The sequence below is a fragment of the Anastrepha obliqua genome, chromosome 4 (assembly GCF_027943255.1).
Source record: "Anastrepha obliqua isolate idAnaObli1 chromosome 4, idAnaObli1_1.0, whole genome shotgun sequence".
In the NCBI taxonomy this organism is placed as follows: Eukaryota; Metazoa; Arthropoda; class Insecta; order Diptera; family Tephritidae; genus Anastrepha; species Anastrepha obliqua.
In genome coordinates this window covers 51194096-51252367 of record NC_072895.1, presented here as the reverse complement: position 1 = coordinate 51252367, position 58272 = coordinate 51194096, and the positions used below count along the sequence as shown (strand labels likewise).

The 58272-nt window shown below is 36.8% G+C and overlaps 2 protein-coding genes and 1 non-coding gene across 3 annotated transcripts; all 3 read right to left on the bottom strand.

The window, feature by feature from the left end:
• Nucleotides 1-3925: 3925 nt before the first annotated feature.
• On the bottom strand, nucleotides 3926-4120 carry LOC129246524 (U2 spliceosomal RNA). The gene has a single exon (XR_008582472.1). It is a non-coding gene; the product is annotated as a U2 spliceosomal RNA (small nuclear RNA).
• An 8780-nt stretch (nucleotides 4121-12900) lies between these two features.
• On the bottom strand, nucleotides 12901-25064 carry LOC129244140 (putative inorganic phosphate cotransporter). Its single transcript, XM_054881754.1, has 4 exons — nucleotides 25028-25064; nucleotides 14433-14569; nucleotides 13290-14363; nucleotides 12901-13206 (listed from the first exon to the last, which is right to left on the bottom strand). The coding sequence occupies exons 1-4, from the start codon at nucleotides 25062-25064 to the stop codon at nucleotides 12901-12903; spliced, it is 1554 nt and encodes a 517-aa protein (XP_054737729.1).
• Nucleotides 25065-34315: 9251 nt separating this feature from the next.
• Nucleotides 34316-46410, bottom strand: LOC129245031 (putative inorganic phosphate cotransporter). Its single transcript, XM_054882989.1, has 4 exons — nucleotides 46233-46410; nucleotides 36116-36252; nucleotides 34969-36042; nucleotides 34316-34871 (listed from the first exon to the last, which is right to left on the bottom strand). The coding sequence occupies exons 1-4, from the start codon at nucleotides 46267-46269 to the stop codon at nucleotides 34542-34544; spliced, it is 1578 nt and encodes a 525-aa protein (XP_054738964.1). The 5' UTR covers nucleotides 46270-46410; the 3' UTR covers nucleotides 34316-34541.
• Between the last annotated feature and the right edge of the window lie 11862 nt (nucleotides 46411-58272).

Here is a 58272-nt window from a genome sequence, read left to right as displayed (position 1 = left end):
ATGTTTTTAGTTAAGCCTCCCTAATTAAAGTAATGTGGCATTCTTTTACAAATGAAAATTTTACCCATACTTTTTTGATTAGACTAGCATTTTTTGCGGACTCTGAATCGAAAAAAGAGATTGACATTTCAGGATTATTTCGTATATTTTATCTTATAAGTTCGCAAAAAATGTTAGTTCTCTCTATTTTCTAAAATATTATATATATACTATATATATTATATATTTTTTAATAATTTCTATTTGGATATTAGTTTGTGAAACTAACTTTCTTAATGGGAGGTAATTACCTGGAAATTTTTATACAAATTTATTTTTAAAAACTTTTTTATAATTTTCATTTTACCTCTGTGCGTTTTCATGTCAAGTGATCAAATTAATTTTGGCATTGTAATACATTTTTCTGTACATTTTTTTGTTTTTAAGTTTCGTGTACAATGTTAAAAACTGTAAAAATTTGGAAAAAAATTTGTTCAATGTTGAAAATTTTTATGTAGAGTTGCTTACTATTCTTTTACACATCACATTTTTTTGTTAATTTTTAGTATAAAATATACTTTTTGGACAAAGATTTTACTTCTTTCTTAATTTCTTGGAAAAAAAATTTTTTTAGCCAAGATTGAACAAAAACCAACTTCAGATATATTTTTTTCTCCTTTTTCGTTAATAGATGTTACAATGCTCAGTAAGGGTTGTAAGTTTCATAATTGTATCCGCATTACTTCTTCTCCATATTCAAATATGGATATGGGAATAAGTTACCGCCCTCGCAAAAGAGGTATCGCTGGTGATACTATTTTTTCGTTAGGTCTAGTAATACCTGTATACTGGTGTATATGTGAGGTATCGATCGCAGTAGTTGACATTCGTCGATTTCGCAATTTCGACATGAGTGATGAAGATCGCGAAGGGGCACCGAAAAAATTCGAAGATACCCAACTACAACAATGACTGGATGAAGACGCATGTCGGTCGAACTCTAGATGAGATGTCCAAAGAGTTGAATGTTGACAGATCGACCGTCGGTAAACGTTTGCATGTCATGGGAATGGTGCAGAAAGCAGGTAACTGGGTGCCACATCAATTGGAGGATAGTGATTTTGGGAGACGTTTGGTGACGTGTGAGATAATCCTTGAACGGCAGAAAAGAAAAGATTTCCATCTTCACTGGCAATGAAAAATGGATCTACTCGTATTATGATAACCTTGAACGTCGAAAATGTTGGAGCCTGCCAGGTGAACCAGATCCATCGACAGCGAAAAAAATATTCACGCTTCAAAGGTTATATTGTGCGTCTGTTGTCACTGCTGCATGACAATGGTAGGCCACACGTTGCTGTATTCCCCAGGTATTTCCCCTTCGGATTACCATCTGTTCCGATCAATGCAGTCAGCCTATATTGGAGAGCGGTTCACTTCTTACGAGAGCATCGCAAACTGCCTCAATGAATGGATGAAGTCAAAAGAACCCGACTTTTTCGTCAGAGGAATCCGTATGCTGTCTGAAAGATGGAGTAAAGTTGTAGCACCCAATGGCACATACTTCATATAAATCGTAACTTTGGCAAAGAAGGGACGGAAACTTATTCCCATACCCAATACTTCGCTCAAGAAAGCGCCCAAAATTTTCAACATTGCGTAAATTTGAAAAGTTCTAGATTTTTTCAAGACTTTTCAGTTTACTTTTTAGTATACTTCAGCCCTCAAATTAACAAATTCGCAGGAATGTATACGACTATTTCCATAATACTTGGATCACTCATCCATGTCATAATGTTTTATTTCTATTCATTAATTCATGATTTGTAAGAATTCAATAGATGGCAACCGTGACTAAGCTGATATGTTATATGAATTTTGTTGCCTACGCTCGAAAAATAAGTTTAGAAATAATGTTTTTTCTTCACTTTTATTTTATTTTTCTTTGTTATTTTTTATTCCATGCATATAAATACTAGCTACTACTACTGGCGGCCGCCGTAGCCGAATAGGTTGGTGCGTGACTACCATTCGGATTTCACTGGGAGAACGTAGGTTCGACTCTCGGCGAAGCACCAAAGTTAGGGAAAACATTTTTCTAATAGCGGTCGCCCCTCGGCAGGCAATGGCAAACCTTCGAGTGTATTTCTGCGATGAAACAGCTCCTCATAAAAATATCTGCCGTTCGAAGTCGGCTTGGAACTGTAGGTCCCTCCAATATCAAGACGCACGCCACAAATAGGAGGAGAAGCTCGGCCAAGCACCCAAAAAGGGAGCACGCGCCAATTATATATATATACTACAAACAGCAAAGGAATTTCAAGTTATTAAATTGAAAATTATCAACTTACGGTATATTTTCTATTATTTACATGTTTATATATCAATTTTTTCTACTTTGATAATATTTACATAGTTAACTATGCAAAATCAGTAAGTACGTATATTTATTTCATTATTTCAAAATGTGCGAGCATATTTCTCAAGAGCTGTTTAAACAATTAACAACTATTCAAAGCTTGAATTGTCTTTTGGTCACTGCTAATTACATGGTATGTACCTGTAATTTCTTGTTTCACATCAAGTTAAATATTAAATATAGGTTATATTTTATGAAATTCAACTGGAAATTATTATCAATTGTTTCAATATTGTTGGCAGAAATTTCGCGGGCGACAATTGCCTTAAATTTCATTCTCGCCTATGTTGCGCTTGCTAAAGACTCTGTTGCAGTCCATTGATATGTATCTACTATAGTAATACACATATGCATGTATGTACATACAATATATGGTGCATTCAATATACATACGTACTTATATAATACGAATAAAATACATGCGATACACACTAAGTGTCATAATTCAACCTATTTATAAATACTATTTCTCAATGAAATTCACACGGTAGGATCAGTACAAAATCAGATTCGTCATCTTCGTCTTTTACATTCATAGTAGTCTTGCTGGCGACAAAAAATTTATCACCGCAATGCGTCGGCACCGGTTCTAATAGTACTCTTTTGTGGTCATTCGTGGTACGGCGAGTGTCAAAAGTTATTTTGAGACTGCCTTTTTGTGTTTGGGCGATTTGTGGGCGATTTTTGGGTAGCAAAAATTATTATTTTTATAGGAGAGGCTTATATGCTCAGCCTTACAATTAATGAAAGGAAGGTCAAGGCTTAGGCATCAGTTTGGACAACAATTCAAAACTAATAAAATAACGCCGTTACAACTTCAAGGCCAAGAGCAAGGCGTCCTTGTAAATTAACAGAAAGGTGAAGCGTGCAGTATTATAGGCTTTGTGAAGGAAGATTGAGGACTGCGTAGGTGAAATGGTTGGACGCAATAGCGTTCGCTATTCACTGTTACATTGGCGTCAATCTCGTCTTTGAAGAAATATGGGCCGATGGTTGCTCCAGTCCATAGGCTGCACCAAAGGTTGTTTTCAATTGACGTAATGTCTGTTTTTGAATGACTTCGGCCCAAATACGACAAATTCGCTTATTAACGTAGACATTAAGCCAAAAATAGGCCTCATCGCCTTACACCATAAGTTAGCCTGAGCGCAAAACAAAAAAAAATTGTTTGCATTGAAAGAAATAAAAAAAAAAAATACCAGTCTAACGGTTAGACGGGATAGAACTGAAACCTTCCGTAAGACAAACTGAGAGAGAATAAGACGAAAGCAGCATTAGGAGCGGGATAATTATAGGTTCATTATAATATTGCTATAAAGTTCATATTTTATCTTCTTCATTTTATTATTATTCATATTAAATTATGATACAAATGCTTTGGTTTCGATGTTGTCAAAAAAAATACCCAAACGGACCGAAGAAACAGACTTACAAATTTCTTCCATTTTCGTCTACTTGTATTCATATAAAAATTTATGTCTCTTCCCACCAAAGCTAAATGTATTAGTATATTTCTTCTTGTATTTATTATTCAAGGCCGAAATCCCGGCGGTACTGCAATACCGGGCCAACCCGTGGCAGAGGTGGAACAAGCCCCTAAAACACTCCGCCCATTTCCAAAAATCAGTTTAACATCTGATATATCCTCCGTCGGAGGACAACAAATGTTAAACTGATTAGAACAGATACCACACTACCTAGTCAATACATTTTCTAATAAACCTTTTGAGAATTACACGCTCACAAAAATTATTTATATCAACATATAATATAACGCTTCGTAACTAAATAACTTTTAGGCCAGCGACGACAGCATGGCGCGGTAGCCGAGCGACTAGCAATGTGAGCTTCCGATCCAAAATCCTTGGTTCGAATCACAAGAAAAAATAAAAGTTATTTTTATTTAGTTCGTCGCTACTTTTATATCAATATATAATATAACGCTTCGTAGCCAAGAGGGTCGCTTTTTCGTTTCACTTTTCCTCAAATCACTCCCAACGATTCTAAAGAAGTTTTCACTTCAAAAATGTGAGGAGAAAATCCGGTACAGCCCCAAATTACCAACATTGAAACAAAATGGTAGAGGAGTGATGGTGTGGATATGTGTGGCAGCGGGAAACGTAGGAAAATTGCAGTTTATTGATTCAACAATGGATAAGTTTGCTTATTTGAATATTTTGAAACAAAATTTAAAGCAAGGCGCTGAAATGCTGTGGTTATCAAATGAATACTGCTTTTAAGAAACAACAACCCCAATTAAGATATTGCCAATACTTCCATAATTGCCAGACTCTGTTGAGCAGTTATGGGCCCTAAAGAAGAAGAAGCACCAAATTACAGGCAAAGAGGTCTTGAAAGATGTTATATGGGAGGAGTAGGAGAAGATGATTTTCGACGAGAATGACAAATGGGTAAGCTCTATGCCCAATAGACTTTAGATTAGATTAAATTTGCTGGGGGTTGGACAAGTCCAAGCACTCAGTCAGGAAGATCATTGCACTATTAATAGACTACCAATAGACTCAGGGGAGTACTGGAACGTCGTGGGTACTCAGCAAACTTTTAAAAACATGCATATTTTTTGAGAGTTTTTTGAATATTTTAAAATTTGTTTAAACGAGAGTACAATATAGAGTATGTCAATTTTACATTTCAAATAAAATCTATTATTATTTGTAAAATGATGAGATCTAAAACGAATTATGCAATGTCGTTATATGGTGAAAACTGAAAGAAAACTATGAAGGAAACGGAGTACATTTCAAAAAACTTAAACACTTTTTTTCGTGTTACATTTTCAACTACGCACAAAGCAGCGTAGACTTATGACGCTAAGTGTATGTATATGTATATGGAGTAGTTAATCGCCCGCTGATTAATAATAACGTGTGAAAGTTCACCGTGATCTGCATAAATGCTTATCTCGCCTTTTACAAGACCGACAATAGAACGTACATATATTTATGTATGTGTATACGTAGGTGTGTAATATAAATTCAGAGCCTCTTATCGGACAAAAGAGTGGGTTCATATAGAATATTTCCACGGCGAAGAAGGAATATATTCATAAATATTACATCTTCCGATTATTACTGCATCCGCTCAATGACTCAACTTCTGCTTAAACAAAAAATTAAACATGAAAATTCGGCGCGCCGCCGGTCTATGGATAAGTTCGTGCGGTTTTACAACAGATGGCGTAACTTGATTATTATTCCATCGATCCACATTTCCAAACATTCATTGGAGAGCTACTGTCGTAAGGCACAAACGTCAGTATAAGTTTTTTATTTGAAGCGTAAACAACAATATTTTTACCACACTTGAAAATGTCGAATTTCGTGCCAAATAATGTGTTTTTGCGGGGAATTCTTTAATATGAAGAAAAAAGCAGCCGAAAGTCATCGTATCTTGGTGGAAGTTTATGATGAGCATGCTCTAGCTGAGCGCACGTGCCAGAAGTGGTTTGCACGCTTTAAAAGTGGTGATTTTGGCCGCGCCGCCAAAGTTCATGGATACCGAATTGGAGGAATTGCTCGATCAAGATCCGGCTCAAACGCAAGAAGAGGTTGCAAAAACTTTGGGAGTTGATCAATCAACCATTTCCAAACGTTTAAAAGCCATGAGAATGATCCGAAATTCAAATTTCGAAAAAAACCGCACGAACTTATTCATAGACCTATTATGAATGCAATGATACATTCTTGCTTCGGCTGATAGTCTTCCCACCGCTATAAACGCAGCTGACCATCATTATTATATTTTCATATGTGTCCAAAATTATGTAAACAAATTTCAATCGGCATAAAGTAGCTTTACTTTTTAATTTATTTTACAAGTTCGCCTGTTCAGCTGACGTATTTTCCCCCCTCTACGAGGCAGCTGACTATTTTTTTTTATTCTACTAAATGTCAACAATACACAACAAATTTCAGCCGGTATTAAATGAGTTGATAAAAAATTTTTTCGACACATTTCGCAGCATCCCACGCACGTACCCTCCGCTACGGGACCAGCTGACGGTTGGTTTCGTCATCCATTGGATGGCGTCTGCCTTCAGTATTAAAATCAGTCGGCATGAAATGATGAGGTCAAAATGATCCCTGGCTCCCGGACTATAAGCTTTCGATGTTTTTACGTATTGTCAGGTTTTTGAAACTCGTTACCAATGTTGAAAATTCCATAACAAAAACTATTTTTCTATTATTATTATAATTTCGCATACAGCGTTGAAGAGTTGTGCACTTTAAATGCGATACACTGCAATATTTCAATATAAATAAAAAATAGTTCCTAAATTTTATTAATGCAGAGTGAAAGTAAAGATTTCAAAATTGTATAGAAAAAAAAAGAACTCCAGTCAAGCCAGTACTTTTTTATTTTTTCTAGTTCGAAAATTAATTACACTTGCCAGAAAAAGTATTCGTACACAAAGAAATGAAGGTAACATATTAAGACATTTTTTTTTGTTAAATATAAATACTTTAACCGTATATTGCAATGTACGAGTACTTTTTCTGCTTCGTTCCTTCACTTGTTTCTGTTTTTGTTTTGCAAAATTTAATTCTTAAAGATGTGCTTAGGAAAAAATGTATAGAAATTGTAGAAAAATTACGGACTAAACATTTCTCATAAAAGTTTAAAATGTTATTTTTTTTACAATGAATCTCTTAATATGTTGCTTTCATTTCTTTGTGTACGGATACTTTTTCTTGCTAGTGTATATGCTTTTCTCGCACATTTTGGCTTATTGATGCGCCCCTTTTGCAAGTTTTTACATTCTAAGTCAGGAAAAGCCTTCCTGGAGAGATTAAAATAAATAAATAATTGGCGCGTACACTTCTGTTAGGTGTTTGGCCGAGCTCCTCCTCCTATTTGTGGTGTGCGTCTTGGTGTTGTTCCACAAATGGAGGGACCTACAGTTTCAAGCCGACTCCGAACGGCAGATATTTTTATGAGGAGCTTTTTCATGGCAGAAATACACTCGGAGGTTTGCCATTGCCTGCCGAGGGGCGACCGCTATTAGAAAAATGTTTTTATTAATTTTGCTTTCACCGAGATTCGAACCAAAATCTCTCAGTGAATTCCGAATGGTGATCACGCACCAACCCATTCGGCTACGGCGGCTGGAGAGATTAGCTTCAAAATATAAGAATCCTATGCAAATCGGAGTACTCTGCGCATAGTTATTAGCTTATATAATATTTATACATATTTTGGAAATTTATTTTAGAGATTATGTTAGGGATTTGGAGATTATTGTAGTGAAATTCTTGAAAAGTAGAAATTCTGGCTAGAATATATTGTTCGAAATAGTTTTAAAAAATATAGTCGCCTTCTTAATATACAACATGGAAAAGTTAGCAATCCTATACCACAGTAATAACTAGTTTACTTAAAAAAAAAAACGATTTTATATGTTTGATTTTTGTAATTTATTAGAAATTTAAATTTTTCATATTTGTATAATATTTATAAAACAAGTGATGAATTGGTCATTTTTTTTGTTCAGATAAATCAAATATAAGTTAAATGTAATTTATGTCTATATTATAAGATTCCAAAGATATATCTTTTGTGAAATAATATTTACAAAGAAAAAAGTTTTTGATATTTACATATATGTGTCCTTAATTAAGAGAGTGGTCTAAGTCATATATTTCTTTTTCGATATATTTAATGAATTGTATTTAAACGAGTTAAAAAATATTTTTATATTATGCGACATGGTAATTTTCTTAGTCTTGATTAATGGACATTATTATCAATATAAAATTTTGTATGAATTTCACAAGAAAATGTTGTTTTTACAACTCTAATTGACTTATGCCAATTTCGAAATTAATTGAATGTCTTATAAATGACTTAATGCAATAAAGAACTATGAATTTTATTTGAAATAATAACTTAAATGAAATAATTCATGAACATTTATTAATTATTTTTAAAAAAGTAATCCATTTTTATCAATTTTTCTATTTTTAAGATTCTTAAAATCTTCATGATAAACTGGAAGGATGTCTTTAGGTTTTTCTACCGTTACTGGTCTAGCGGTGGAGTATAGTGGAATTAATTTAATATTTTCGTATATTTCTGGTATTCCTCTTTTAGGTGAAATATCCAGAACGTGGAATTTAGAATCATCTAAAGAAGTTTTTTAGAACATTTTACAAGGTTCATTTTCATATTCGCCCGGCGCTATTTTTTACTCTTTTTGTGATTGATACTTCTAGTGACTTCATCAATCGTAAATCCTTCTACACTTTTCTATCAATTCATAATAATGGTCAGGGTTGTATAAGTAAGTTGCTTTTTTTTATTTTCATTTCTATCAAACCAAAATCACGGTCATAAGGTATTATAGAAAGGAAGTCCCGATACCATTATTTTCAAGTTATGTTTATATGTAATTTCTTAAAATTTTGACTTATACAACTTTCATTATTAACACTAAATGAATTCCGTATAACGTTGAAATTACATCCACTATCCAAAGGTTCATCTTTGACGATATCGTGAAAACTACATTAAATGCTTATAAATAGTTTAAGATAACATGGATGTGAAATAAGTGATAAATTCATTTTTTTGAAATTTTGATTTAGACTACTTTCATAATTATGGGCATATATATATGTATCTATGTATATATATATATATATATATAAATATATAAAATATATAATATAATTTATTTTTATATTACAAATTTCAAAAGAGATAGTTTCTTATAATTTTTTTATTAAATTTCTGCATTTGCTTTTAATTAATTAATTTTTTTTTTAGTTAAAAATTTTGTTTTTGACAATTTTACCTTTGCTTTGCGCGCTTTTCATAGCATTTTTCTCACGCCACTATCCAACTAAAGCTTTGAGCTTCACATTTGTCCCCTTTATCATCACTTAGTGCTGAGGGTAATTACCTTAACATATTATTACTTCAAGGAAGCGTTAACATTTTTTGAAATGATCAAATACGCAAACCTTATTAACAATTTCTTCTTTAGTACGCACTTAATAATTTTATTGCGCCTTGAAGTATGCTAAAGATAAGCTATCAAATATTATATATATATAATTTTATCAGTTGGCTGCATAGCGAATGAATTGCCAAGCAAAATATCCTCCCTGCCCAGCAGTCAGTAGCTCTCGGACTGTGGGCAAATCCTAATCGAAGAGACAAACAAAATATTGCTTAGAAGCATAACAAATTTGACCTGGAATTAATAAGTAAAGAGAGGATAAAGCAAGTCTCAGCTGCGGTTTGAAAATGGAACTCTTGGGCATGAATGGGACTCCTTCTTGAACAAAGAGGATGGGACCACAATTTCTACTTACTTCTAAATGCTTTTCACCGGAAGACACCATGGAAGGCTTTTCCAGCTCAAAGCATATCAGATTATACGTGCGTCATAATTCATCCTCGCATTTGACGACGAAGTATCATTACCAGAAGAAGTTGGCGTCACATGCCGGAACTCATTGCTGCTTAATCTTACATTGCAGCCTGGCATTCACTACAGACTCTGACAGTCTACGCAGTGCGTAAAACATTTTGATGTTTTGCTGCAAGTGACGTTCAGCACCAGCTCTAGTTGCATTTTCACTCTTGAAGCCTTCCGTGAAGAGTTTTTTTTTTAAATATCCTGAAAGTTGTCCTATATTTCCCCATTTTCTCTAAAAGCCAGACAAACACTGCATTCCTCGAAGGCTATTTATGGTATGGCACAAGTAGATCATCTGAAGCAAGTGTTATTGGATGTTGCTTTAAAAACTGCCAAATAATTCCCTCTATTCGGAAGACCACTCGTTGACTCATATTCCATAAGAATGCAGCCAGCACATTGTCTTATTATTTCTATAGGAAACAAGTTCAATAATGTGTAAGAGTAGCTGCTGAGTGTTTGGCTGTTATGCTTACACACAATATGCTTCCCTGCAGCCTAATCAGCCATGAAACTGTGGGTGTAACTATACCATCATACTGTAGCTTTGTACATGATAATTAGTCTGATAATAGCCGGAAAAAGCACTAAAGTGGATTCAGACCTCACATTTTCATAAATGTATTTTGACAATACTCAAAATCTTTGCTCTCAGAGCTCTACATGAGTCTTCTCTACCACTTCCTGTTCAGAATTACATACAGATAGCAGTTCGAGCTTCTAAGCACTGCTAAGTTGAGATCTACTATTTTCCGCTTCCGCATAAACAGTGCCAAGGTTATCGTGCTTGGGCAAGGCATTCTCCTAGCAAATTTGATAGTTTCATCCATCCCATCTCGTCTGGCAGCTGAGCCCTTAGAGTCATAGGTAGAAGTAAAAAAAGCACCTTCAATATCAGCAAAAAACCCAATTATGTAAGCCGATGTTTGTATATTTACTTAATGGCCTGTTCATCAACATTCTCGACCTCATTTACTTCTCATCTTCTCTGCTGAATTTCAATACTTTCATCGAAAAGTTTGGTATTAAACATAAACTTACATATACTTATACTATAACGTCCTCACATACGAGCTTTATTTATTCTTTTTTCAATGAGCTGAAAAATTCATGTCGCCCCAAAAGATGTAAATAACTGGTGAAAACTATCGTGCGATGATTTATTACGGTTTTCGATGTAGACTATCGACACAGTCGTCCAAAAATGGACAGCATTGTTGTATCAGAAGCAATCAATGTTGTGCGTCAACTGACACCGCAAGATCATCATGTGGCATACCACGAAATAGAGGCATCCTTGTGTATTAATGGAACCAGCTTACATTTTATGTTGCATGAACATTTGATCGTCAAGAAGATTTGCTTTCGTGTCTATTGGTGTAAGGAAATGTTGAAAAAATTCAGCCGCGTTGGTTCAAAGCACGTCCATGACATTGTGACAGGTGACGAATCTTGGCAGCAATCGTCAGAATCAGTGTTCCAAGACGATTTTAATCCAACAAAGTTTATTGGCCGAGAAAGCACCCCAAAACAATTCGACGCCTGGTTTTTTCGGAAAATCTGGCTATGTTACAACTGTACCATTAGAGAAACCCAAAAACAGTCAATTCTGAGTGGTGCACAATTACTTATTAGCGGAAGTTTTTGGAGAATTAAGGCAAACCAATCACCGAAGATGAGTCATTCTTTACCAAGACAATATGAGCTTTCACATATCGGTTCATGCAAGAAATTTAAATTTTTGAGTATTCAAAAGATCGAATTAATGGGTCATCTGCCGTACAGCCCGGATTTGGCATCTAATGTGCTTTGTTCCCGCACCTCAAAAGTACATAAAATGCGAAGTCAACCTTTTTCAACGCCCCTTTTTTTTGGGGTTTCACTTCTGAGTTACAAAAGTTCTTTAAGTTCAAATAAATGCAAAAGTATATTGAATTTCAAGGATAATATTTAAAGAACCAGTAAAGTCATTTTCATTACTATTTTAATGAGTTTTCATCATTAGGCGCAAAATATAAAGGACAAACCTCGTTCCAGACCTTTCAGGTTTTCAGCCTGAAGCTCTTTGTCAGGACATCATCACTAAATAAAAATTCTGCAAAGAGTATATTTCTTCCAGCTATCGTCGAAAAGGAAAAAAATATCCGCATGTGATATATATTTGGAGTTCATATACTAAAAAATAAGTATCCTCTCATTTTCCACATACAATATTTTAGTATCATATAAAGGGTGATCAGATTGGAAATACTTTGTCCAATAGGATTTTTTTTAACAGATCACGCGTGACTACTGTCAAACTAAGTACACCATTTTTTTCAGTATTCATTGCCATTTCATCATGAAAATACTAACGCTTCAACAACATTTAGAAATCGTACAATTGTATTACGAAAATCGATGCTCTGTGAAAAATCGCTGTGCTCAGCAATGTGGCTCATTTTTGGCCTAATGGCGGCGTTAATAAGCAAAATTTTCATATTTGGACTGAAGATCAACCTAAAGCCATTCAAGAACAGCCATTATAAATATTAAAAACAACCGGAGCTGGAGGAATCACCGGCCCATATTTCTTCAAAGACGAGGTTGGCGTCAATGTAGCAGTGAATGGCGAAAATTATTACGCCATGATAAGCGACTTTTTGATGCCGGAAATTGAAGCCCTGTTCTCTTCCAACATTTGATTTCAACAACACGGCGATACTTCTGTATAACAAGTACTTTATTTCTCGTCTCGCAAGTTGGAAGGGAACTTCAAAAACTTTGTATGCCAGTTATTATTTCTTTGACCCAAATGCATGTGGTTCCTTGTGAAGAAGAGATGAATTTTGTCACATATTTTTAATATTTTTCTATGTTCTATTTAATACTTTATTGAGTTAGAAAAGTTTATAAATTAAAAAAAAACTATACTATATATACTTACTATACATAATTACTTATCGTTTTTTAAATACTACCGAGATACTTGTTATGCATGACTTAAAAAAAACCAGTTAAATATAATATAAAAAAATAAATAAATAGAATTTAAACATAAATAATTTAAAGTACATGACTACTCATTATTTTCTCTCGTTCTCGCATCGTTTTTGCCTCCATGGCCACTTATTTTTGGCCTCGCACTTCTAAAACTCTCTATCGCCCATTCCTGGGACTTCTCAGCGCCTTCAGTGTCAAAATTTTCCTTGCACGTACGCCTCGATGCAATTCTTGTTGGTTCTTCAATATTGTCCTTTAACAGATAGTCAGGTGCATCCCATGGTTGCGCTTCGGCTGAACCGAAAATTATGAATATCAAATTGCCGAAGAAGAAAATGCACGCAGCAATTATAAACACAATTTGCCACTTATAGCGATTGTGCTGGAAAGGGAAATGAAAAATGATTAATTCATTATTATTAAATAAATAATTGAAAACAATTGAAAAATGTCTCCTCCACTCACCACATCTGTCACTATAACGCCCACAACAAGTGGTGTAATCAGAGATACGACATTCGCTAATGTATTTACAATACCCATAACAACACCAGCATGATTTGGTGACATATCAATCGTACTGAGCACACATCCCATGGTAATACCACCGTTGAAACCCACATTCAAAGTCATTAACGCAATAGCCAATGACTCGTTTGCTTCGCCCAGAAATCCTATGCCGATCATAAGAAAAGCTGGCAGCCACAATGCCATTGTATTCGCTATCTTACGCACTACCGTCAGCGTCAGCCAACCCTTCGCCACAGCCATATTTCCGCAAAACAGATATACGTACGACATAACCCAGCGAGCGATGTAGGGTAGCGCAGAATACAAAGCATTACTTTTGATGTTCATATTGAACACACCATTCATATAAGAAGGAATTTGGGTTTGAATCGTGCTGAATCCCCATGTTTCGGCACAACGTACCATGAGCAAAGCAAGGAATGGCACCGATGTGAACATTGCAAGCCACGGTATAGGTATTTTCTTCTCATGGAAATCTTCTTCACGCTTCAGCGACATCTCAATGTATTGGCATTCCATCTTTGTTATGAAACGAGACGATGGTGGATTATCTGCCGCCAGTATCAGCCACAGTAAACACCAAACAACACAAACACCTGCTGAAATATATGAAATGCCTGGCCAACCAATTGAGCTACCCGCTATCAAACCACTCACAAGCATAGCCAACACAGTGCCGCAATCTACGCCCGTATATGTGAGTGCACCGAGCATATTGCGTTCTTGTGGCGGTGACCACTTGGCTATATGCTCATGAATAGCGGGAAAGAGCGCGGCTTGGCAAAGACCCTGCATGATGCGTATAGCGCAGAATACAAGCCAGCCTCCGCGAATCACAAGAAAAGGTGTGAGTAAGCTGAGCAGCGCCGAACCAAGAACGCCCACGAACATCACAATTTTTACGCCAAAGCGACGACTCAGATAGCCACCTGGAAACTGCGTTACCACATAACCCCAATAGAAGCTGGAAATGATGTATGATTTTTGTTGTTCTGACCAATCGAATTCCTGTAAAAAAGTTTAGATGTGAAATGTGTTGTGATTAAAACTACAGCTCCAATATTCTATCATACATACCGGAAAATTGGGATTTGTACTGGCGGCATTTGTCATCGCCACCACAGCGACGGAGATGTTCAGACGACTTACAGAAACAGCCACTATGTTGAGGAAGAGCAATAAAGTTTGGACATGACGAATGCCAAACCGGGGACCTGTAGAGTATAAAAGGAATAATACGGTAGTAAAAAAAATTATTTGTTTATAGTTTTTTAGAAATTTAAGGTAAGTTTTTGGTAGCAATACGAGGATTAAATGGCATTCTCTAGTGCTCTTAAGAATTGCATACAACATACATAAATATTATATCAGATTTTCTATTGTTGATGGAGTATCGTTGTTAGTTGCTATTTTTCCATCTCGTAAAATTTTATGCAAACTGATTTCGGCTGCTTTCAAGATCTTCTGCATTAACTTTAGGGTGGCGCGTTTTCTTGATTTTTACATTTTATTGAATTTGAGAGGCGCTTTAGTACGCTTTAATGTTTCGACAGACAGCGCGTTTAAAATATTTTTTGGTTCTTGCATTGCATATGCTTTTAATATGAAGGGGATAACGTAGTTTTTAAAATTTCGTGCCAGATCGGATCAACTGATCTCAATTAGCGATAGATAGATACCAAGTATGATAGATTACCAGGTTTGCTATTTAGCTATGGTGAAAAGAGTATATGGTGTGGCTAATATCAGACCCTTAGCCGACTCTCAGCGAATTTTGCAGAGCCCGCTGATGGGTTGACGTAGTAGGAGTTAAGTTGAATCCGTTTGTTTACGAAAAACTAAGAAGGTGTTAGTGACATAAGAAAAAAATTAACATAACGTCACTTCGTTGCCGTCTGAACAATGGCTGATTGGACGAGTGTATGTACGCATATGAAATGATAGTGCAGAATTCGACTGGCGAATCACTACCGTGACATGGCAGCCGGAGTTCCTCTCACAATTTAGTTTTTCACCATATTTATTAGCCAATCCTAGTAATCTACCACCCTTGGCTATTTAGCTATTGTTAAAAAGAAAATTGTGAGGGGAACTTTGGCTACCACGTCACTTGGGGATATGCCAGCCGAGCTCTGCGCGATCATTTTACATGCATGTACGCACCTCGTCCAATCAGTCGTTGTTTAGACGACAACGAAGTGTCATTGGTTTATTGTTTCCGCATATGACCAACACAGTCTCAGCTTTCGTAAACACACCCCAAGATAGAGAAAGAGATTGCGTCTTCGACGTAAATGGTAAAAACATACAATTTTTCGAAATTTTGGTATTCAAAATTGCGTATTGAGATATAGGTTCTTCTCAAAATAAGTTTATTTGTACATGTACGAAATTTCTGCATCAAGCTATGACAAAATAAATCGATTAAATCAAACAAAGGTCGATTTATAAGTCAAATTTAGCGTGCAGGTAAAACTACAAAATCTCATGAAAATAGAAAACTTCAAAACGCTATAAAAAAAAATCGAGCTAACTTTTAAAAACACAGCGAGGGTTTTGCTATTGAATAGGTATATTTTCAGAAAAAAAAGGTCCGGTGTGGTTTGATTTTGATGACCCCAAAATTGTCGCACAGTGTTATCGCTCGAATGATCATAGTTGACAATATTTTGATGCAAATGGTATGTATATATAACTATTAATAGTTTTGTGTTTATGATGACAGTTAACGTATATGATGGGTCGCGGGTCTGAAATATCAGTCGATTTGCGTAAATTGATTATAAAATTATATTTAGAAAAGAAATCCTTGCGTGAAATCGGCAAAATTATCGGTAAATCACATTCCAGCGCGCAAGGAGTAATTAATTCTTATATAAACTCTGGAAATATTCGGCCAAAGCCGCGATCCGGCCGGCCAAAAAAACTCTCACAGAGAGACGAGCGCCGAATCTTAGATTCAATAAGGTCTAATCCCAGAAAATCTGCTGTGGAAATACAGGAAGAGGTGCAGCAAAGTGTTGGAATAAGCGTCCACCCACAAGCGTAAAAAGCCTTTTATATCTAAAGTAAATAAAAAAAGAGGATTACCTTCGCTAAAGACTATTTGAACAAGCCCGAATCATTTTGGAGCAACGTAATTTTTAGTGATGATTCTAAATATAATTTGTTTGGTCCAGATGGAGCCGTAAAAGTTTGGAGAAAACCAAATGAGCAGATGAAAGTGAAAAATTTGGTACCCACAGTGAAACACGGTGGCGGTAACATTATGGTTTGGGGCTGTATGGCAGAAGCTGGTGTTGGAAAGCTTGTGTTTGTTGACAATGTAATGGATAAGCACCTCCACCTAAAAATCCGGAGAGAAAATCTTGAGACGAGTGCGACACAATTGGGGTTTAAAAAAAATGGGTTCTTGTTTCAACAAGACAATGACCCGAAACACACGTCATATTTGGTCAGAGAGTGGTTTCTATATAACTGCAAGCAACTACATACAGCACCGCAGTTCCCGGATCTAAATCCTATCGAGCACATCTGGGATCTGCTCGAAAAACGAATACGCAAACACACAATTACTTCGAAGGAATCCCTAAAGAAGGCTTTATCGACTGAGTGGATGAAAATAACCCAAAATGATACCGGAAACTTAGTGAAGAGCATGCGGCGGCGCTTACAAGCAGTTATCGATGCCGTGGGAGGGCCAACGAAATACTAATAACACTTAACCTATAAGAATTTTCAAATGTTTTTAATATTTTCGGTTAAGTGTACGGAAACTTATTTGACGTGCGCTCAAGACTTTTTTCATTTTTGTATAGCTTTTTCTATGTTTTAAGTTCGTAACCCATGAAAAGGCTTATTTTGTGTTCTTCAACCTTTAAATATATCTATTTCGAAAAATAAATTTTATTTTTAGATTGTATGATGGAGCTTTTATTGATAATTTTTTAAAATTTCAGGTGTACTTAAACTTTTTTGGCTCACTGTACATATATATTTATTATTCATTACGAGTTGAGCTTAATAACTAATAAAGCATTAAGCGTTATTGGGTTCATGCCAAGTGATTCATAAATTGGATCCATTATTTCCCTAAATCCTTCACTGTCCAGGAACAGAAATGGTTTTCCATCAGTGGTGACAATTTTTAATATTGAGGAAACAATTGAATTTTCACTTTTTATTTTTTCTGTTCTTAAATTTAATCACAAATAGTAGAAATAAAATTTTATATTCATTTTTGTCCTTTGCAGGTAGGTTTTTATTGAGTAGAAATCGGCTTTTATAAGACAGACTGATATGAAAACAGCACCGATTTGAACCCTATGGATAATCATGGACTCACCATAAAGCTGTAGAGAAAGTAGAAACGTAAAGCTCTTGCTGGGTTGAACAAGATGTTCGAAGATTTGTTGTATAATGAAATTATACCGTATCTTTTGCATAATTTGGCCGACTAGATGTCTGATAGGATCCATGCTGTCGTAACAAAAAAAGCAGGCATCAAAAATAACTAAAAAACCTGATTAAGAATCACTTGTTATTCTTCTTCTTCTTAGTTGGCGCTATAACCGCTTACGCGATTTTGGCCGAGTTTAACAAAGCGCGCCAGTCGTTTCTTTCTCGTGCTAACCGGCGCCAGTTGGACACACCAAGTGAAGCCAAGTCCTTCTCCACCTGATCTTTCCAACGCAGAGGAGGCCGCCCTCTTCCTCTGCTACCACCAGCTGGTACCGCATCGAATACTTTCAAAGCCGGAGCGTTTGTATCCATTCGGACGACATGACCCAGCCAACATAGCCGCTGGATCTTTATTCGCTGCGCTATGTCTATGTCGTCGTAAAGCTCATACAGCTCATCGTTCCATCGTCTGCGATATTCGCCGTTGCCAACGGTTAAAGGTCCAAAAATCTTACGCAGAATCTTTCTCTCCAACACTCCAAGCGTCGCTTCATCGGATGTTGTCATCGTCCAAGCTTCTGCGCCATACGTTAGGACGGGCATGATGAGAGTCTTGTAGAGTGTTAGTTTTGTTCGTCGAGAGAGGACTTTACTGCTCAGTTGCCTACTTAGTCCAAAGTAGCACTTGTTGGCAAGAGAGATTCTACGTTGGATTTCAAGGCTGACATTGTTATCGGTGTTAATGCTGGTTCCTAAATACACGAAGTCTTTTACAACCTCAAAATTATAACTGTCAACAGTGACGTGGGTGCCGATACGCGAGTGCGCCGACTGTTTGTTTGAAGACAGGAGGTACTTCGTTTTGTCCTCGTTCACCACCAGACCCATTCGCTTTGCCTCTTTATCCAGTTTGGAGAAGGCAGAACTAACAGCGCGGTTGTTAAGGCCAATGATGTCAATATCATCGGCATACGCCAACAATTGTACGCTCTTATAAAATATTGTGCCTGAGCGATTAAGTTCTGCGGCTCGTACAATGCTCTCCAACATCAGGTTAAAGAAGTCACACGACAGCGAGTCACCCTGTCTGAAACCTCGTTTGGTATCAAACGGCTCGGAGAGGTCCTTCCCAATTCTGACGGCGCTGCTGGTGTTGAGCAACGTCATCTTACATAGCCGTATTAGTTTTGCGGGGATACCAAATTCAGACATCGCGGCATACAGGTAACTCCTTTCCGTACTGTCGAATGCAGCTTTGAAATCGACGAAAAGGTGGTGTGTGTCGATTCTCCTTTCATGGGTCTTTTCCAAGATTTGGCGTATTGAGAATATTTGGTCGATGGTGGACTTTCCAGGTCTGAAGCCACACTGATAAGGTCCAATCAGTTGGTTGACGGTGGGCTTCAGCCTTTCACACAATACGCTCGCTAGAACCTTATAGGCGATATTTAGAAGACTAATCCCGCGGTAATTGGCACAAATTGCAGGATCACCCTTCTTATGGATTGGGCAGAGCACACTTAAATTCCAATCGGCAGGCATGCTTTCATCCGACCATATTATGCATAGGAGCTGATGCATGCACCTTACCAGCTCCTCGCCGCCATGTTTGAATAGCTCAGCCGGCAGTCCGTCGGCGCCCCCGGCTTTGTTGTTCTTTAGCCGCGTTATCGCTATTCTCACCTCGTCATGATCGGGTAGCGGAACTACAATTCCGTCGTCAACGATTGGGGTATCGGGATCTTCACTTTCTCTGTGACATGCGCAGCTGTCACTGTTTAATAGGTTCGAGAAGTGTTCCCTCCATAATTTAAGATTGCTCTGTACGTCAGTCACCAGTTCGCCGTCTTTGTTCTTACAGGAAAACGCCCTGGTCTTGAAACCTTCTGTAAGCCGCCGAACTTTCTGGTAGAATTTTCGGGCGTTGTTCCTGTTGGCCAGCATCTCAAGCTCTTCGCACTCACGTATTTCGGCCTCTCGTTTCTTCTTTCGGATAATACGTCTCTCTTCCTTTTTCAGCTCTCTGTAGCGATCCCACATGGCTCGCGTTGCGCCCGATCGCAGCGTGGCTCTATAGGCGGCATCTTTTCTTTCTGCGGCAGCATGACATTCCTCGTCGTACCAATTGTTTTTTCGGGCTCGCCGGAATCCGATTTCTTCTTCGGCGGCGGTACGTAGGGAACGAGAAATGTGGCTCCATTGCTCGCGCATGCCGATTTGTTGGGCAGTGCTTTCGGAGAGCAGGAGTGAGAGTCGAGTGGCGAATCTTCTGGCTGTCTGTTGTGATTGCAGCTTTTCGATGTCGAACATTCTTTGCGTAGGTAGATGTACGTTTTTTGCTGCACAGAGGCGGGTGCGCAGCTTGGCTGCAACAAGGTAATGATCCGAGTCGATGTTGGGTCCTCGGATCGTGCGTACATCTAATACACTAGAAGCGTGTCTTCCATCTATCACAACATGATCGATCTGGTTTCGCGTTTTTCGATCAGGAGACAGCCAGGTAGCTTGGTGTATCTTTTTATGCTGGAATCTGGTGCTGCAGACTACCATGTTTCGGGCCCCGGCGAAGTCGATCAGCCTCTGTCCGTTACCGGATGTTTCGTTGTGCAGGCTGAATTTTCCGACTGTGGGACCAAAAATTCCCTCCTTGCCCACCCTGGCGTTGAAGTCGCCAAGCACGACTTTTATGTCGTGGCGGGGGCAGCGCTCATAGGAACGTTCCAGGCGCTCATAGAAGGAATCTTTGGTCGCATCGTCCTTCTCTTCCGTCGGGGCGTGGGCGCAAATTAGCGATATGTTGAAAAAACGGGCTTTGATGCGGATTGTTGCGAGACGCTCGTCCACCGGAGTGAACGACAGTACTTGGCGACGAAGTCTCTCTCCCACAACAAATCCGACACCGAATTTGCGCTCCTTTACATGACAGCTGTAGTAGACGTCGCAAGGTCCTATGGTTTTCTTACCTTGCCCCGTCCATCGCATCTCTTGGATGGCAGTGATGTCAGCCTTTACTCTCACGAGGACATCAACCAGCCGGGCAGAGGCACCTTCCCCATTAAGGGACCGGACATTCCAGGTGCATGCCCTCAAATCATAATCCTTAGTTCGTTTGCAGGGGTCGTCATCAGTATAGGGAGGTCTCATCCGAGGCTTTTTTACACTTTTCATTGGGGGCGATTTTTAAGTGGCGGGTCCCAAACCCAACGCACAACCAGCTATCCTGGAATATTTCGCCTTCTCACGTTAGCTCACTCCCGAACGGATGTTCGGAAGCTACCCAGAGGATACGTGGGCTAATCCCGGCCGTTGTGAGCTGCTTGAACCATATGCAGAAGAATCGTCCTGGCCATTCCCAAGTGAATGGCGATCAGTAACTTTCCCCACTTGCGTGGACTTCTACACATGGAACCATCCTCCTACTTGTTATTAAGAAATAAGAAATAATTAAATGAAAAAGCTGCTTTAATAATACATATAGTACATCGATATAATTAAATACATAATGACTACGCGATAAAAATAGAAAAATACATATACAGAAATTATATCACATATTGATTTCCATACAAAAATAGTTTCCGCTTGAGTAATAACAGAAGGTTTTATTTAGGTATTAAAGTATTTATATATTATACATATACCTATACGCCACTGTATATAAATACTTATGTTTTTTATGCATTTACTGCTACTTAATCATTGGCACTTTTGCCTTAAACTCTTTCATCGTCGTCATAACCTAACCCAACCACATATGTATTTGGTAAACCTAATTCATTAATTTAAATCAACTTGAAGGGAAACAACTTAATCACACCCAGCATAAATCACTAAAAATCTTGGCGTTGCGATCATAAAGATTAACCACAATTTGAGTGCCTTATATTTTATAATTAAACTGAAATGTCAGACTGTGGCCGCTACTTTTTTTTTTCTTTCGCCAACATACCCAAAATTAGCAAATTACTTTCATCCTGCTGACCCCTTACACCCGCAATTATTGCTACGTTTCACCACGGTTCTAATAATTGGGATAGGTAGAAAATTTTAACGCTTGATGCTACTACCAAATGTAACCAATGCCGATGGTACAACGAATCTTTACCTGGTGGTTATTTACTTATTTTGCGAACTTTCTACTCTAAACTGACTGAATTTTTATCTGATTTTTTGGCAAATACATTGTTATAAATTATATTATCAATATTGTTATTATTTTTTGTTTTTTTGTATTTATATATAGATATGTATGTTGTTTTTATATATGCAGCATTATGAGAAATTCATACCTTATTTATTTGGAGTATGAGTCGTAAGCATTGGCAGCTGATACGCAATTGTAGAGTAATAATTTTATTGTTATTTTTCATTTAACAAATCAATAAACTATTTAAACTTTGGCAAGTGGCAGCCACAAACGTCACACCGTCACAAATATATCTACAAAAACATGAGACCCATGTTTGGCATGAAGGGACTTTACACAAAAGCGATTTCTATCAAGCCAACATTGCAATTTTAAGAAATAAATACCTTTCTGACAGATGATTCACAGCGAAATTAGGCAAACATACTTTCCTTAGCCATTATTGGTTTGTACCTCTGTTTCTCATATACTAGTGCACACCGTTGGAAAAGTATATAGACATCACTATTTTGTAATAAAAATATAGGTTTGGTTAGGTTGACCTGGCTGACTGAAAGCCATCACATAGACCTATTGGCCCTTAGTGTTACCAGATGGAGCCAGAGATTTGCGTTTTTTTGTAGTAGACATCTTGTAATACGCCTGCGTATTTTGCGAATCTAAATCTGAATCTGAACTCCGAGAGGAATTCTAACTTCTGATAGTGTTGTATGGTTCTAGCTAACTTAGGGCACGAACATAGAAGGAGTTCTAGCGTTTCCCTCTCTTCCAGTTCATAGCAAAATCTGCAGCTATCGTTGTTTGTAATTCCCATCTTGTACTCGTATGCGTGTGCTGCCAGCAACTTGTGGCCAGTCAGTATACCTATGATAGTTCTGCACTCTTTTCTGGACGTGGCTGGTACAAATTTGGCGAATTTATCTGCATTCTGTTTTGCAAGTGGTTAGATTGTTCTAGTCCGTACTTTCATGTCCACAACGAGGCATTGTTTTCTTGTTCAAATGGTATGTAAACAGCTCTTTTGCCAATCTCATCTACAATTTCGTTTCATACAGCCCTTATATCCTGGTACCCAATAGCTAGGAATTGCTTGATGTCTTTGTGAATGCTATTGCCGCAGCCTTACCTACAGGAAAGGCCTCTGCTTGAAAGATACTGTAGTAGTCGGAGAGTTCAAATGACTGCCTGATACGTAGCTCTGCGCGATAGATCCCTGCCCTTACTCCGTCTAACATTTTCAAGCCATCGGTAAATACATTAAGAGTATTTGGGTTAGGTTTAATTCCTTTTTTCCATGCCTCTTCTTGCATTGCTGCCTGGAATTTCTTCATCCAATTGCCTTTCGGGGTCATATAATTGATCTTGACCCAGTAACTCATGCCTATTGAGCTGTGCCCGAATCTTTTACGAGTAAATTCGCCTGTCGCGCTGAGTCTTACGGCAGATTTAGCTGCTAGACATTCCGCCGCAAAATAAATTGGTGGCCAGTTCAGTATTATTTCGGTTTTCTTAGTGCAGTCCACCACACTAGAGTAGTACAAGGTCCTGCACTCGAAGTTTAACCACTTTCAGACCGCTAGCGCACCTGATGCACGGGCACTAGCGAAAGAACTGAAAATATGTGACCGTTGCATCTGCCGCATACTGAAAAATGATCTTAAAGTCGAGACTTACAAGATCCAAAAGGGGCATGACCTCACACCAAAGCAGCAACAAGTCACACTTGAGAGAGCGAAGGAGTTGCTTCGCTTGGCCGAAAGACGTAAATTTCCGAACATTGTGTTTTCTGACGAGAACATTTTTTAAATTGATCAATTCGTAAACGCTCAAAATGATAGGGTTTATTTGACCGACATGCGAGCCGTTCATACGGGAATTTGAGCCATCAATTCGTTATGGCAAATGTTTGGGCCGCTGTAACCGCAGATGGGCGCTCTCCAATCGTTTTCATCGAGCCTGGCGTCAAGGTAAATGCGAAATATTATTGGGAAAGTATTCTGAAGGTTGCTTTGAAGCCTCGGGCAGACAAACATTTCGGTGGCAGACCATGGACGTTTCAACAGGACTCGGCACCGTCTCACAAAGCTCGAGTGAACCAAGAATGACTAAAAAACAGCGTTCAAAACTTCATAACGTCCACACAATGGCTCTCAAATTCACAAGACGCGAATTCGATTGATTATTCTCTTTGAGACATTTTGGAGAGCAAGTGCGGAACTAAAAGATTCACCAGTTACGAGGCGCTCAAAAAAACCCTTGTCCGCGAGTGGGCCAAAATACCTGCAAGTCACATTCGGGCAGAGTGCGATTCGTTTCTGGAGCGTCTCAAAGCCGTTAAGGCAAAAGGTGGTCATATCAAGCAAAAGTAAATTGATTGATCGACTTTCTATTATTTTCACACAGTTTTTATCTTTAATTAAATAAAAAGAATTTTCCAAACTAAATTTAGGGCCTTTTTAATTGGTTACACTTCGAGAGCCGGACCCTGTAATATTGGCTTTACTATAGCTGAGTAGCACCAAGTTTCAACACAATGAAGAAGTTTTTTTAGTATCTTAATCTGATCTCACATACGGTGTCACTTTTACAAAATTTAAATGGTGTACGAAATATGATTAATATATTTTCGCAATGCTTTTTCATTCATTCATTTAAAGTTTTTCTGGTAACTTTGAAAATATTCTGAAATTTCAGAATTTAGATTCACAATCAGGACCCTTGAAACCGCAAAGTGTACATTTTCACTAAGAGGTAATGAAATTTGAAAGATCCACTTTGGAATTCGTCAACTTGGATTCAATCAGTCAATAATTTTTTATAAATATTTAATATTCTATCTCAGTACATCAGCCACAATATGAATTTTATATTCTGGGTAATTTGTTTTTGAGCTCGAGGATATGTTAAAAGCTTAGTGAAATAATACAAAAGGAAAAACTAAATAAAAAACAAATTTATATGTGTTCTTAATAAGCACTTTTGTATTACTATGGTATATAAAAAAAAATATTTTATTCACATAAATCACTTTCCGCATTTCTAAAAAAGCATATAATTATTTATTATTTATTATTTATTAATTATTTTCTTTTACCGTCAAAATTTTCTTATCATTTTCACTAACCTTTCTCCATTTCTTCTATAATTCTTTCTTCGCTCATTTTGCCGTACTTTTCACGACTCTTGAATTTAATTCGCTATTCACTCAGAGTAGCTCACCAAGTCCAATTCCCTTGTCACAGGATCATAACACTTTTCTAAACACTTCTCTCGGCAAAAGCTGTTGGGTCACTTTCAAAAATTTCAACGCGCCTATAATATTTATTTGTTTGCATCCACAAAAGAATTCGGCATCGATTTGATTAAATTTACCGATAAACATTGCATACTGTGGAATAGATCTGTTATCACAAAAAAATGTAGAGATTTATTTATTTCCGTTTCTCTTTTTGGTGGCGAATTTGTATAAATTATGGATGTCGATAACTGGAGCTCTAAAGAAAGAAAAATATTACTAGCATAAAAAAGTTATTATAATTACACTATGCAACACTACATTTTAGCTAAGTATTAGAATCGAATAACAGAAATTTCAATAATATTTTGCAATTGATATTGCAATAGAATTTTCAAGTGACAACAGAAGCTTACATACATACTTTATACACAATATATTGCGATTGAACAAAATGAGCCTCCAATGCTCAAGTCAGACTTAAAATATTAATAACGGCTCACAAAATAGTAACAGCTTAACTACATTTGTATTAATTTCTATCAAATATCCATTATTTCCATAGCTTGCACTAAATTTTCCCAAAGCTCTGACGTAAAGGAGAATTGTCGGGACTGAATTTGGATTTAGCGCCCCACAGCTATTAAATGTGGCTAATCTCTTCCCAGTGATATCTAAAAAATAAAATTTTGTTGCATAGTGTAGTTCTTGCATAAGCACGTTTGCTTGAATTCAAATTCAATTACCCACAAGCTATCAAAAACGGATTATCTCTTCCCAGTGATTTTCAAAAAATTAAATTTTGTTCCATATTGTATTTCGTGCAAACGCACGTTTGTCTTAATTCAAATTAAATTAAGCACAAGCTATCAAAAACGAATTATCATCGAATTCCAAAAAAATTTTGCTGCATAGTGTAGTTTTTATCAACAACACGCATACTGGAATTCAAATTAATTACTCACAAGCTATGAAACGTGGCTGATTAATTCCCAATGATGTCCAAAAAGTAAAATATTGTTGCATAGTATAGTTCATTCAACTTGAATTCGAATTCAATTACCCGCAAGCCACCAAAACCTTCTAATAATTTCCAAGTGATATTAAAAAATAATAATTTTATTGCATAGTGTTATATGACATTCGCTGTTCGTTGCTTAGCAAATTTTTTCTTTCGTTCTGTCGCAGTGCGTTGTTTTACTTTTGTATCAGTAAACTAAAAATAAATTATTCCCCTGCAAAAGGAGGGGGAAATCAGAAAACCCCCACAGTTGGCTTTACAAATGCCATTATCGCCCCTACTTCTACAAAACATTTGCATATATGTATGTGTGTATACACATATTTCTACTATAGCATTTTAAAACTATACTCTACAAAAAATTTACTCAGCAAGGGCCAAATGCAGAACCCAGTATCTATGATGATACATCACAATTCAAATTTCTAAGGTACTCGGATTTCAAAAAGCGGTTGCCATGATTTTGTTAACTGGCCGACCTACCAGAGCAATACTCAACTCTTACTCATAAAAAGAAGTCCATTGTTCGAGTATCTTTCGGCCTGCGATGTGTTGGGATAAATATAAGGTATTTCCGCAAGCTTGTCTTTGCAAGCGCGTAGTTCTAGTTGTATTCGTCGCATCGGTTCACGCTAGAGCTTTTTGGAAAGCTCTTTTCATGTGCTAACACGTGTTTGATTAATTGTTGTTTGCTTTTAGTTTTAAAGAGAAAATACGGCATATTTTACAGTACTACTACGATAAAGGCAAAAATGCATCTCATGCTGCCAATAAAATTTGTGCAGTTTATGGACCCGATACAGTTTCCATTTCCAGCGCACAACGATGGTTTCAACGTTTTCGTTCTGGTGCAGAGGTGATCGAAGATGCGTCACGGTCCGGAAGGCCTGTCGTCGAAAATTGCGATAAAATCGCTGAATTGATCGAAAGAGACCGGCATAGTAGCAACAGTAGCATCGGCCAAGAGCTGGGCATGAGTCATCAAACTGTTATAAACCATTTGAAGAAGCTTGGATTCAAAAAGAAGCTCGATGTATGGGTGCCACACGACTTGACGCATAAAAACATTTTTGCCCGTATGGATGCATGCGAATCGCTCCTGAATCGCAACAAAATCGACCCGTTTTTGAAGCGGATGGTGACTGGCGATGAAAAGTGGGTCACTTACGACAACGTGAAGCGCAAGCGGTCGTGGTCGAAAAGCGGTGTAGCTGCCCAGACGGTGGCCAAGCCTGGATTGACGGCCAGGAAGGTTCTTCTGTGTGTTTGGTGGGATTGGCAGGGAATCATCCACTATGAGCTGCTCCACTATGGCCAAACGCTCAATTCGGACCTGTACTGCCAACAACTGGACCGCTTGAATGCAGCACTCATGCAGAAGAGGCCATCATCAGGACAACGCCAAGCCACACACACATTTGGTGACGCGCCAGAAGCTCCGGGAGCTCGGATGGGAGGTTCTTTTGCATCCACCGTATAGTCCGGATCTCGCACCAAGTGATTACCACCTATTTCTGTCCATGGCGAACGAGCTTGGTAGTCGGAAGTTGTCCACAAGAGAGTCCTGTGAAAATTGGCTCTCCGAGTTTTTTGACAATAGGGAAGCGAGCTTCTATAAGAGGGGCATTATGAAGTTGGCATCTCGTTGGGAACTCGTCATCGAACAAAACGGCGCATATTTGACTTAAATCGCATTATTATAACCAATTTTATGAACAATTGAAAATTCAATAAAAATACCGCAAGACTTTTTTGACAACCTTATACATGCTTTGTCCAAGTAGCAGAAAACAAGTAGCAAGACGCGTCGGAAATACTAGCTCGAGCAAGCAGCGCTATCGGGAACGCAAGAGTTGGGCCAATAAATTTAGAGCTTCGCAATGTACTTACAGGTTGTTTATAGGAGGTGGCAGCATAGAAAATCATGCGAGAATACTTTATCGAAAACTTTAAAATGCTGGTCTTGTTGTTGTTGTAGCAGCATAAACATCCCCCTAACACGTACGGAGAATGCTGCTGAAGTGGCAGTACTTGGCTGGATATTAATCCAGGGCATTCCGGTTACGTAGAACCGACTATCGTGAAAACATAAAAATGCTGGTCAAACCACTCGCTAAATTTCCACAGGTCTTTGATCTTTGGAACTTTGAATTATAAAGCAACCAAGAAATTTGGGGCATTTTGAAAATCGTCGGCTAATGTAGAAAACAGATTCCATAGAGAGTTAAAGAGTTTGAAGCCATGGGCCTGATAAAAGTATTACAGGTATGTCTCAAAGTGGTTATAAATGGTTCCGAGGCTGCGAATAAAAATATGTGAAAGGCGTAGAGAGGATACTGTTAGTGAACGGCCAAGCACAATTACGATTGAAGGACAATTGCTATTTCAGCTTCTCTGTAGTAAAACTGCAAGAACATCTTCATTAACTGATATTTGAAATCGATAAATAATATTATAAATAAATTAAATGAGTTCTTGAGTAATATGAAAAAGTAAATACCCCATTATTTAATAAAAGTACAGTTATGAGATGGAGCAAAGTTATCTTGGGCATTGCGTACCAAACATAGGCACTAACGTTTGGAACTCTTCCTTAAAATGTCTGCTCTACTTTGCTATTAAAAATAAATATTGATTTTACTTGAGGTATAAGTTGAGAATCTGTTAAGTACTACTCCAAAATAATTTACTAAAATTTACGGATAACCTTCAATTAAGCCTGCCGACAAGCCATGGCGAAAAGCGTCTCAATGACAGCCGTATTATTTTGCCAAATATAATATAAATGAATAAGAGAGGAAAATTATTTTGCTACGTAATGTCAATCGACTAGTGAATTAGCTGCATGAATCATAATATACCAACGGATTTACAAGATTTAACCCTTTCGCTACTGCTGGGACACTGATATCCCACAGCATGTTCACTTCACCCTGGAACTTGCAATTTTCATAGGAAACTCAACCAAAATGTCCCAATCAGTAGCTTACAATTTACCATTATCCGCATTTCACACTGTTTCAATCGTGTTTAGTTTTGATCAGTTGTTTGTGAGCAGTCGCTAATATTGCATCAAATTTACGCGTAATTTTGGTGAAATAATACGTATTTTTATAAGAAGTGTTGATTTTTCTAAAGAAATATAAAATATTGCCCTTTTACTGGTAAGTACAAATATATATTATATTTTAATAAGAGTTTTGTGAAAAATATTCAGCGAAAATTAATTTTGGGATGCATGTGTCCCAGCAGGGCTTTATATAGGGACATATATGTCCCAGCAGTACGTTGTACATAATGTATCACACAGTTATGTTTTTTATTTTTGCATCCTCGTAGACAGCAAAAATGTCGAAATTAAATCACGATCAAATTAGTGCATTACTTCAAGAAGATGATGATGAATCCATGCAATCAGGAACTGATTTTAGTGACGAAAGTGATGATATTTATAGTCCTGAGTTAGATAAAACCACTGGCAATGGCGATTCTTCCAGCGATTCAGAGGAGACCGGATTGAGTGACGATAATGGTGGCACAGACGATCAACCTTCACGAGGTGAGGAAGCCTCAGACACGGTTATTTGAAGCACACCGAATGAGTCGTTTGTTTCAAGAAAATCGGTTAGTAACCACCACGAATGCAAAATTGCAGTAAATATTGGGCGCCGCTCAACCCCCTACGAAATTTTTCGCAAATTGTTTCCAAGAAGCATGTCTTTGTACATTGCCCAATGTACTAATGAGAGGTTCAGGAAAATACCCATAACGGAGCGAAAGAAAAGAAACTTCTTCAGACGGACTACGGTCAAATTGATATATTACTTGGATGCATGTTTATCATGTCGTATAACCATGTACCGTCGATTAAAAACTACTGGTCGAATCATAACTCATTGAGCAATGAATCTATAAAATCAGCCATATCACGTGATCGTTTTGAGCAGATAATGTCTAAGCTATATTTTGCTACAGTTGACAAACCTGGGGCAGTAAAATGTAGCTTCGGTGCGATTCTTTGACTGGATACACCTATGACATGAGTATCTATTGTGGAAAAGAAGGATCTGTCCTTGAAGGGACACTCGGCGAACGAGTTGTGAATGATCTTGCAGCAACGTTTTCTAACCCTGACGTGACACTCTGCTTTAATCGTTTTTTCACCACTTTTAATCTTATTAACAACATACAATATCCAGCTTTGGGAACATGCGTGTCCAACTGGAAGAATGTTTCAAAGTTAATTCGGCGGGTATGAAGTCAATCTAAAACCCTTTAATTAATTTTTTAAGTAACTTTCTCGATTGCAGGTACCATAGCGGTAAAGTGGCAGGACGTCAAAGAGGTAATGCTGCCTAATAACTGCCACATATCTGAAATGAGCACTGTTAGACGCAAAATTAAAGATGGAACTGAGGCAAAGTTTCCATGCCATGACATCGTAAAGACGTACCGCGCAATAATGGGCGGTGTGGATTTGGCAGATCAAATGTCGGGATTGTATGATATAAACAGAAAATCAAATAAATGGTGGAAAAAAGTATTTTATCGTGGCATGATGATGGCTGCTCTAAGCACTTGGGTTATATATTCGGAGCTGAATAAGAAGAAACCTGCCTTCTTACCAGTGCTGGTCGAGATTGCTGAGTCGCTAATTGAAAAAGGAAAGGAATCTACCGCATATAAACGATTCCGTCGGACAGGAAGATCATCGAATAGGTAAAAATCAATGACAAATGTGGGAGATCATTTACCCATAGAGCAGTCTAAAAGACGTCGGTGCGTAGCATGCGCCAATCGAAAAATCGAGAAAAGAACAAAAATTATTTGCCGGGCTTGTAATTTGCCATTCTGTATACAATGTTCGCTTCATCACATTCATAAAATAAATAAAAGTACATATCATATGTTATTACCAAAAAAATGTTTCTACTTTCTAGGTGTAGTTTGTACCCTGTTGGGACAAATATATCCCATTTTTAAATACTGTTGGGACACATATGTCCCTCCTCAAAATACCGTTATCTACATAAGTTACAAGCTTCATCTAGTTTCTACGCACATAAAGTACCAATGGGTATCCAAATACTCAAAAATAAAGTTTGAGCAAATCCCCTGCAAAAGTCGGAGCGAAAGGGTTAAAGAGTGTTGTGTTACCTGCTGTACCCTTTCAAATTTATACGATCCGAATGATAAGCTGTAAAAATAACAGCAGCATACCGAACAAAAGCAATGTGCTCGTATGGCATCTTACAAATTCACGCATATCTAACGAGTGACAAATACTATAAATTAAATGCGTAAGAAGAGAGAACTTGACAACAAAATATACTCCCTATCAGTTGTGAATAATAGCCTCTAGCTTTTAAATGTTTCTTTTTAGCTCACTTCTAAGCGCAATAGAATTAAAAGAAATGTTTGATAAGGTTCGTGTTTCTGATAATTCAGAAAACGACTATAGCTTTCTGGAAACAAATAATATCATGTTAATATAACATATTCAACTGCCACTGTTCATTACATTACCGTAGATGGAGCAAAGGTAAAGAGCAAAAAGCTTACGCTTGTCAAAGCGTAATTCGATATAATCTGGACAGAGCGAAAAATAAAACAAAATGTGCATACATACCTCTTTACATAAACTATAATTATAGTTTTGTTCAATAACAAAATTAGCTTTCACCAGCCGTCAATCCAAATTAAGAGCGTAAGCGGGAATTCCGAACGTGAAATTTGCTATCACTTGCAAAAACCGGTAGAAGAGAATATATCAGCTGGAGTTTGTTTACAAATTTTTGTGTTGTCCAAACAAATTACTAAAATATAATTTATAAATTTCTCGTGGTTGTTTGTGTTAAATTTCCCTTTTTTATCGCATCTTATAATCTACACTTTCAAACAAGGGCAATAACAGAGGTGCACAAACAATGCCAAATTCTACCAAAAATACATTTGTACGTTACAAAATGTGCAGTTATATGTTCTCCAATCAAGAATGATAGAAACAAGATTGCGCCTATCAGAGAGTGCGTGACGTCACGTTTGCCGAGTTATGCATTGTTGCCAATCATTTGCTCTTCGCAATAAATTTAGTGCTTTTTTATACCCAAAATGTGAAAATTTTTAAGTTTGGTGTTTGTTTCTTTTTTTTTTAAATCAAAGCTACCGAAACTGTACGTAAAAAAACTGTATTATTAAACAAAAGAATGTTAAAAAGGTCACTCATATTTTAGTGCTAATGAAAATTTGCTGATTCTTATAAAATTTGATATTTTGGAAGTGCAAATTTAATGTTTTGTTCCTTTTAAGGTTATGCAAGAATATTAAATCTTCTTCTCTCAACTGTTCTCAAGATTGAAAACGTTTTTACACATTTTAAAAAGCTTTGAAGTTACTGAATGCGTATTAAAACCATAGAGGTGAAATCGTTTCTTCCGGGCATCAATCCTTAGTGGGACATAGGGCATCAAGAGGTGTATTCATAGTAAAAATAAGCAACAAAATACTACTGAAAAAACTATAACGCCATTTTTACAAAAAGAGCACCTTATCTTGTTACATAACCTCAAATATAGCAAAAAAGTTCCCTTAACAAAAGAGTTTCGCTTAACGAAGAAACTCATTAATTAAATTGTACATAACCATAACACATTTACTTAAAAAAGTGCACATTTTAAAAACAATTTGTCACGCATACAAAGTTCTTTAAGTAATTCAATAAAAATTTGGTGTTTTACTTTCTTAAAATGGTCATTTTAGTACGGTTTTATATCTTAGCTAGGCAACACTGCAGTGGCGAGAGAGAGATTTGCAATCGCGGGCAATGCTACCAGATGTTAAAAAGTAAAGCTAAATAAAACTGATTGAGTTATTGAACTAATTTTTAAAAAATGTATATTTTACAAAATTATAGACATTACTTTTAATTAGAACAGGCTAGAAAAATGTCATGAAGAAAGAACTAAAACTCCAAGACTAAATAACAAAAAAAATGCTAAATCAAGTTACGAAAATGGTAATCTGGCCATACTGGTGCTAAAACGATGTAACTCATTGTCAAATTCGCTGAGCGCAAAGTAACGGTACCGCGATGGGCGCCATCTCATTATCCTTTCCATAATGCTCTCAGATCATATGGTGTTTGCTAGTTAAAATTCCTCCAGCATAAAATGAGCGTCTCTCCAGCAGCCAAGTGTTACTTTACTCTCTTCATTTTTATGTTATTCATAATTTGTTGGCATAATCGAGCGCCAAAAAATAGGAATAACTGTTATACATTTTTGTGTTATATTTTTAAATATCCTTTTACATGGTATTAACAGCTTCATGAATTTATGATTAGCTGATATGAGAACCGAGAGAATAGGTTTTTAGTTGACTTTTTTTTTATTAATAAATTATTTATTTATTGAATCTTATTATAATTAAAACCTAACAATAAGTTTTAAAAACGCAAGTCTGAGCCCGATTCTCCAGAAGTCACTTGCGGTGATCATCACAAGTCCCTGGAGATTCATCTAAAATCAATCGAACAAGAGAAATTAGTTTTTTTAATAGAAAATCTTGTGACTGATGGAAGCTTTTTTTATTAAATTAATAATATGGCGGAATACTAAGCGGTTTTTAAGTTACAGTGATAATCAGTTCAAAAACCATAGTTTTGAGAAAAACTCACTTAAAGCTTTCTATCGACTTATGTAGAGTTATACGAATTATTTAATTACTTACACTGTGTCATCTATTCCTAAGCCATATACTAGTTCTTTAGTCGTCATAGCAGCTTCCAAAATATCGATTTGCTGTTGCCTTCTCATTCAATCTCTGCTGTTATTCAGAAATGAATGAAAACATTTTTTTTTTGTAATATAAGGCACTTATATTGAACATTTTTTCCCGCCATTTTGGATTTTTAAAATCTCAAATAAGATTCATAATCGAGCACCCCAAAAATACCAAAGTAAGCATTTCCCGCAAGAAAAATATCGTCATATTATATTCGCCAATCAGAATTTGAATTTAGCAAACCATTTAACCTTAATGTATATTTAAGGTTTGGTCTAATCTTTTTAGATTTTACGGAGTTGTTAAGTGGATTATCCACTCTTAAGCTAAAGTACTCACATATTTACTCCTTTAAAACTTGAATAGGATTTCTTAAAATAAAGCCTTTATTATCCTTACGAATATTAACGATTTTTTTTATATGAAATTTCTTAATCGTTTCGCTATATAAGCATATAAGCTATTTATACCTAAGTCTATATCGATTTTATTTTTACAACGTGAAAATGAAAGTTGTCTAATATTCAGCACAGCTGAACTATGCACTTTCTTTCACATCACACAAACACATACAAATATAAATTAAAAATTAGACTTAATTTAAATCTTTTCATTTTGTACACTATTCATTTCTACTTCATTCGTGGTTTCGCTTTTGTTTTCCTTCTCATTAATATTTGGTTCCACAGCTGCAAAATTCTCCACCGCCCAACCTGCGACTTTCTGCTCACTATCATCGGAGCCAAAAATTTCCTTAAATGTACTCTTCGGCGCCACCTTTACTGGTTCTTCAATATTGTCCTTTAACAGATAATCAGGTGCATCCCATGGCTGCGTTTCGGATGTACCGAAGATTATATATATTAAATTGCCGAAGAAGAAAACGGCCGCTGAAATTATGAATACAATTTGCCATTCGGAACGATTGTGCTAAAAATAGTTATAGAAAGTGGGTTAATAGTAAATTTTTAATTATAAAATTTTAAAAATTCCATAGTACACATAAAAGCCCTCACTAGTTACTCACCGTATCTGTCACTATCACACCCACAACCAGTGGCGTAATCAAGGGTATCACATTCGCCAGCGGATTTATAATACCCGTTACAACGCCCGCATGATTTGGTGACATATCTATCATAGTGAGCAAGCAACCAGTGGTGGCGCCGCCGTTGAAGCCCACATTAATGGTCATTAACGCAATAGCCAATGCTTCACGTGAATCGTCTAGGAAACCGATGCCGATCAAAAGAAAAGCTGGCACCCAGAACGCCCCTGTATTGGAAACTTTGCGCATCGCCGTCAGCGTCAGCCAACCCTTCGCCACAGCCATATTTCCGCAAAACAGATATACGTACGACATAATCCAGCGAGCGATGTAGGGTAGTGCAGAATACAAAGCATTACTTTTGATGTTCATATTCAACACACCATTCATATAAGAAGGAATTTGGGTTTGAATGGTGCTAAAGCCCCATGTTTCGGCGCAACGTGCCATGATCAAAGCAAGAAATGACACCGATGTGAACATTGCAAGCCACGGTATAGGTATTTTTTTCTTATGGAAATCGTCGTCACGTTTCAGCGACATCTCAATGTACTGGCATTCCATTTTTGTTATGAAACGAGACGATGGTGGATTATCTGCAGCCAATATCAGCCACAGTAAACACCAAACAAAAGAAATACCTGCTGAAATATATGAAATGCCTGGCCAACCAATTGAACTACCCGCTATCAAACCACTCAGAAGCATAGCCATTACAGTGCCGCAATCCACGCCCGAGTATGTGAGTGCGCCGAGCATATTGCGCTCATGTGGCGGTGACCATTTGGCTACATGTTGATGAAGTGCCGGGAAGAGAGCTGCTTGGCAAAGACCCTGTACGGTACGTATAGCGCAAAAAATCTGCCAGCCGCCCCATGTCACGAGAAAAGGCGTAAGTACGCTACACATAGCCGAGCCGAGTATGCACATGAACATCACGATTTTGCTGCCAAAGCGACGACTCAGATAGCCGCCTGGAAATTGCGTTACCACATAACCCCAATAGAAGCTGGAAATGATGTACGATTTCTGTTTCTCTGTCCAGTCGAATTCCTGAGAAGGTTTAAATATTTATAAGTAAAATGAGGAAGTGTAATTTTTTTATAATATCTGTTTGATTGGATACCTGGAAATTGGGATTCGTGCTTGCGGCATTTGTCATCGCCACCAGTGCCACAGAGACATTCAAGCGACTCATATAAGCTGTTACAATGCCGAAGAAGAGCAGGAAGGTTTGGACATGGCGCATTCCAATGCGGGGGCCTAAATGATGGAAAGATAAAAAATAAAATAAAGCTACAGTTAATAACTTTTTCAAATATATTTTAAATAGATTATTGTTCATAAGTAAATCGAAAACAGTCGTGTGAATAAGGAAGGGCAAATAAAATATTACAATAAATTTAATTTTACAGGAACCTCTAAAATTACTGCACTTGAATGTCGGAGAAGGTAATTAAGAATACCTAAAGACCTTAATAAGTGGATGGGTTTTTTTTTGTCGGGACAGACTAGTAAGTACAACATTCAAACAACATTAAGTCCATTGCACTACACTCGGGTTAGTTTTTTAATTTTCTTTAAATCTACGCGATCTCTGAAGTAATCTGAGCCAAGGTGGTCGTTTCTTAACGTATCAATGCGAAAGATCTCAAGTCTGATTTGAGTGAAGGCCGGGCAGAAACACAGAAAATGATACGCCATCTCATTCTCTCCACAAGTTGGGCAGAGTGCACTGTCTGAGATGCCCACCTTTTCCTTACGCTTGCTCCTTGAAAGTGGCTCGTCATCGGTCTAATCAATTAAGTAATAGATGATTTAAAATGTATATGCCATTTTAATACTTGATCTTTCATTTGTGCACACAAAAAATTTATTTTACCCTTTCAATAGATTTCTCGTTGTAGTATATTTGTTTTACTATCTTTCGGCAATAAAATACTTTTTTTGGAAGGTTTAATGGCAGCAAAATTTTATACAAAATCTGCTAATGTTTTAAAGCAAAACACTTCATTACTTCCAATTGTGAATGGGTTTTGTATTTAAATATGACCGTAAAGCATTGGAGTTGTACCAAGTACTTAGTCCTGCCATAAATTCCGTAATACTTGAATTGTAAAATTGTAGTACCTTTTTTATTGGAGATAGATAGTTTTATTTAATCATGTAAAGATTAAGGAAAAAGGTTTAATTTTCATTCGAAATGGTCACCATTTGCTTTTAAATAAGCCTTCAAACGATTAGGTCATTCAGCTATTGCAGCACGCACGCTTTCCATGAATATTGACGTCGAACCAACGATTGTTTGAGACTCTCCAAATTTCTGTGAGATCTTCAACATGCCATGTTCTCCAATTCTGATCAACAATTGGAGTTCAATGGATTCAGATCTGGAATTCCATACGGTCGATCTTCTGCGGCTTTAAGCCAAGGAGTATTAAATTTTAGCCACCGTTGAATGATTTTTGCCTTATGGGTTTTCCAAAGCTCTCCATTGGAGAGAATATTGCTCAACTGTTGCACCATATCTTCTAAGATATCCTCCTGGTACACTTTTGCCCCGGTCTTAATCCCCTTTTCGCAGAAATGAAGAGATGTAGTGCCTTTACAAGACACTCCAAACCAAACCATTACGGAGGCTGAATGGTGACTACGCTGAACCTTGTGAATAACATCTTTTGCATCTTTAGAAGTTTTAGCATAGATTTGGTCGGTTACTAAAAACTTCTTCAAAAGTGACAACTTTCATCAGTTATAATATTTGTAATATTTTCATGGGTGTGGGCCGCGTGCCACCGAATAAGCTGCTGCGGCAATGCATACGAAAAAAAGGAAAATTAACGGACCTTTTTTTGTGAATTTGTTCTCGCCGTAGGCATTGTAAAATTTGTCGCAGAATTTATGGCAAGACTAAGTACGATATGATCAGAAAGTACCGGGAATAGATAAAACAAACCAGAGTTAATTTCAGGCAAATTTATTTTATCTCCTTCAAAATATAACCCGTCAGAAGCAACACACATGCGATCTCCTCTATCACTGAAATCTCCTTCCACGAAGTGGTAACTTCAACTTGGGAAACAACAAGAAGTCGCTCGGGGCCATATCAGGTGTATACGGTGCTTGAACGATTGTATTTGCTTGGTGTTTGGTCAAATAATCCAGCACAATTTGAGTCCGGTGCGATGGCGCGTTATCATCATGGAAAATTCAAGAATTTTTGCCCACATTTCCGGCCGTTTGCGACGTACAGCTTCTCTCAAACGCTTCAAAACGTATAAATAATATTTTTTATTGACTGTTTGGCCCGAAGGCATGGTGCCTCATGGTTTCCACGTGCGTGGTTCGTTTCAATTTAACATTCCTGGTACTTTTTGATCATACGGTATATACTTTCATGGATAATAAAATTTGGTGTACGACGTTTTGACTAGTTTTGACTTTTTTACTTTTGTTTATTTAGTTTCTATTAATTTTGTGTAAAAGTCGAACTGATTATACAACTAAAATTACATTAATCGTTTTTGCAAACTTTTTTCAAAAATTATGAAAATTTGGCAAGTTTTCTCCCATGTTTCAAACTTTTTAATCAGATTGTTTAGAATAATTGTTGAATTAATGAAATTACAGGGTGGGCCGTATAGCGTTTGCTTTTTGAACCACCTATTTTTTTGAGAATGGTAACACAAATGACATATCAAATATGTCCATAATTTACTTAAAGGTTTGACATTTACGAAATGGGACGCTATACGCTTGAACAAAATTGGGAAATATGAAAAATTATTTCCAAAGTGGTGAGTCTTCTTCTTCTTTTCTAATTTTCACATCGGTGGCTACGTCAATAAGCAAAATTGTCGGATTTGGGGCTCAGAAAATCCACACGTTACTGTAGAGAAGCAAATGCATGCCAAATCAGCGAGGAGCCGCGGTTGCAGTAAATGGCGAGCGTTACCGTGACATGCTCAACGAGTTGTTTCCAAAAATTGAAGAGGTTGACATGGACGACATTCGGTTTCAACAGGACGGTGCAACTTGCCACACTGCCAAAGTTACACTCCAACTTTTGGCTACCGTTTTTGAATTCCGATATCAATTGGCCACCTCGGAGCTGTGATTTAAGCCCGTTGGACTATTTTTTGTGGGGAGCCGTTAAGGACAAATGCTATGCGATCCATCCAGAGACGATTGATGCTTTAAACACGAAATCGAAGTTGCCATTCATGAAATTGTAGCCCAAACAATCGACAATGTGCTTAAAAATTGGGTTGATCGAATGGTCTACTGTAAAGCCAGTCGTGGCAGTCATTTGAACGATATTATTTTTCATTCAAAAATGACAATGTCCAGTCTTCAAAATATAAAAAAATTTGAAAAAATATTGATTAGTTTTTTTTTTGCCGATTTAGAAAGCAAATTTTATATGGCCCACCCTATATATAGCCCATTGAATTTTAGCATCAAAAAGTACAAGTTGCAAGTAGCTACAAAACTCCGCTAATATTTTAAATTATTCTCGCTGATGTTCAAGGTGGATTTATTAAGGTGACAGCATTCACCCAGCTGAATTTTTCGCCGTAGGTATGGCTTACGTCAAAATGGTATGCTTTGTTTGTATGTATTGGTATGTTTACATTCGTATGTTTACATTTGATTACTGATTTTGACGTGAAGCTTGCACCAAACGCAACAACAAATACATGTAGCGTTTTTCTTATATGTGTTTGCTATCACCTGTAATAAATTCGCCTTGCTGACGTTGTAACGCATTTTTTTCCCAGGACAAAGAAAGAGCTGCATACTTAAAAAATTTTTTAAAATTTGGACTGAGAAGTTGAAATATCTGACAGAATTTAAAAAAAGCAAAACAAATGAGACTGACTGCTGCCTTTCAATTTCTGTTTGCATTACAAAAAGTAACATTTTTTATGACTTGTAAAGATCGCGCAACCTGAAGCAGAGTGACGTCAGATTTGAAACTTCAGTGATAATTTGTTTACGCTTCGCCAGTGCTTTTTAGCGACTTCAATATCAAATATATCAATTAAAATGACGTGCGATATAATTGTTTGCAAAAACAATTGGAAAAGCAAATCAGTAATTTTTTGTTCACGCTTTGCAAAGCTTCTATTCTCTCATTGTGCTTTTTACTTCAACTTCTTTCCTTAGTTTTCGCTTGGTTTGATAGCTAAAACATAGCAGCTACAAATCTGATATCACACCCGCAAAATTAAGCTCTACAAGCCGTTGTTACGCTGTTGTTAGTACAAGGGGGCGCAAAATTAATCCTGGATAAGCCTTCGGATTACAGACGATGATGACCATGCAATTTACGACGACGCCGACGGTGGCTGATTTGCGTTCGTAGTTAGCCGCAACAAGCTACTGATGAACTTCACCATATTTATGATATTTAGACCCGCTATATCCGCAGGCGGATTTATTGATTTTGGGCAGTAAATGAAATGAAATGAAATGAATTCTGGTCTTTTTAGACGAATTGCTTCACGTGAACGACCCGTAATGCTCAAATAATATTCCTTATTAACAGTTTGGCCAGGTGGAAGGAATTCATAGTGCACCACACCACGAAAATCGAAAAAACTGTCATCATGACCTTTATTTTTGAATGACTTTGACGTGCTCTTTTCGGTCTGGCCTCGCCTTTAGCACGATATTCGCTTGATTGGCCGGTTGTTTCAGGGTCGTAAGCATAAATCCAAGTCTCATCTCCCGTAATGATGCAACTGAGCTTCTTCTGATAGTCTGAAAGCATTGTTTCACACACATCAACGCGACGACTTTTTTCCAAAAAAATGAGAGTTTTCGGTACAAACGAGATTTGACTTTTCGTAGCCCCAAATGGTCTTTTAAAATGGTTTTCACAGATCCTTCTGATATTCTGATCATATCAGTAAGGTCTTTAACAGTCAACCCACGATTTTTGAGCACTAACTCCTTCACTTTATTGTCGTGTTGGTCATCTGTTGACGTCGATGGTCGTCCGGAGCGCTCCAAGTCATCAACACGTTCTCGACCCTCTTTGAAGTCTTTGTACCACTTATAAACTTTTTTCTGCGAGATGGTCGAGTCACCAAATGCCTTCTGCAACATGCTAAACGTTTCCGCAGCCGAAACTTCATTCCGAAAACAAAATTTGATGGCACTTCTCTGCTCAATCAAATCAGACATTGTAAAAATCGAAAAATGGACTCTTGGTCGTTTGGTAAACACAAACGTAAATATATTACTGGTAATGACATTCTCATGAAAGTTGGCCCAGATGTTATTAACAGTACTGCCAACTCATGAAAAAAATAACTAGAGCGAAATTTTAATCCCGCGAAGTTTGACAAATAAATTCACCTTACTTTTTGCCCACAGTAGTACACTAAACTATTTTCGGCAGAAGCACTAATAGATATGAAGATAATTAAAAAACCTTCAAGTTTTGTTTACTCATACGTACGCAAGTTCATTCAATGTAATTCTTGTTGATAATGTCATGAAAAGCCTAATAATTTTATTACTAAAGTACTTCAAGATGTCAACAATTTTTTTAGCACAAAATTGGTTTTTCAAATACTCAACAATGCAGGACAATATTTTCGAAGTGCTGACGTTAATGTTTGTTGATATAAATTGTTAGTGGATAAGATAAGAATTAAGTGTTTGATTAAGTGTGGTTCTGATGAGTGATGCTTTGTTGTCATAGAAAAAAGTGAAATGTCGATACAAATCTTGTTGTACAACTGCGACTTTTGTTCTCGTTATTATTGGAGTTCTTCCACTTTCACTTTCTATAAAGAAGTTATTCATGCCATTTACCCTTTCATCATCTCCATTTAGGGGAAATCCAGGACTAGTTAAACCAACCAACGACCGTTTTAGAACTAATACGAGTTCGGTAAAAGTGCGAATCCGCTGCGTTCTTCGAGGAGTAGTGACATCTCTTTTCCAATTGTGACACATGAAATACCAAAAAGTGCAAATGCGAAAAGAATTGCTCTTTTCACATACAACGGATGACATACGATTTCCGATACAGCAAGCTGGCGGTTCTAATCAGCTAGGAAGAAAATGTGTTTTATGCATATAAGAATACGCCAAACTGTTGTCAATAGCGGCAGCTCGTGGTCGATTACACTTTTTTACCCCTCAAGACATAGTTGAATATTAATAATATATACCAGGTTTATACGTATGACATGAGACTTTCAGGTAGTAGTCCATAGATGTCGCTAGGAGTATTCTTAAACCTTCCCAAATGTCTTGTTTTTTTCGTTTGTCATCTGTCAACAATATTCAGTTCATTGTTTGTTACGTTTCGTAAAACAATGCATTTTTGTCGCTCTAAAAAATGTCGAGTTTCGTGCCTTCAAACTACGATTTGCGGACATCGTTGATTTACTGTTATAAATTGAAGCAAAACGCTTCTCAAGCTCATCAAATGCTTATAGAAGCTTATGGTGGACATGCTCTAAGTAGAGCACAGTGCTTCAGGTGACTTGAAAAATTCCGAAGCGGTGATTTTAGCGTGGAGAACGAGAACCGTGGCCGGCCACCGAAAAAGTTTGAGGACGCCGAATTGCAAGCATTGTTGGATGAAGATGATGGTCAAATGCAAGAAATGATGGCAAAGCAGAGACCGCTGGTGCATGCGGCTTACTCACCAGACTTGGCGCCTTCCGATTATCATTTGTTTGCATCGATGGGCCACGCACTTTCCGAACAGCGCTTCAATTCTCACGAAGAAGCCAAAAATGGCTCGATAATTGATTTGCGGCCAAATACGGCCAATTTTTTTCGCGCGGTATCCACAAATTGCCGAGAGATGGAAATAATGTGTCGCTAGCGATGGCTATTATTTTGAAGATTAAATTTGTAACCATTAGCTGTTAATAAACGTTTGAAATTGAAAAAAAGTATCATTTCAAAAAAATAATTAGCTTTAGCCAAGAACTTTAGCGTGAATAGGGGCTAAAATCGTGGAGAATGTAAGAGAATGTAATTGTTACCAAAGCGTTTTAGTGAGATCTCCATTCATGGAAAATTAATGCTGCCAGTGCGCTCTCGACAAAGGTAAGCAGGTTTTTTGTGTATAATGCGTCACCGAATCCTTAACCAACGGACTGTGCAAAGTTTGAGTATTTTTTCAAGTATTGCCATGCGATCAAAGGAAATGTATCACTGTTATCTTTGCCTTCATCGAATGTTGAAAATGCAGCCGTGCTCTTCATACATATAATTTTAACTTGTCAATACTTAGCATTAACAATTTTGATAGTTTATCAGCAAAAGAGGGGTGCTTCCACTTATTGAATGTCAAATCTTGATAAATAATCAAAAAATTAGTAAATAGTACACGTTTATTAAGTGTACAGAATATGGCTACTGATTTAATTTTTTGTTAGGAGCATTAAAATATATATATATAGAAAAAAATAAAATATATCAAACCTGCTATTTTTTAATTATTAACTGATAACCAAATAACCATGGCAAATTACGCGTTCTAGCAGCAGTTGTAAATTATCAAATTTTATTGAAATGAACAATTTTCGGTTAAGGTTACGCAATGCAACAAAATGAATGAAGTCCTTAGTATTTTTTGATAGGCTATGGAGAAAGAGAAGGCAAGTATTTTACCCCAAATATTTGTATTCGTAATTTTTTCATCCTATAGAACTTCAAAATTTGCAGCTCTAACTTTATATATAGTACAATTTTGAGATATTATGGCAAAAACTGTAGAATCATCCGAAATTATTTGAAATATTTATAAATTCGAAATGTTGTTTCTATCCTTACGCTTAATTTGAGTTATACAACTAGAAAATCCGCTAAATAGTTTTGGTTATATTACAATGTATAAGTAAACTTGGAACAATATTACTAATTAATTCTATGGATAAAATAATGGTAAGACATAATTCAATTCCCAAATATTGACCTTTTACGACCCTCGCCTCATTTGGAGAGGTGTTTCTTTAAAAGCGTGCGAGATGGAAACGAAAAAATATTTTCTATTTTTTACTTCTGCTTTCAGTATTTTATTGCTTGATTCATTGTTAAAAAATAATAAAAAAAATTTCGCCATACGAGGGTCGTTCAAAAAGTTGTCAGCCTTTAAAACATGGTCTTCACATGGACAATGGACATAGACACAGCCTGTTCCTCTGAACCGATTTTGATGAAATCAAATTTAAGTGATGTAGAATTCGAAAAAAAAAATTATTTTATTATTTTTTTCAGATCTTTAAAGTCAAAAAGAGCACCAATTTGTTTTTAAAGATTGTAGTTCACTCGACAATGACATTCATACTGAATAAGAACCTTCTTGTCTTTTTGATATCAGACACCTGTGAGTCCCGGAACCCGTGTCTGATAACTTTCTGAAAACAAAAAAAAAAAATCTTCTTTCGTTGCACTTTTAAAGAAACACCCACAAAACACCATTTCAAATGAGGCGAGGGCCGTAAAAGTAAAAAAAGAACTCGAAAAAATATAGCTAACCAACTTCTTGTATATATGTACCTATGTATATATAATTGGCGCGTACACCCTTTTTGGGTATTTGGTCGAGCTCCTCCTCCTATTTGTGCTGGGCGTCTTGATGTTGTTCCACTTCTTATACCGAGGGAAAGAATTGAAAAATAAAAAAATCTAAATTTTTTAAATGCTGTATATAAAGAGAATGGATCATTTGGTTTATTGAAAACTAAGCTAGGAAAAATACCACGAGACCCCAGGGATTACAATTTTTTTTTTAAATTTCGTTGAATTGTATTATCGCTCGCGGAGGTGACCTGGTTGGGCCAACAAAATCGCATGATTGAAATGACGAGAGGTTGGCATTCCCACTACTGGACTAGGACTGGTAGCGGCAGGCTAATCACCTACCTTGTCAGAAATCAAAACGGATTAACGAAACCAACGCAAGACTGAGTCTTCTTGAGGCCCTATGCTCCCGAGAGGACTGATGGAGGAAAAAACATTTCTATATGCACAAATTGAAGCCATAGATTGAATCCATAGTCAATATAACACGGGCTATGGGTGAAATTCAGGGCTATGGGACAAATCTCAACATGCAAATGCCCTACACACAACTACTTTTATTTCATTTCAACGCAGACTTGGGCTTATGAATGGCATGCATTTGCACTTACTCTTTGGAATTCTTTTGAATTAAATGCATTTAAAGTGAAATCTACTAAAATGGTATTTTCCGAATGTACTGAGCATGATGAGTAAACCATTTTCTTATTACAAAAAATTTAATAATTTTATAAAAAAAGTATATATTTAAGGACGACCTGTATTGAGAAATATGCCAGTAGAAAATTTTTAATTTTATTTTTGGTTTATTATTTATACTTTAAGAAACCTTTTGCGAAATAATTTTAATTATTCGCACAACTAGCCTTGGCTTGGTGCCTCAAATAGTTCTATGTTTCCCAGATTACATTGAGAGCAACTCCAAGTAAAACTGTTAGAAAAAAGGCTGTGAGACGATAAATTGGTCTTTAAAGAAACTAATATAAAATATTGAGTTTTTATTATAGGTAACCAAAACATATTATGGACCACACTTCACACATATTTAATCGCAAATATATTATGTACATATATAGTGGCGAGCATAACTGAGTGCAACACGGTTTTTTTTTTTTACTATTTACAATTTTTTGTGAGTTAACATTTTTTATTATTTTTTTTAATTTTTTATTCATTGATCAAAACTATATATATTTCAAAATTATAAATTCCGAAATATTCAATAAATTTTAAGCTTTTTGATCTGAAGTAAGAAACAAAATTTCGAGTATGCAGTTTTATAGGCCTTTGAATTTTGATGAAGTGTATAATGAAGTGTTAGTCTTCACCGGCACAAGAATTTCACTTTTAATGGACTAAAATGCAACCAACCGGCAAACAAGAAAATAAATAAAAATCCTACCGAAATTTTAGCCGCATAAAACTTGCACTTGGTTTCCTAAAATTTCATGATACATAAATTTTCATTTGTATAAATTTTAAAAGTTTGATTTGCATGGTTTTGGTTCAAGAACGGAGAATGTGTTGAAAAAAAAACAACAAAAAAATTTTAGCTCGAAAAACATCGTAAGTATTGAAAACAGCTCATCATGCATTCAGTTACGGGCGCCAATATACGAGTACATTATTAGCACACATACACAAAACAAATTTAATAAAATAAAAACAAAAAATCGTCTAACCCTTTGCCATTTCCGCTGCAATTTTCTCTTCACTCATTTTGCCACACTTCCACAAATTTAAAAATTTAATTCACTATTCACTGAATACTTCTTCGCCAAGTGAAACTCTTCTTCGTTTTTTTTAAATGCCCAGGACCATATCACTGTGCCTATTATATGAGCACTTCTCGGTATGAAAGCTGTTTGGCAACTTTTCCAAATTTTTAAAGCGTCTATTGTATTTATTACTTTACATCTCTTTCCTAGATTACGAGTACTAGCAAACGAATCGATTAAATGTGTCGATTGGCTGTTCGCACTAAAGACTATTTAATTGTGATATCGCTTTGACATTTCAATTTTTTGTAGTACCTTTTCTTCTTTTTGTTAACGTAGTTTTATTTATTTACTCATATGAAAAACAGCAGTTGAATATAAAAAGAGTAGTGAAGTGTTTGTTGTTAATGGCAATTATTCGGTGAATTTTAATTTTGCAGCGCTCACCAAATTATCAGGGAAACAAGGCAGGTAATTCTGGCTGTGACGTAACAAAATATAAGCAATAAAGGAGAACGTCGTTGTAGGGGAAATTTCCTTATGTGTAGCATTAAAAATTAAAAAAGTAATATAACAATAAAACTAATACAAACGTTATACTATTTCGTCAGCGAATCAGCTGATTCTGTCAAATTCAGTGAGAGCAGGATAGCGGTTCGCAGATATCAGCACCTCCTTATTCTTTTCGACTTGCGCTCATATGTTTCCCAGCTCTCTCCCTCTTTATTTCCATCAGAGGCAAGAGCATTTTACAAAATTTAGTTCGTAACTTTCTGTTAAAGCCAGCAATGCTTGCCGCATTCCAAATTTCAAACTGAGACAAAAATTAGAAACACTGGAAAAATTTTCATAAAAATGTTAACATTTTTAATAAAAAAATGGAAAGAGAAATTAATTGGGTACATAGCTTAAGAGCTTAATGAATATTTAGTAGCTTAGGGTAAGTTCGAAGTTGCTGGAAAATCCTATTCCATATAACAAATCCACGAAATATTTCTCTCTCTTCTCTTTCTCTATAATTTTTCTCCTTCTTCCTACAGACTTGACGTATAGTCAACCTCCTAAGCAATTTTTTTTTTTTTTCATTTTATAAAGCCTGCAATCCGTTTTTCTTTCTTGTGTCAATTGACTCCTACTATCAAAAACCAAGTGAAACCAGGATCTTCTCTACTTTGTCTATCAAAGCTAGGAGTAGTCAGAGTGCAAAGATTTATAGAGGAGTGACCAAGATCAGACCAGTAACCGACTCTCAGTGAATTTGAAAGAACGAGCTGATTTGCTGACGTAACCGGAGTCATGATAGCGGCTTTTTTACGAAAATACTGAAATTGTGTTGGTAATATACGAAAAAAATCAACAAAGCCCACTTTTGCTACTTTGAAAAATTACTGATTGTTCGAGTGTGTGAATACAGGTACGTGAGAAATGAGCGTGAAGAATTCTGTTTTCAAGTACCCGGTGGCGAGGCTGTCGAAGTTACCAAACCTGGCAATCTGCTATGCTTGAGATGTAATCTTCTTCTTCCTCTGCAACCACCAAAAAATACCTGCAGCGAACACGATCAAGGCTCGATCATTTGTATTCGTACATTTTTATATTTGTACGACCTGTCCAAACGAGTAATACTATTGGGTTTGTAATGCAACATTTTTCGACATCAACTCCCGAAGTATAATCAGTCCCCCGCTCGAGCACTCCACGGGTCACCTCATCGCGAATTGTCATATTTCTGCGACTAAGATTTGTGTCAGGCTTATAAAGTGTGATGTTTGTTGTCGAAAGCGGTAATTGCTCCTCTCTCTGTTGCACTTGTTGGACAGGGAGTCTGTCATTTGGATTTAAAGGTCCACATTATCACAAGTATTAATGTTGGTCCACGAATAAACGAGTTTTTCTGTGAGCAGTGATATTAGTGGTATGACGCAAGCGCAATCGTTTATTTGATGACAGTAATACTTCGTCTTGATCTGCTTCACCACTAGACCTTTTCATATCGCTTCTTTACCCGGTTAGAGAATGATTATAAAATAAAAATAAATAATTGGCGCGTACACTTCTGTAAGGCGCTTGGCCAAGCTCCTCCTATTTGTGGTGGGCGTCTTGATGTTGTTCCACAAATGGAGGGACCTACAGTTTCAAGCTGACTCCGAACGGCAGATATTTTTATGAGGAGCTTTTTCATGGCACAAATACACTCGGAGGTTTGCCATTGCCTGCCGAGGGGCGACCGCTATTAGAAAAATGTTTTTATTAATTTTGAATGATTCTACGAGTATCAATATCATTAACACACTCCAGCCATTGTAGGCTCTTAAAAAGATGTTGCCTCACCATTTAGGTCTCTTATTTAAATTCAGCTATAACATGGAGCTTTTTGTGTGAAACATCATTTGGTATCAAACGGCTCGGAAAAGTTCTTCCCTTAAATTCTTAAAAATATAAAAATTATGTAAAAGTCGACTTACAAGTGATGATAGTATCGGAGTGTTACGAGAAATTTTCTGTAGACAGGTTTATGTCAAAACATGGAGTCACTAATTGTGTCCGTGGCCGAGATATTTACAGAAATCGCACGAATAATCCAATTCATCTAAGCAGGGGACTATTATTTGTATGTTCCTCAAGGAACCACAATACTTTGTCGACCGCGTTTTTACTTGAGCACCAAATGTGTTTTGAGAAAGAAAGTGTTAAGGACATATACAGAAGCACAGCCTGATCTAAATATAGTTTCCAGATGTATAAAATATGAAATACCTTCTGGTACTCCGATAAGGTGACTAATTTTGTGCCACTTGTATAAGTAAAACCCACTTCACATGGGTGTAGCATTAAAAATATTGTGGAAGTTTTATACCATATAAAATTTCTAAACAAGAACAATCCAAAAAACTGAACTTACTTATAAAGGAATTGCATTTTAGTTATTATATGGTATTTATTTATGTATAGGCTAATCGGACATAGTTTAAGGTTAATAAGCAATAAATAATAAATAAGAGCATACAATTGTTGGCGTATGCCGATGATATCGATATCATCGGCCTTAACAACCGCGCTGTTAGTTCTGCCTTCTCCAAATTGGATAAAGAGGCAAAGCGTATGTGTCTGGTAGTGAACGAGAACAAAACGAAGAACCTCCTGTTTCAAACAAACTGTCGGCGCACTCGCGTATCGGCACCCACGTCACTGTAGACAGTTATAATTTCGAGGTTGTAAAAGACTTCGTTTATTTAGGAACCAACATTAACACCGATAATAATATCAGCCTTGAAATCCAACGTAGAATCTCTCTTGCCAACAAGTGGTACTTTGGACTAAGTAGGTAACTGAGCAGTAAAGTCCTCTCTCGAAGAACAAAACTAACCCTCTAGAAGACTCCCATCATGCCCGTCCTAACGTATGGCGCAGAAGCTTGGACGATGACAGCATCCGATGAAGCGACGCTTGGAGTGTTTGAGAGAAAGATTCTGCGTAAGATTTTTGGACCTTTGCACGTTGGCAACGGCGAATATCGCAAGGTATGGAACGATGAGCTGTATGAACTTAACGACGACATAGACACAGCGCAGCGAATAAAGATCCAGCGGCTACGCTGGCTGGGTCATGTCGTCCGAATGGATACAAACGCTCTGGCTTTGAAAGTATTCGATGCGGTACCAGCTGGTGGAAGCAGAGGAAGAGGAAGGCCTCCTCTGCGTTGGAAAGATCAGGTGGGGAAGGACTTGGCTTCACCTGGTGTGCCCAATTGGCGCCGTTTAGCACGAGAAAGAAACGACTGGCGCGCTTTGCTAAACTCAGCCAAAATCGCAATTAAGAAGAAGAAGAAGAGGCAATAAAAAATGAAATTAAACTATTTCTAATAAATATTCAAAGATTTTAATAGGTTGTCTATTGAAAATGAAAAATCTATCTCAACAAATTTAGAGCTTTTATTAAACTGAATTAAGGTTCTAGTAATAGGAGCATTCTGAGCATAAAGGGATTTTGAAAGACCAACATAAAAGAACTCCGACCTACGCAGAGCTCTGTCCGGAATATTCAAGAAAATCCTTTCAAGAAGCACCGGACAATCAACAGCACCACGGATTAAGTCAAACATTTAAGATAAAGATAGGATTATTCTCCTACACTGTAATGATTTTAAATTGATCTACAAGTATCGCACTTCATATGGATCCATAAAGCGTAAATTACGCAACTCGAAATGTAAGAATACTTTTTGGATTCGTACAATTTTAGCACCATGGCACTTATAATACGGAGACCAAATAAAGGATGCATACTCTAGTGTGGAGCGCAAAACGCCGTATATGTAAAGCTTCAGATGACGCCTAACAAAAGCAAGCATGGCGTAAGATTTAGCAATAATTAAATTTATATGACTAGTAAAAGTAAGCTTCGAGTCAAATATTACACCTAAGTCTTTAGTTTCACTTACACGTGACAGGGGTGTTCTTGACATGTGATAAGAGGAGTCAATAACAGTGGCACGCTTGGAAAAGGTAATTCGGAAGCACTTCTTTATGTTGAGCGATACACGATTATTGATACACCAGTTGCTGAAATTATCTAAATCAATTTGCACAATTGCACACATTAAAATAAAAATTTAAAATGTTTTACTTGAGAGGTGTAGCAAGAAAGCAGGTTAACAAGTAGAACAAAAAATGCTGAGTAAGAATTAAGTTCATTTTGTTTGGAGATATAAAGAAAACGGTTGTCACTTCCTTTTACAAGTTTTGAAAGTAGTGTTGTGTTACCTTCTCTAGGGAGTTTTTTGTTGGTAATATGAAGGTTTTGCTGAGAAGACCACTAGTAATATTTTCCAAAGAATAATTTTTGTAAAAAGGCGAAAGATTTATTCGACAACTGAAGAGAAGCCAGAGTACCTATGCAATCGCAAATTTTATGTTCGTGCTAACAACCATAAATCCCAAATCCTTCCCCTCTTTAATGGCATGCCTCAAGGATCACCTCTATCTGTCATTTTGTTCATCATAGCTTTTAATGAAGTTAACTCTATAATATCCAAACATCTGCATGTCGAACATTTCATTTACGCAGATGATGTGGTAATTTTTTCAAATACCAAAAATTTGTCAGAAGTTAAAAGTACATTTAGCAGTATCCTTGTGGAAGTTTGGTCACAAGCTTCGGGAGCCAGTATTTCTATGAATAAAAGTTCTACATTCCATATATGTCGCAAGCATAAATGCATATTCCCACCTATATCCTTCTCCAATACCATAATCCCCCACACCAACACACTTAAAATATTAGGCATTATCTTTGATAAGCGACTAACTTATAAGCAACATTGTGAATACGTTAGGTTAAGCCTATTATCTAGACTAAACATAGTTAAATACTTATCCTCAAAGCACTGTTTGATACATACAAATACATTATTAAGTATCACTAGGTCTCTAATCTTATCTAAAATTGACTTCGGTCTGGTTATATACGGACACTGCGCTAAAACTCATCTAAAGCGCCTAGAAGCACCTTACCATGATGCAGTCAGGAGAAGCATCAGAGCCTTCCCCACCTCCCCCATAAACGTTACCTTAGCGGAAGCTGGACTTCCCACCATCTCGGAAAGAGTGGCCAACAATACAAGGACAAGTATTTTGAAGATAATTCAATGTAGAAACAGACTTTTGTTAAAACACATCAACTCGAGTACTCAAAAATTAAACAGAACGAGCCGGGAATCAACAATCTCCATCATTCTAAAAGAAGCCGAAAAACTGGATATCATTGCTCAGCCAGTACTTGTGGAACCTGCAATACATCCACCGTGGGTCGTTCCCAACTCGATGATATTGAACAATCTATCCAAACATTTAAAAGATTCGACTAATACAAACGAATACAACCAGATTTTTCTCGAAACCATTTTCCCATTAAAGAAAGATTGGGAGATCATTTTTACCGACGGATCAAAAACCGACACCTGCACATCATTTGCAGTGACAAACGCAAAAGGTGTTACCATCTATGCCGGAATTTTGCCAAGATGCACTTCAATATTTACAGCTGAAGCAGCTGCGATACTTGAAGCAGTAATCTTTGCCTCCCAGAAATGTAGCAAGCACTAAATTTGCACCGATAGCAAGTCCTCAATCGAAGCTATCTTAAACCCCACAAATGACACCCCGATGATAACAAAAATCCGCAATATAATTTCAATACACACAGGTGCAATCAAAATTATGTGGATTCCTGGGCACTCTGGAATAAATGGTAACGAAAAAGCTGACAAGAGAGCGAAAGAGGCGAATAAGGAACCTCTACACACATTTGACTACATCACTTGCAATGACATAAAGATACTAGCGAAAGAACTTGCCGCAGATAACGCAGCAACTAAATGGAACATTTTTCAGCATCCTTATAAAAATTTTAAATCCTTTGGGGAAAAAAATATCTACCCTCCATCTGCACTATGTCACCAAGCAAAAATTTTTACTCGACTGAGAATCGGCCATACACTCATGACACATGCCCACCTGCTCAGCGGCTCACCGAAGCCTACATGCCCTTTTTGTGGCTCCAACGAATTTACTACACTTCATCTGATAGATACTTGTCCTTCCCTACAAAATATCAGAACATCCTTTTTCTCAAGCATCAAACCATCGGAACTCCTCAAACAGACAACGTTATACAATTTAAATAAGATTTGTGACTATGTATCTAGATGTAAGTTAAGGCTATAAGACACGCTGTCATCTTTATTATACTAATAGCCGAAGCCAGTGCTTTAGCTCTTTAAGTGGAATAGTTATTTATAATTGTTACTCTTTTAATAAATAAAAAAATAAATAAATAATTTTTGTAGAACTTTTCAAACCTCTAACGACTTCTCAAATTTAGTTGTTGAAGGGTTTCTGTAAGTAAGACCAAAACGGTACATGTGTTAAAATGTTCTATGAAAATACTTCGCGCGAAATTCTATTGAATATGGCTTAACCTTTCATTTCGGCCAGACATATATTTTAACCATTTTTCGCACTTTTTTCAAAATTCCATGGGCAGGGATATGAAAACTTTAGTAGGCCTAAAAAATTCGCGTTTAGTGTTTTTAAATTCAAATTTTCCTGAAATATATACAATAGCTTTACAAATACCGTCGTTCAGATGTTACACATTGCCTTATTCATACGAAAATACCCCTTGCTACTTACCTGTATAAATAACATTTGGCTTTGCAGACTCACAGGTCTTTCACCTATGCAAACTATGTTTGTTTTTATACATGACACATTTAGTATTCAAGCCTCACTATAAAAAAAGCTCCATACTAGGCAAAAGGTCTTACGTGTTTGAATCTATGTACATATGTATATTTCTGAAATGTATAATTCACTTTTTACTTCCTTTATTCAAATAGTTAAAATGTTAAATTTATACATAAAAATGTCAGAAAATTTGCTAACAGTCGGTAGCTTTTAGACAAGTACACTCACCGATACATACGCACACATGTGCATATGTAAGCAGTTCATAACTGTCACTAATCCATATGTAATTATTTAATACCGAATGAGAAAGACAGCGCATAAGATCCCATACGCTGAATAAGTAGTTAACGATTAGCTAACAGGCATACAAATGTAATCTAATAGTGTGTGAAGCCTAGAATAGAGAACTTTTTTAGAGCTTATTGGAAATTAATTCAATAATTTAACAGTTTTCGCTGTTATATGCTTTTTGAGATCTGTTATTTGAGAATTCATGCTCGCGAATTTCTTCATACACGTACATATATTTAATCACACATATAAACTTTTATTACTACGTATTTTACATACTTATCACTATAAAGCTGATATAATTTTATAATTACTTGTATTAAAGAATTTTTAAGAACAAACCGTTGCTTGTTGTGGGAGATGTGTGCTCGAGGAATAACGTATGTTTTGTGACATATGGCACCATATTGATGCCAAGCCTAATAAAATTAGTGTTTTTAAAATGTTTTCAATGCGTTTCTTAATGAACTTAATCAAACACTTATAGATATATGTATGTATCGTACTTTTTATTTAAAAAGTCCAGTATTTTTAAAATTTTACACAAGAAAATTTGTCAGCAAAAAATAATAAAAAAAGATAATTTTAACTTCAATATTCACTTTTTTTTTAATTTTCAATGCTTTTGGAAGATGTGTGTTACACTTACTCAAACCTAAGAAAATCATGTTTTAATCAGTTAGTTTTTGAAAAAAGGAAACTCACTCTGAATAGTGAATCCTATTTTTTACGGAAATAGTTGCATTGAGCAGAATAATTCTTACATTAACATAATTTCGTGGGGCCCTTTCAGAGAAGGAGACGGTTGAGCACTTTCTCTGTAAATGTCCGGGTTTGGCAGCTAGACGATTAAGATCATTGGCTTTCTTCGACAGCCTGGGGCAGTGCGCCAAACTAAATCCCATCAATCTTCTCCATTATATCAACAGCTCTGGCTGGCTGTAGATATCTGCCTGTTGGAGGTCTCATAATGGTATCAAAACGGTGCTTCAGTGCTAGTTGAGGAGTGTCAGACTGGCACATCAGTCATTTCCCCCACCTACCTACATAGTTATACAATTACACGGTGAATCAGAACTTTTGAAGTGACATGATGAGTACTGTAGATCTACCCCAGAACGGCGCAGAACTGTATTCAAAAAATTTTTACCACCCTCAATTTTTTATTTAGCCACTGTTGAATGATTTTTGCCTTATGGGTTATCCAAAGCTCTCCATTGGAGAGAATATTGCTCAACTGTTGCACCATATCTTCTAAGATATCCTCCTGGTACACTTTTGCCCCGGTCTTAATCCTCTTTTCGCGGAAATGAAGAGATGTAGTGCCTTTACAAGACACTCCAAACCAAACCATTACGGAGGCTGAATGGTGACTACGCTGAATCTTGTGAACAACATCTTTTGCGTCTTTAGAAGTTTTAACATAGATTTTGTCGGTTACTAAAAACTTCTTCAAAAGTGACAACTATCATCTGTGGAAATAATATTTTCATGGGCGTGGGCCGCGTGCCACCGAATAAGCTGCTGCGGCAATGCATACGAAAAAAAGGAAAATAAACGGACCTTTTTTTGTGAATTTGTTCTCCCGTAGGCATTGTAAAATTTGTCGCAGAATTTATGGCAAGACTAAGTGCCCTATGATCAGAAAGTACCGGGAATGTTTAAATAAAACAAACCAGAGTTAATTTCAGGCAAATTTATTTTATCTCCTTCAAAATATAACCCGTCAGAAGCAACACACATGCGATCTCCTCTATCACTGAAATCTCCTTCCACGAAGTGGTAACTTCAACTTGGGAAACAACAAGAAGTCGCTCGGGGCCATATCAGGTGTATACGGTGCTTGAACGATTGTATTTGCTTGGTGTTTGGTCAAATAATCCAGCACAATTTGAGTCCGGTGCGATGGCGCGTTATCATCATGGAAAATTCAAGAATTTTTGCCCACATTTCCGGCCGTTTGCGACGTACAGCTTCTCTCAAACGCTTCAAAACGTATAAATAATATTCTTTATTGACTGTTTGGCCCGAAGGCATGGTGCCTCATGGTTTCCACGTGCGTGGTTCGTTTAAATTTAACATTCCCGGTACTTTTTGATCATACGGTATATACTTTCATGGTTAATAAAATTTGATGTACGACGTTTTGACTAGTTTTGACTTTTTTACTTTTGTTTAGTTAGTTTCTATTATTAAATTACATTCATCGTTTTTGCAAACTTTTTTCAAAAATTATGAAAATTCTCCCATGTTTCAAACTTTTTAATCAGATTGTTTAGAATAATTGTTGAATTAATGAAATTACAGGGTGGGCCGTATAGTGTTTGCTTTTTGAACCACCTATTTTTTTGAGAATGGTAACACAAATGACATATCAAATATGTCCATAATTTACTTAAAGGTTTGACATTTACGAAATGGGACGCTATACGCTTGAACAAAATTGGGAAATATGAAAAATTATTTCCAAAGTGGTGAGTCTTCTTCTTCTTTTCTAATTTTCACATCGGTGGCTACGTCAATAAGCAAAATTGTCGGATTTGGGCTCAGAAAATCCACACGTTACTGTAGAGAAGCAAATGCATGCCAAATCAGCGAGGAGCCGCGGTTGCAGTAAATGGCGAGCGTTACCGTGACATGCTCAACGAGTTGTTTCCAAAAATTGAAGAGGTTGACATGGACGACATTCGGTTTCAACAGGACGGTGCAACTTGTCACACTGCCAAAGTTACACCCGAACTTTTGGCTACCGTTTTTTGAATTCCGATATCAATTGGCCGCTTCGGAGCTGTGATTTAAGCCCGTTGGACTATTTTTTGCGGGGAGCCGTTAAGGACAAATGCTATACGAATCATGCAGAGACGATTGATGCTTTAAACACGAAATCGAAGTTGCCATTCATGAAATTGTAGCCCAAACAATCGAAAATGTGCTTAAAAATTGGGTTGATCGAATGGCCTACTGTAAAGCCAGTCGTGGCAGTCATTTGAACGATATTATTTTTCATTCAAAAATAACAATGCTCAGTCTTCAAAATAAAAAAAAGTTTGAAAAAATATTGCTTAGTTTTTTTTTATAGCCGATTCAAAAAGACAATTTTATATGGCCCACCCTTTGAATTTTAGCATTAAAAAGTACAAGCTTCAAGTAGCTACAAAACCCCGCTAATTTTTTAAATTATTCCCGCTGACGTTGTAACGCAATTTCTTCCTAGAACAAAAAAAAGCTGCATACTTAAAAAAATTTTAAAAATTTGGGCTGAGAAGTTGAAATACCTGACAGAATTAAAAAAAAGCAAAACAACTGACACTGACTGCTGCCTTTCAATTTCTGTTTACATTACAAAAAGTAACATTTTTTATGGCTTGTAAAGATCGCGCAACCTGAAGCAGAGTGACGTCAGATTTGAAACTTCAGTGATAATTTGTTTACGCTTCGCCAGTGCTTTTTAGCGACTTCAATATCAAATATATCAATTAAAATGACGTGCGATATAATTGTTTGCAAAAACAATTGGAAAAGCGAATCAGTAATTTTTTGTTCACGCTTTGCAAAGCTTCTATTCTCTCATTGTGCTTTTTACTTCAACTTCTTTCCTTAGTTTTCGCTTGGTTTGATAGCTAAAACATAGCAGCTACAAATCTGATATCACACCCGCAAAATTAAGCTCTACAAGCCGTTGTTCCGCTGTTGTTAGTACAAGGGGGCGCAAAATTAATCCTGGATAAGCCTTCGGATTACAGACGATGATGACCATGCAATTTACGACAACGCCGACGGTGGCTGATTTGCGTTCGTAGTTAGCCGCAACAAGCTACTGATGAACTTCACCATATTTATGATATTTAGACCCGCTATATCCGCAGGCGGATTTTTTGATTTTGGGCAATAAATGAAATGAAATGAAATGAATTCTGGTCTTTTTAGACGAATTGCTTCACGTGAACGACCCATAATGCTCAAATAATATTCCTTATTAACAGTTTGGCCAGGTGGAAGGAATTCATAGTGCACCACACCACGAAAATCGAAAAAACTGTCATCATGACCTTTATTTTTGAACGACTTTGACGTGCTCTTTTCGGTCTGACCTCGCCTTTAGCACGATATTCGCTTGATTGGCCGGTTGTTTCAGGGTCGTAAGCATAAATCCAAGTCTCATCTCCCGTAATGATGCAGTTGAGCTTGTTCTGATAGTCTGAAAGCATTGTTTCACACACATCAACGCGACGACTTTTTTCCAAAAAATTGAGAGTTTTCGGTACAAACGAGATTTGACTTTTCGTAGCCAAAATGGTCTTTTAAAATAGTTTTCACAAATCCTTCTGATATTCTGATCATATCAGTAAGGTCTTTAACAGTCAACCCACGATTTTTGAGCACTAACTCCTTCACTTTATTGACGTGTTGGTCATCTGTTGACGTCGATGGTCGTCCGGAGCGCTCCAAGTCATCAACACGTT

What these genes read in the sequence shown, in the direction of transcription:
- LOC129245031 (XM_054882989.1), bottom strand. Translation starts at nt 46,269, where the DNA reads ATGAGTGAAGAGAAAATTGCAGCGGAAATGGCAAAGG. An exon ending in GCACGAATCCCAATTTCCAG is followed by an intron (nt 36,043 to 36,115) that starts GTATCCAATCAA and finishes AAACCTTCTCAG; the next exon opens with GAATTCGACTGGACAGAGAA. An exon ending in GTGTGATAGTGACAGATACG is followed by an intron (nt 34,872 to 34,968) that starts GTGAGTAACTAG and finishes AACTATTTTTAG; the next exon opens with CACAATCGTTCCGAATGGCA.
- LOC129244140 (XM_054881754.1), bottom strand. Translation starts at nt 25,064, where the DNA reads ATGAGCGAAGAAAGAATTATAGAAGAAATGGAGAAAG. An exon ending in GTACAAATCCCAATTTTCCG is followed by an intron (nt 14,364 to 14,432) that starts GTATGTATGATA and finishes ACTTTTTTACAG; the next exon opens with GAATTCGATTGGTCAGAACA. An exon ending in GCGTTATAGTGACAGATGTG is followed by an intron (nt 13,207 to 13,289) that starts GTGAGTGGAGGA and finishes TTCCCTTTCCAG; the next exon opens with CACAATCGCTATAAGTGGCA.